Raw genomic sequence first — 72,089 nt, forward strand, 5'->3', positions numbered from 1 at the left:
GGTATCCAAACAGGGTTCTAAAAAAGGCATACCAACGGGCAAGCGGTACAAATAGAGTGGAAAGTTTGAAGACTACACGCTTAAAAACTACCCCGAGATGCATCGCCACCTTTGACGGCGGCTGGGGAAAGATGACACCAACTCTGTCTAACCACTGGCCGATCCTTACACATAACCCTGTGTTAAAGAAAGCATTACCATGCTATCCAGCGATCACGGGCCGTAGATCAAAAAATCTGAAAGACTACTTAGTTCACAGCTTCCTGGCTCCCATTCCAACTGAACCCAATTGGCTCACCAACACTAAGGGTACGTATAGGTGCGGCCACTGTAAAGCCTGCCCATTCATTACCCCCTCTAAGTCAACTATGTCCACGCAATCCAAAATTATTGTTAAGACCAATGCACTAGTCAACTGCAGTACCACTCGTCTGGTATATCTGATCACATGCACATGCAATATCCAGTACATTGGCAAAACCATTCAACCTTTTCGTCGAAGGATCCTTCAGCATATCAATTCTGTAAAGAACACCATCACACCTACCCCTGTGGCAAGGCATGTCATAAATTTTCACCAGGGTAATACTGACAATCTGAAATTCCAAGTTATTGAAAAACTGATCCCTAACCCTAGGAAAGGGAATTTTAACCAGCAATTACTCCAAAAAGAATCTAAATGGATATATTCCTTTAGAACCCTCGCCCCTCAGGGACTCAACGAGGAGTTCAACTATACACCTTTCATACATTAATTATTTTCAAATTTCCATACCTTCAGAGCTATATCACAATTCATATAACTTTCTCAGCCATTATGACTGGCACTTTTTAGATCATTACTAATTATTTAGCTATATTTAAATATAAACTTAGCATCTTACCAATTATCTTCATGATCCTGTGAGCATCACAATTTCTTCTAATTACAAGACTTTTGCAGAAATTACCAATAACCGAGAACGTCGAATTATGCATTAATATATAGCTTATATACCACTGATTCCCCTATATGTGTGCTTTAAAATAATTTTAATATAAAATAAGGCACATGGTACTCTCCACATGAGAATACGGTATCGATCAGTACAACAATACCTAACATCTTCCTGACCCTTTGAGAAGATGAAAAACTTTTTAACGGGCTGTTGACTGTATCATCACTATTATTATTCTTATGGATTTTCTACGATATGAATGACCTTCCAGTATAAGCATGTGCACATATGGATCTTATATGATACAAGAAGTTGATACATTATGTGTTCAAACGAGACACTTTCTATCACCACTTATAGATGGCAACTAGCTATTTACCGATGCAAACAGCCATACATTTTGGAGGCATCATCACTTGTAAATACTGTATTAAATGAAGGTATGAATTAAGCCCCTTATGTCTCATGTTTTACGAAACATATCTAAGTCTGTAGATGAATTACAACTACCCTATAATTTACTGATCGAGCACTATGAGTTTCACATTGGCTATATGAGTACTACTATCATGATTCTTATGGTTTTCTCACGGTACAAATGACCTCCCAGTATAGGTACATGTACACATGGATCCTATATGATGTGTTCAAACGGGATACTATCGACCACCACATATAGGTGGGGTCTAGGTAATTACCGATACAACAGTTATATCTTGTAAGCATCACAACTTGTGAATGAAAAAATGAGGGTCAGTATTAAGTCCCTTACGTCTCATGCCTTACGAAACATATCTAATCCTGCAGATGAATTACAATTACCCGATCATGTAAGGGAGCAGAATCTACCGATCGAGCATTATGAATACTATATATATGCAACAGGTTGTTTTTTTAGGTATGTCACTCATTGTGCACATGCCACTTGCTCTTCATCATTATGTATCTGTTTATCAGATACAGATCGTTTTCACTCCCTGTGAAATACAATGCAAACAGAATTTGTACGGAGTGATATGACCCTTCTAGGCCACCGTCTCCCGTCAGACCTGACTGATGACGTCGACGTTCTCGTGATGTCAATCAATAGGTTTGGGCGCCCTATTTAATAGCCCACTGGTACACGATCTCGTCCCCCTTGAAAAGTCGCCTTACCGGCGAAACGCGCGTCGGGGTTTTTTCTGGTCTCTCCTAAGAATTATACCCTCTGCACCAGCAGTCAATACCTTATAATATTACGATCATCAACGATATTCATATAGGTTACGGGTGTATCGGGAGGGACACCTAGGTTATAGCCACTGACACTGATTGTGGCTATACACTATTTTTGTGTTTAACACATGCACATATACTTTATTGTGTTGAGATTCTAGTTATTCAGACGCAAGCCAGCTAGTGACTTTAAAGGAAGGTGCCCTTGAAGGCACAGTTAGTATTTACTATTTATCTACTGTGATTTATTTAAATACCTCTCTCCTTTTGTACCTCTCTTTTTCCTGCAGTTAGCTCTCTTATCTGGTAGGTGCCCTTGAAGGCACAGAGATATATCTTCTTTTTCTCTGTCTTTTCTCTACATTATATTTGGGGTAATTTACTATCTAGCACCCGGAGTAGAGTCTATTGCAGGATTCGAACGTACCACTACCATAGCTTGCAGCCTTTTAACTCTAAGACAGCATTCAGGCAGCACGGGTCTCCCGTGGTAATTCCAATTACAGTTGATACCTTTGCTTTTGAAAACTATATTGAGATACTATTGCCTTAACGATAGAGACCCCACTCAGACGACTTAAGTCTCTTGCACCTTGTTTGTGGTTACAGATTTTGTGCAGCAGGACTGACTGCCAAGAGTACCATTAACTATAACGGTGGAGACAGTGTAAGATCTGAGCAAAACTCAGACGTTTTTAGTCTCCCATACCTTGTTTACAGTTACAAATTTTGTGCAGCAGGACTAACTGCCAAGAGTACTATTAACTGTAACGGTGGAGACAGTGTAAGATCTGAGAACAGCTGTGATCTAGGTGCTGTTAACTGTCCTTTTAAACCTTTCTTATTTCTGCATAATATCTCTGTAGGCCCCTGTATGCATTTATACAGAAGGCTCAGGAGTGGATGTATGTAATAATAACCTTGTATCTTGTTCACCAATAAATATTTTTTATTTTCATTTTACTTTTATTCTATATAACGATATATATCCATATATACTCTACAGGCAGTGCCCTTTGTTCCTTTTTTTGTTCACCAATTTTCACGTAGGGTTAACCCCTTCACTGCCTCGATACCTTTACACCAGGCTTTCATTTTATGTATAAGGAGCTGTAGTTATATTGCACTGTGTGTGTATAAGGAGCTGTAGTTATATCGCACTGTGTGTGTATAAGGAGCTGTAGTTATATTGCGCTGTGTGTGTATAAGGAGCTGTAGTTATATTGCACTGTGTGTGTATAAGGAGCTGTAGTTATATCGCACTGTGTGTGTATAAGGAGCTGTAGTTATATTGCACTGTGTGTGTATGAGGAGCTGTAGTTATATTGCTCTGTGTGTGTATAAGGAGCTGTAGTTATATTGCACTGTGTGTGTATAAGGAGCTGTAGTTATATTGCTCTGTGTGTGTATAAGGAGCTGTAGTTATATTGCACTGTGTGTGTATAAGGAGCTGTAGTTATATTGCACTGTGTGTGTATAAGGAGCTGTAGTTATATTGCACTGTGTGTGTATAAGGAGCTGTAGTTATATTGCACTGTGTGTGTATAAGGAGCTGTAGTTATATTGCGCTGTGTGTGTATAAGGAGCTGTAGTTATATTGCACTGTGTGTGTATAAGGAGCTGTGGTTATATTGCTCTGTGTGTGTATAAGGAGCTGTAGTTATATTGCTCTGTGTGTGTATAAGGAGCTGTAGTTATATTGCGCTGTGTGTGTATAAGGAGCTGTAGTTATATCGCACTGTGTGTGTATAAGGAGCTGTAGTTATATTGCACTGTGTGTATAAGGAGCTGTAGTTATATTGCACTGTGTGTGTAAGGAGCTGTAGTTATATTGCACTGTGTGTGTATAAGGAACTGTAGTTATATTGCACTGTGTGTGTATAAGGGGCTGTAGTTATATTGCGCTGTGTGAGTATAAGGAGCTGTAGTTATATTGCACTGTGTGTGTATAAGGAGCTGTAGTTATATTGCACTGTGTGTGTATAAGGAGCTGTAGTTATATTGCTCTGTGTGTGTATAAGGAGCTGTAGTTATATTGCACTGTGTGTGTATAAAGAGTTTTAGTTATATTGCGCTGTGTGTATAAGGAGCTGTAGTTATATTGCGCTGTGTGTGTATAAGGAGCTGTAGTTATATTACTGTGTGTGTATAAGGAGCTGTAGTTATATTGTGCTGTGTGTGTATAAGGAGCTGTAGTTATATCGCGCTGTGTGTGTATAAGGAGCTGTAGTTATATTGCGCTGTGTGTGTATAAGGAGCTGTAGTTATATTGCACTGTGTGTGTATAAGGAGCTGTAGTTATATTGCTCTGTGTGTGTATAAGGAGCTGTAGTTATATTGCGCTGTGTGTGTATAAGGAGCTGTAGTTGTATCGCACTGTGTGTGTATAAAGAGTTTTAGTTATATTGCGCTGTGTGTATAAGGAGCTGTAGTTATATTGTGCTGTGTGTGTATAAGGAGCTGTAGTTATATTGCGCTGTGTGTGTATAAAGAGTTTTAGTTATATTGCGCTGTGTGTATAAGGAGCTGTAGTTATATTGTGCTGTGTGTGTATAAGGAGCTGTAGTTATATTGTGCTGTGTGTATAAGGAGCTGTAGTTATATTGTGCTGTGTGTATAAGGAGCTGTAGTTATATTGTGCTGTGTGTATAAGGAGCTGTAGTTATATTGTGCTGTGTGTGTATAAGGAGCTGTAGTTATATTGTGCTGTGTGTATATGGAGCTGTAGTTATATTGCGCTGTGTGTATAAGGAGCTGTAGTTATATTGTGCTGTGTATGTATAAGGAGCTGTAGTTATATTGTGCTGTGTGTATAAGGAGCTGTAGTTATATTGCACTGTGTGTGTATAAGGAGCTGTAGTTATATTGCGCTGTGTGTGTATAAGGAGCTGTAGTTATATTGCACTGTGTGTGTATAAAGAGTTTTAGTTATATTGCGCTTTGTGTATAAGGAGCTGTAGTTATATTGCACTGTGTGTGTATAAGGAGCTGTAGTTATATTGCACAGTGTGTGTATAAGGAGCTGTAGTTATATTGCACTCTGTGTGTATAAGGAGCTGTAGTTATATCGCACTGTGTGTGTATAAGGAGCTGTAGTTATATTGCGCTGTGTGTGTATTAGGAGCTGTAGTTATATTACTCTGTTGTGGTGGAATCTCGGTAAAAATAAATTTAGTAGACCGAGATTACCACGTGGCATGTGTACGTGCAAATGCTGACGTATCGATCAGTTGGTTGCACGAGGTAAGATATGATCAGTAGTGTACGGAGCATGTGCAAGAATACAGGATGTAGTATTCCCCTCCTCCATTGTGCTGGACAAGCCATGCGGTCAAGCAGGAAGTTAATTCTTATTTGTATTGATTGGTCAAGAGAATGTGCGGGTGGAGCTTAATATGGGAGGAGTTATGTGCCTATATAAGGAGCCTGCACTATTGTCCTGGGCTCAGAACTTGTGGTATTTTGGTGACGCTAGTCCCTCTGAGTCCCGATCGGTGATCCAATAAAGAATCTCTTCCTTCCTGAAGAAACCTGTGTCCATCTCTCTGTGCTTTGCTTCCGTCAGTTTCTCCGGTAACATTTGGTGCATTGGCCGGGAAGCTCATCGTTCAACGGTAGCTGAGAGGCAGAGGCGTGAGACGGTCTATCTTTGCCCACGTTCTCTACGGCTGCACCCCTGAACTTCTGCGTGGACCTCCCTTCGTCTCGGCGCCACTGGTCTGTTGTCCAGGAGATCATCGGCCTCTACGTGAGAAGTGCTGGGGTGTCCCCGTCGATGAGTGTGAACTCAGGTTCAGGAACGAGGAGGTAAGACAACTGCTGTTTTAGACGGCAGACCCACTAGGGGTATACCGATTGTGCGGTAGGCCCATAAGGGGTTATTTGTGTATGGAATCTGCCCCCTCTGACGGAGGGAAGGAGCGAAGGCGCACCGCTCAATCGAACGCTCTTTAGTCAGACCGTTTGATTTGGTTAGTCAGGCGGGGCTCTGGTGTAAATAGCCCTAGCCGGACACCGGTGTCTTGTCTAGACTAGCGTTCTAGGGTGTATATTTTGTTCGCTAGGTCGGAGGGACCGGGAGACTAAGCGGCGTCTGTGTAAATTCGGTTCGCTAGCTCTCAACCTATCTTGGCTAAGTGGGAAGGCGTGTAAATTTGGAACCCACTAGATTTTTGATAGTAATCGACTAAGAGGCGTCTGTGTAAATTCGGTCCTCTAGCTCGCTATATGTGGTGCTTGGGCAGTGTGGCTAACCAAAATGGGTGTATATAGTTTTAGGTAGTCCATCAAGGTACTGGCCAATAGTTTAGTTGGGAATTGTAAATGTGATAAAGATTGTTTAGTAAAGTGTATATCTTGTTAGATAGCGCGAGCTCAGCCGTCTAGCGAGAGTGTTAATAGTGTGTTGCTGTATTATAGTGCACGGTACCATAACCCTGTATATTTACTGACACTGTATATAAGTACTAATCATTGTCGTCCATTGCATGTTTAACACCATAACCACTAATAATTGTATTGTGACCTTAACTTGTGCTTTGACCTATGCTAACCGTACTGTAACCGCTATTTGTAAAAGACGATGTTACTGGGGTGTGTTATAGACGGGTAATTCGTATATAGAGAATTATAGCGTGGGTGACTATATAGTTTCGCCAAAGGGCATAATATTGATTATCTAGTGACTGGTGTAACAGCTGTGTGTGTACGGGAATTCCCTGAGTGTTTATTGTATTATTGTATACGTTTCACTTGGTAACCGTACCACGTGGTGCTGTTGCCAGAGGAAACGGGTGTGACTGTTGAATAGTACGCGTGTATAGTATTCGTTGTCGACGACGTTCCATTGTTAAGTATGGGTGCGTCGCAGTCAACGATTCCGGATCCCTTAGGTTGTATGGTGAAGAATTTTAAAAAGGGATTCAAGACATGTGATTTTGGGGTTAAAATGTCTCCTGTACGTTTGGTCACTTTGTGTACTAGGGAGTGGCCTACTTTGGTTGCGGCATGGCCGCCACGTGGCAGTTTGGATCCAACTCTGGTACAGCGCTTACACGTGGCTGTATCAGGTAGGCCTGAACTTTACGGCCAGTTTCCTTATATTGATTGTTGGAGACAGGCCGTAAATGACTCGCCAAAATGGCTCCAGACATGCCACGAGGAGCAGTGTCGCCTCATGGTAGCTAGGACTTGTTTGTCCACTAGGACTGGTGTTAGGCCCATTTTGGACACGCCCCCTGAGTCCGAGATCCCTTTGCCGCCCCCTTACTTTCCGTTAAGAGGAAGTGACGCAAATGCAGGAAGTCCTGCAACCCTCCCCTCATTACCCCCATCCACTTCCGCTTCCTCCTCCAGTACAGAATCCACCCCCTCTCGTACTAAATCTCCCCTTCCGGAATCAGAACCAACCCCCATTAAATCCGAATATCCTGATTTGGCGCCACTTCAGACTTCCGGTCAAGCTTCATCTAGCTCGACTCGAAGTGTTTTATTTACAACCTTTTCCCAAAACCAAGCTCCCACATCCCCATACCCTATTTCTCCCCGACTGGAACCTATGACTGATGCCCCTCCACGTAGCCCCATACAGACCCGACAGCTGACCGGTGCCCAACAATTAAAACACTATCAGATGCCTCTTCGTCTGAATCCTTGGCCAGCCTATATCGATGCCGCAGGCCAAATGGCACATGCTGACCCAGTCTTTGTATATGTCCCATTCACGACAACCGATCTCTTAAATTGGAAGACCCACAATTCCTCGTATACTGAGAAACCACAAGCTATGACTGATCTGTTCACCTCAATAGTACAGACACATAATCCGACATGGGCTGATTGCCAGCAGTTATTAATGACTTTATTCAACAATGAGGAAAGGACAAGAATTAATCAAGCGGCCATTAAAGCACTAGAGGATAAAGCCCGTACTTTAAACCAAGCCAATCCATCAGCATGGGCCGCAACACATTATCCCAACACCGATCCCGATTGGAATGTAAATGGTGCTGATATGGTTCAACTCAGAGCCTATAGAGACGCTATAATTGCTGGCAAGAAAGCCATTAATATGTCGAAGACAGTTGAGGTGATTCAGAAAAGTGATGAAGCGCCCAGTGTCTTTTATGACCGATTATTGGAGGCATACCGCTTGTATACCCCCTTTAATCCGGAAGACGCAGATAATTCCCGAATGGTGAACTCCGCCTTTGTCAGCCAAGCCTACGGAGATATTAAGCGCAAGCTACAGAAGTTAGAAGGGTTTGCAGGTATGTCCATCACCCAACTAATGGAGGTAGCGAATAAGGTATACATGAATAGGGAAACAGAAAGTAAGAAAGAGGAAGAGCGCAAGATGCGTAGAAAGGCAGACATGCTAGCGGTAGCGATCGCAGGCGTAGATAGACGGGGCCCAGATAGAGGCGATAGTAGATGGAATGAGGAACCTCTAAGTAGAAATCAGTGCGCATACTGTAAGGAAGAAGGGCATTGGAGAAATGAGTGTCCTCGAAGAGAACAGTGTGAGAGAGACAGACCTAGGACAGGTTATGGAAACTTTAGAGGCAGAGCGAGAGGTAGAGGAGGCCCCGGAGGGAGTAATGGTAATAGAGGGAGTAATGGGAACAGAGGAAGTGTTAGGGAAGATAGGTATATCCCAGCAGCGCAAAGGTCCCGCGATAGAGAAGGCAGGGACTTTGTAGGATTGGCTGACACGGTCATGGAGGACTATTGATACCGACCGGGCTCCATCCCCCTTGCTCGAGCGGAGCCTATGGTCGATGTATCAATAGGGGGAAAAAGGAGTGCGTTCATGATCGACACTGGTGCTGAACATTCAGTGGTGACTAATCTAGTTGCTCCTCCATCTGGAAGGACTATTACTGTAATAGGAGCAACTGGAAGAAGTGCTGAAAAACCGGTTCTTAAAAGTCGACTCTGTACATTGGGAGGCCACGTAGTAAAACATCAATTCCTTTATATGCCTGAATGTCCAGTCCAATTGCTGGGACGTGATATGCTATCTAAATTACAAGCACAGATTACGTTCCTACCAAATGGAACAACATCCTTAAAGTTTAATGGACCTTCAGGTATTATGACATTATCCGTACCAAAGGAAGAAGAGTGGCGACTTTATACAGCGTTGACTAGCCAAAACCCTAGGAGTGATGAGTCATTATTCAACATACCAGGAGTTTGGGCAGAGAACAACCCACCAGGACTGGCCCGCAATATTCCACCTATTAAAATTGAACTAAAACTCGGGGTTTATCCAGTGAGCCTAAGACAATATCACATCCCGCAGAAGGCTAAGAAGAACATCCAATCTTACCTGGATAAGTTCATACGGTATGGTATCCTAAAATTCTGTACTTCCCCCTGGAACACCCCATTGCTGCCTGTTCAAAAGCCCGGTACAGATGAGTATCGACCTGTGCAGGACTTGAGAGCAGTCAATGATGCGGTTGTTAGTATACATCCAGTTGTACCCAATCCATATAACCTGCTTGCTTTAATTCCGGGCGGGGCTACTTACTTTACAGTCTTAGACCTCAAAGATGCCTTCTTTTGCCTCCGAATTGCCGCAGAAAGTCAATGTATTTTCGCTTTCCAATGGGAGAACGCTGTAACGGGCTCAAAACGCCAAATGACCTGGACAAGACTGCCCCAAGGGTTTAAAAATTCACCTACCCTATTTGGTTCAGCTCTAAGTCAAGATCTACTGGATTTCGAGTCCATCCCAGGAGAGTGTGTATTGTTACAGTATGTAGATGACTTGTTGATAGCAGCAGTTACCAAAGAAATCTGTCAGCAAGCAACGCACGATCTACTACACATTCTATGGAAGGCAGGATACAAGGTGTCTAGAAAGAAGGCTCAGTTGTGTTTGCCAACTGTCAAATATCTGGGATTCCATATCTCTGAAGGTCAAAGAATTATGGGGCCAGAGAGAAAAGAAGCTGTGTGCCAAATACCGATACCCAAGAATAGAAGACAAGTGCGAGAATTCTTGGGGGCAGCAGGCTTCTGTAGGATATGGATTCCCAGCTACGCGATACTGGCAAAACCTCTGTACGCAGCTATCAAAGGTACAGAGCACGACCCCTTCTTATGGACCCAAGAACAGCAAACGGCATTTGAAGATGTGAAGAAGGCTTTGATGAGTGCCCCAGCATTAGGTCTACCTGATCACACACGACCATTCTACCTGTATGTACATGAGCAAAGAAGAATGGCTGTGGGAGTATTGACACAGTACTTGGGATCATGGCAAAGACCTGTTGCCTACATGTCTAAGCAATTGGATGCAGTGGCCAGCGGACTTCCACCTTGTCTAAGAGCCGTAGCTGCAGCCGCCCTGCTAGTAGCTGAAGCCGATAAACTCACTCTGGGTCAAGAACTTTATGTACGAGTCCCACATGCAGTATAGACGTTGTTGGATTACAAAGGAAATCATTGGTTTAGTAACAGCCGTATGACCAAGTATCAAGCAATGTTGTGTGAAAACCCAAGAGTGCATTTAGAGACTGTAAACACCTTAAATCCAGCTACCCTTTTGCCACAACCTACTGAAAGTCAACATGATTGTTTGGAAGTAATGGATGAAGTATTCTCAAGTAGACCAGATCTTCGTGATTTTCCCATCCAGAACCACGATGTTCAATATTATACCGACGGCAGTAGTTATGTGAAAGAAGGGATCCGCTATGCAGGATATGCAGTGACAACAATAGACAAGGTGATAGAAGCTCGGCCACTGGCGAAAGGAACATCAGCACAAAAGGCAGAATTGATAGCACTGACACGAGCGTTACAATTGGCTGAAGGTTTAAGAGTGAACATCTACACGGACTCCAAATATGCGTTTTTAACCACTCATGCCCACGGAGCTTTGTATAAAGAAAGAGGACTACTGAATTCAGAAGGCAAAGAAATCAAGTACGCAGCTGAAATCCTACTATTGGAAGCAGTGTGGGAGCCGAAAGAAGTCGGTATCATACATTGTCGAGCGCATCTGAGAGGAGATGGTGATGTAACCAAAGGAAATCGGATGGCAGATAGTGCAGCTAAGCGTGCTGCTGAATCAGGAAGACAGGAATATGTGGGGCATATAGCTGCTCTTATACCAACTCCACTGTCCCAATGGACTCCAGTTTATACAGCTCAAGAAGAGGAGTGGTTAATGACTGAACAAGGAAAGTATTTGGAGAACAAGTGGTATCAGCTAGAAGATGGAAGAATAGTCATACCAGCATCACTAGCGGTAGAAATTGTCCAAAATTATCACAACGGGACACATTCTGGGAGAGACAGTACAGAAGAATCTCTCAGGAAACATTTCTACATACCAAGATTGTCCAACTTGACTCAGGCCATTGTACGAAGATGTGTAACGTGTGCTAAAAATAATGCAAGACAAGGACCAGTAAAGCCACCAGGAGTCCAGTTTATGGGGGGACTCCCCATGTCCGATTTACAAATTGACTTTACAGTGATGCCTAAATCGGGTGGACATCGTTACCTGTTGGTAATTGTGTGCACCTATTCAGGCTGGGTAGAAGCATGTCCTACTCGTACAGAGAAAGCAGGAGAAGTTGTGAGATTCCTGCTACGAGAAATAATACCCCGATATGGACTACCCTGTTCTATAGGATCGGACAATGGTCCAGCTTTTGTTCATCAGTGCCTACAACAACTGACTCATATGCTTGGTATAAAGTGGAGGCTTCATACGGCATATAGACCCCAGAGTTCTGCGATAAAAGTAGCCGAAGTGACTCCGTGGATACATCACTCCAGGGTTAAACCAGCAGCAGTCGATTCTTGGCAAGTTACAGCAGATCCAGAGAATCCCTGCAAGATCCGGTTAAAACGCACTACTCAGTCGGAGTAACGAGGAATTATTGTGGATTACAAATTTTATTATTTTTGGGATTTGGTGTGTGAGTGAGAAGGCCATAATAAAGCCTGTCCGCCCACCGACGTATAGTTTATAAGCCAGGGAAAGTCTCGAAGGGACTCCTGTGAAGACGAGCAGAACTCCATTCCCTGCAGCCCTTACATCCTGGAACCTGAGGTGCCTTCGCACGGACGAAGACTGAGGATGACGGCGAAAGATGTGTTGATGATAGTGTTTATTTATGTGTATTTTTATATTCAGGAAGGTAGAGGTACCGACACTCCTAGCTGTGAGGTATGCATTAAGACTACAAGAACAGGTAACCATATTTCCCAAACCCTAATTTGGCATTCACAATACGAGTGTAAAGGAGATGTATCGAGATGTAGATACCTAAATATAGACTATAGTGTGTGCCATTTAGCAGTAGGAGAACCTAAGTGCTTCAGTCCAGAGTATCAACCCCGTACAATTTGGTTGACTCTCAGGAATGGAGATCCTCAGGGGACCCTAATTAATAAGACAATATTAGAATCCGTACATTCTTCGGGTGTTCTGCTATTTGATGCGTGTAAAGCAATATCAAGTGGAATGTATGTGGGGATCTTAGATGGGAGAGGACGTATGGGTCTAATGATAAATATATTTGTCCCAGTAGTAAAAATAAATATGTGAGTCCTAGATGCCCAAATAAAGACTATAACTTGTGCCCATATTGGTCTTGTGTGGGGTGGGCGACTTGGGGACAGACAGTAGACAAAGACATGATAGTGACTAAGTTGCCTACCAGCCCATATTGTAAGTCTATGGAATGTAATCCCATCCATATACTTATAAATAACCCCGATAAGTTCTTAGACAAATATGGCAATTTATTTGGGTTTCAAATATACGGGACGGGTTTAGATCCTGGGACAGTATTGTTTATAGGGATAGAGACTGATACGGTATCCTCCCAAACTCATCAAGTATACCATTCCTTTTATGAAGAGATGAGTATAGATAATAAGATCCCCCATAATGCTAAAAACCTGTTCATTGATTTAGCTGAAAGTATTGCCGGTAGTCTTAATGTTACCAACTGCTATGTGTGTGGAGGTACTAACATGGGAGACCAATGGCCTTGGGAAGCAAAGGAGGTAATGTCCGGTTCTGAGGCAGTTGACCAACTAATATCTACACAAGCCGATTATCATATGAGTGTTAGAGGTAAATCTGAGTGGAGATTAAAGACCTCCATCATAGGTTATGTTTGCATAGCAAGGAAAGGAATAATGTATAACACTTCTGTAGGAGAATTAACTTGTCTAGGGCAAAAAGCTTATGATGATGATACAAAGAATACAACTTGGTGGTCGGCTTCAAATGTCTCAGAACCATCTAACCCGTTTGCTAGATACGCCAATTTAAAGGATGTGTGGTTTGATTTATCCATCACATCTACCTGGAGAGCCCCAACAAATTTGTACTGGATCTGTGGTAAGAAAGCCTATTTGGAGTTGCCACAGGACTGGGAAGGGGCATGTGTGTTGGGTATGCTCAAACCATCCTTCTTCTTGTTACCGATTGAAACAGGTGAGACTTTAGGTGTTAAAGTGTATGATGTGAATCATAGGAAGAAAAGGGGACCCATAGAGATAGGCGCCTGGGAAGATGATGAATGGCCTCCCCAGGGTATTATAGATTATTATGGGCCAGCCACGTGGGCAGAAGATGGTACCTTTGGTTATAGAACCCCTATTTATATGCTCAACCGTATTATAAGATTACAGGCGGTGGTTGAGATTATTACTAACGAAACATCACAAGCGCTCAATCTTCTAGCGAAGCATAATACCAGGATGAGGACGGCAGTTTACCAAAATAGATTAGCCTTGGATTACCTTTTGGCAGTAGAGGGAGGTGTATGTGGGAAGTTTAACCTGAGCAATTGCTGTCTTCAAATAGATGACGAAGGGCAAGCAATAGCTGAGATTACTAGCCATATGGTTAAACTAGCGCATGTGCCTACTCAGGTATGGAAAGGGTATAATCCAAGTAGTTGGTTTGGTAGCTGGTATGAGTGGTTTGGAGGGCTTAAGGCAGTGGTAGGTGGAGTCCTACTGATTTTAATGTTGTGTCTACTCCTGCCGTGTCTTATACCCTTAGTAGTTAGGTCTGTGCAAAGCCTGATAGAAAATATAGCAGAAAGGAAGGCTGCTGCACAGATAATGGCAATTTATAAGTATAAGGCTCTAGATCAGGGAGAACCAATGCAGGAAGATGAGTGTTGAAGATTCACATCATAAGATAAGTCTGGTCTGGTTCAAGGTAACTTGCGGTGTATGCAAACCAAGGTTAAGTGATGCCTCAAGTAATTGTGAAATATCAAGAGGCATCAAAGGGGGGAATGTGGTGGAATCTCGGTAAAAATAAATTTAGTAGGCCGAGATTACCACGTGGCATGTGTACGTGCAAATGCTGACGTATCGATCAGTTGGTTGCACGAGGCAAGATATGATCAGTAGTGTACGGAGCATGTGCAAGAATACAGGATGTAGTATTCCCCTCCTCCATTGTGCTGGACAAGCCATGCGGTCAAGCAGGAAGTTAATTCTTATTTGTATTGATTGGTCAAGAGAATGTGCGGGTGGAGCTTAATATGGGAGGAGTTATGTGCCTATATAAGGAGCCTGCACTATTGTCCGGGGCTCAGAACTTGTGGTATTTTGGTGACGCTAGTCCCTCTGAGTCCCGATCGGTGATCCAATAAAGAATCTCTTCCTTCCTGAAGAAACCTGTGTCCATCTCTCTGTGCTTTGCTTCCGTCAGTTTCTCCGGTATCACTGTGTGTGTATAAGGAGCTGTAGTTATATTGCACTGTGTGTGTATACGGAGCTGTAGTTATATTGCAATGTGTGTGTATAAGGAGCTGTAGTTATATTGCACTGTGTGTGTATAAGGAGCTGTAGTTATATTGCACTGTGTGTGTATAAGGAGCTGTAGTTATATTGCACTGTGTGTGTATAAGGAGCTGTAGTTATATTGCGCTGTGTGTATATAAGGAGCTGTAGTTATATTGCACTGTGTGTGTATAAGGAGCTGTAGTTATATTACTCTGTGTGTGTGTATAAGGAGCTGTAGTTATATCGCACTGTGTGTGTATAAGGAGCTGTAGTTATATTGCACTGTGTGTGTATGAGGAGCTGTAGTTATATTGCTCTGTGTGTGTATAAGGAGCTGTAGTTATATTGCACTGTGTGTGTATAAGGAGCTGTAGTTATATTGCGCTGTGTGTGTATAAGGAGCTGTAGTTATATCGCACTGTGTGTGTATAAGGAGCTGTAGTTATATTGCTCTGTGTGTGTATAAGGAGCTGTAGTTATATTGCGCTGTGTGTATAAGGAGCTGTAGTTATATTACACTGTGTACATATTCAGACAGACAGATAGATAGACACACAGACTGTAACAGCTCAATATATATATTTATATATATATATATATATAAAATGTATCTTTTATTAACCCGTTAACGCCGTTACGGCGTTCCATGCCGTCCCCATTATAATGGGCTTTAAAGCCGTTGCAGCGGCATGGAACGCCGTAACGGCTTTGAGCCCCAGGAGGTAAGTTATACTTAACTCCGCCGCGATCCTCTTCTGGGGGGCTGCCTGACAGCCTAGGCAGCCCTCCCACAGCAAATGAGGCCCCCGGGGGCCATGTGATCGCTCTCAAAGAGCGATCACATGGCCCCCTATAGCTGGCTATGGATCTGCCAGCAGGGGGACTGTCTAAAATATCAGACAGTCCCCCTGCTGGTAAGAAAGTATAAAAAAAGAAATTAAACATGTTAAAAAATACATTGAAAATATTTTTTTATATATATAATATGTATATATATATATATATTATATATATATAATATATATACATATTATATATATGTAACGTCATACAAAGTGTATTTTAATACTAATATAAGTATATATATTAGCATTAAAATACACTTAGAATGATGTTACATATATATAATATGTATATATATTATATATATATATATAATAGATGTACATATATATTATATATACGTATAATTAAAATAATAAATAAATAAAATAATAAAATAAATAAAGAAAATATTGAAACAAAATTTAATATAAATTATATATGCATATGTAATTTCATTCTAACTGTATTTTGTTATTAATATATATATATATTGGTAACAAAATACACTTAGAATGACATTCTATATATATCTATCGATATATAAAATAAAAAAAAAGATAAATACATATAATTACATAAAAGATTACATTAGTATACACGTAGAATTTAAATACATATATATATATATATATATATTAAAATTCTACATGTATATTTAAGTAATCTTTTAACATAATTATGTGATTTGATTAATTAAAATTTGATTGACATGCCTGACAACACAGGGAGAAAGTGCAGAGAATTTAATTCGCAAGCACTATATTTGACCCTGTAATTCTCCACGACACCATAAAACCTGTACATAGGGGGTACTGTTTTACTCGGGAGACTTCGCTGAACTCAAATATTAGTGTTTCAAACTGGTAAATTGTATTACAACGATGATATTTTAAGTAAAAGTGAAGTTTTTTGCATTTTTTACAAACGAACGGCACTTTTATGGACTATATTATTGTTGTAATATGTTTTACTGTTTTAAAACACTAATATATGTGTTTAGTGAAGTCTCCCGAGAATAACAGTACCCCCCATGTACAGGTTTTATGGTGTTTTGGAAAGTTAGAGAGTCACATATAAGGCTTGCGTTTCATTTTTTTCACATTGAAATTTGCCAGATTGGTTATGTTGCCTTTGAGAGCGTATGGTAGCCCAGGAATGAGAATTACCCCCATGATGGCATACCATTTGCAAAAGTAGACAACCCGAGGTATTGCAAGTGGGGTATGTCCAGTCTTTCTTAGTAGCCACTTAGTCACAAACACTGGCCAAATATTCGTTTTTTGCTTTTTTCACACAAAAACAAATATGAACGCTAACTTTGGCCAGTGTTTGTGACTAAGTGGCTACTAAAAAAGACTAAACATACCCCACTTTCAATACCTTGGCTTGTCTACTTTTTCAAATGGTATGCCATTATGGAGGTAATTCTCATTCCTGGGCTACCACACCATCTCAAAGGTAACATTACTAATCTGGCAAATTTCAATTTGAAAATGGAACGTTCTATATTTGACCCTGTAACTTTCCAAAACACCATAAAACCTGTTAATGGGGGTACTGTTGTACTCGTGAGACATCGCTGATTACAAATATGTGCATTTTGTTGCAGTAAAACAGTATTATGACATTTACAGCTAAAATGTGAGGTGGAACTACACATTTTTAAAAAATAAATTTCTCACAGTTTTTTTTATTTTATTCATAATAAATTATATTCCATATATGAATAGTTAATGAATAGTTAATGGTAAATTAAAGCCCTGTTTCTCCTGAACAAAATGATATATAATAAGTGTGGGTGCATATAATCTGAAAGAGGTGAATTACGGTTGAACAGTCATATAGCGCAAATTCCAGTTTTTGTTTACGTTTTGTTTTGATCAGAACGTGCACTATTGACTCCGTCCTGAAGGGGTTAAAATAATATAAAACTATAAATTATATGGGTGTCTGTGTGTCTGTCTATCTGGCTGGATGAGCCTGTGATCCTTTGTGACTGTTCGATGTGACATCATGTGACATCACCCTTTATGGTCACAGCTTACAGCAGTCACTAGACACTGCTCAGACAGTTGACACTGCTTAGCTGTTGTAGTGATCAAGTTGCTAATGATGGCAAATAGAAACATTTTCTCGTGTTTTCCACGTTTGCGCTTTCGAAATGTAAGTAAATGACTTGGTTTCTTTAAGGTTCCAATTATATTAATAATTAACTGAGAGCTGATTACCCCAAAATCTAATATAATTCATGGCTGGGTCCAAAAGGAGAATACAGTGAGACCCAGTTTATGATTATTAATGTGAATTACTGGAGGGGGGGGGGGGGGGGAAGCAGATCTTTTATTTTATTCTTATTTTAATTAAGTTAAATCCTTATACAATGAAATACTGGATTTAATGGATTTAATATCATTTTGACACATTTGCACTTTATTGTATGTACACTATTTGCACAAAACATATTAGCTCCACAAGACACATTTTTCATTGTATCTGAGTTATCTGGGATTGGGATCTCCTTCTTATCTTCACATAATTCTCCTCCGTCCCTGTCCTTAACTCCAGCCATCAATCCTTACTGAGCGGAAGAGACAGAGACCGGAGACACATCTTTGGTGTTAAACCGATCAAAAACAGGTTAACACTTATATGTAAGACTGCGCCTGGGCCTCCAGGCACCATAACAACTTCAATGAAATGATTGCATGCTACACAAAATTATACCCTTAATGTAAACTCCCACTACTCTTGGGCGGCAGCAGTGGCTATAGCATTCATCAGCCCAAATACATAAAACAAATAAAAAGTTATCTGAGTGCTATCCTAAATCTCTATGTACGTTTCAATAATGATTTTAGTATCACTCTAACGGTCAATAAACTGTAAGCTCACCTGTCACGGCAAGGCCAACCTATTAGGGGAGTTATAAACAAGTTGTTATGGTGCCTGGCGTGTTCCTTTAAGTAGACTCATATCCCATATTTTAGTTTGTTTGTAACCAGGGAATAGACGGTAAAAGCTTTTGGTTTGTTTGAGCATTTTTTTTGCAAAGTGCCTTTTGTGTTCTAATTGTTTTTGTTTCAGCCTTTTCGGCGCGCCAGACGTCAGATACCTGATGCTGTTGAGCAGAAAGTAGATCATCTTCCAGGTACATTAAACGCTGTGTGTGATTGCTGTGTGTATATGTAAGTGTATATCTATCGATCTCCATGGAGACTGAACCAGTTCTAGTATTTTATAACCTGTATGAGACCTGAACGTGAAACCTCCAAAGAACAAGAGAACCGAGCGCCGTCAACTGAGCTGAATGCACATTATCCAGCACATACCTCTCGTTCCAGACTGGCTAATGACAATCATCTAAATATATCTGTAAGTGCAGACTCCAGGCACCATAACAACTACAAAACACTGAAGTGCTCATGGTGCTTGGTGGAACCATTTAACATTTAGATTTCTATTGTTAGATGGTTTCCTGAAGACAATGTACAGAATATGCGATTTTGACATTTCTGGCACGTTAGATCGCGTAGTTAATATTTTCGGGAAGGTCGTTCGCCATATATATATACAAAATACATCTGTAATCTCAGCTAACCTTAATGTTCCCATTATTTATAATGACAATGCTGAACATATCCCATAAACTCAGCAGGTGAGTATAGTTCAGCACTTGGCAGTAGTTTCATTCAGTAAAAATCAAACTGTTTCTTGAGCTACGTTCTCCTGTCATGTTTTTAAATGGCTGGAGCTAGTGGTTGCCATTCGTGTAAACATAACAAATGTTCTCCCCATGATTTCTGGAAAAGACGTCAGATGTCGGGAAGACTGAATACCCGGGATGTGGTCACAGGCGCCTGGTGGGACCCAGGTAAGGAGTTAAACCATACTTGGAGTATTCCTAGGAATGTCCATGAAAGACTGGAGTCGATACAATATTTACTGTAGATCTATCTCACTGACATCTATTGAAACTAGAAGGCATGTACATGGCGTCTTCCTATGGTGTCATCAAGCACGGGGGACTTCTAGCAGCTGGGATTTTTGTTGTTTACGCTGTATTTATCTTTTCTTTCAGTGTTTTTATACTCCTTGATTTAAAGCTGCTCTCTGGGACTGTGTTATCTATAACGGCATTACCTACTCTAATGTAACTCTCTTTATTTATTGAGTGATACTGTCTGCTGACATTTCCAAATGTATTTTTTTCTTGTTACTTTTTCCCGGGATGTCCAGAGATCCGAGATGCTCCTAAAGGTGACACCAGCTCCCAGACAGAGAACGCAAAGCTGAGTGCTTTGCAGAAAAAGCTGGATATTGAGCTGAAGGTGAAGCATGGAGCAGAGAATATGATCAACGCATATTCCAATGATCCTCCCAAAGTAAGTCTGGTACATTGAAATTGAGTTTGAAAAGAAGGAATACTTTTTTAATTTTTACAGGACATGCCTTTTATACCCTGACACCATTCAAGCTAATTTAAAGGGATTCTATAGTGCCAGGAAAACAAAGCTGTTTTCCTGGCAATATAGAATACTACCGGGCCCCCTCCCTCTCCCCCCCCCTACCGCGGCGCTTCAGTCACTTTCCTGAATCCAGCGCCGATGTCCTTTGGCGCTTGGTCAGGCTCTGTCCACGCCCCTCTCTCGCCGACATTGACCGGCGGGGGAGACCTAATGCACATGCGCAGCAATGGCCGCTCTCGTATTAAGATTTCCCTATGGGGATTCTGGTAATGCTGGAAGTCCTCATGCAGAATGTGAGGACAGCATCAATTAAATGGCCAAAAGTCATCTAAGCACTCAGAAGTTCCTCTAGTGGCTGTCTGGTAGAAACCACTAGGGGGGGGGGAGATAACCCTGCAAGGTAATTATTGCAGTTTCTAAGAACTGTAGGGATAAGGGACAGGGGACATTGCACCCAGACCACTTCGATGAGCTGAAGTGGTCTGAGTGCCTACAGTGTCCTTTTGAGCGAAAAGTTTGCTCTTGATATTTGTTCCTGAAATCAAGAGAGCTGATACAAATTGCCAACTAGAAAGTTTGCCGACATCTCTCTCATTCCAAAAGTTTGCCGACATCTCTCTCAGCTAAATAGTTGAAGGCAAGTGCTTTTCTTAATCTCCCACAAAGCATTTTTCAAAATTCTAAAAAGAAAGAATGCATGTTTTTTTTAAGATTGATTTTTTTTTTCAATTTTAAAGCTTTCACTTCAATAATGCGTGTCTATAACTTAGTCTGCCTGCAAGGAAGCACTGTAGTGTGCCTAGTGCCCGTTACCCCAGATGCAAGCATTCCGCTGCTGTATTTTGAGCCATAAAAGCTCTCGTATGCTGAAAGAGAAACAAAGTGAACTGGATTTATTGTCCCTGCATGTTATGTAAAAGGAATGCCTGGAACTGACATAATAATAGTTTATTATCTGGGTGAAAATCATTGTTTGAGATCAATGAGAATCACACCGAGTCCACGTGTATCCTGGGTTGTAAGTAGTTAGAGTTTATTTCCTAGACTGAGGTTAATTAATCCTATATTTCGTCATACAGTTTAATCAGCTATCTGACTATTCTTATTACTGTTACAGAATGCCAAACATATTGCCGCTGCCCAGAAAAAACTTAAACGCAGTGAGAAAAAAATAGCCAGGTTGCGCAGTCGAATCCAGTCTCTTATAAAAGGTAAACGTTCAGTCCTCGTATGCAGTTTGAAAGAATATTAATGGGTAACAATGAAAATGTATTTTATATTTTTGTGAGTTTTAGTTTTTAGAGTTTGGCTATGTTTCTGGGCCATGAGATATTTGCTTTTCGATTTTGGCTGTGTTTCTGGGCCATGAGGAATGCCTTGGTGGCTAATTTGTAAGGAGACAAATTATATTAGAATGGCTCCGCAGGGCTTGCTCCGGGCTTAGATCAGGAGAGCTAAGAGAAGTTCCTGTTTAGGAGCGTCCGGCTCTCCGTCACTGGTAGCCAAAACCGGGAGCTGCCCCGGGAATAAAAATGCATTGACTTCTAATAATGGGGTGCCAGGGCAGGACTTGCACCATAACCACTACAGCAAGTTTTAACAATCTTACAAGGAGATCTGTATGTATCCCATATACCTCTACACTCCAAGGCTTTATGAAGAAATGTACAGCTGTATCTTCCAATTACATCGCCTTTACATTTCCGCTTAGAAGTGGGAGGTAAAGGGAGTAATTAGAAGGTGCGAATACATTTTATATTTTATAAATTAAGTATCATAAAGTCTAGGCTTGGATATAATGTTTTTGTTTTATCTCCATTTGCTCTGAGGTGAAAATGATTGGAGTATTATTGATCACTGTGTATAATACACAATACTTACATTATGTTATGTCTCGACCTTTACAGAACAACCATCGTTACCAGCTCCGGAGACGGACATTAATACTGCTGCCCCTTCGCTGTTGGTGACGGAGAGACAGGAGCCAGAGCCGGCTGGGTATTCACTTTACATCTTTCTCATCAATGTTGTTAGGAGCTGAATCCGTTCCCAGTTTACACCACCACACCTGCTGATTATCTATATGTTTGTCGTATGTTTGTCTACTGCTGTCTATAGATTTCTTAGCATGCGTATCAATCACAGATACATTTTACAAGGCTGCCTACAGCTTGCATGCTTGTGTCGCCAGATCTCCTTATCTTTGCAGGACTCCTGTGAATTCTGCATTCTGCCAGGCGAGTGCTTTGGATGTCACACAGGAAGCACAGAATGTAGAATTCTATACGGTGCAAAGACATAGAAATCGGCAACACTAGTGAGAAGTATTCTTGGGGTGTCCATTAAATAATGTTGTGTATATAGCAGCAATATTGTCTACGATATAATGAGTATAATTATATGACAACCAGATAAACGATTCTTTTCTTCCTTCTCATAGCGATTTTCCAATCTTACCTTTGAAATCAATTACCCTACCGGATGTGAAACATGACTTTGAGACGCCTAGTCAGACATATTTAGATGGCATTCAGCATGAAATTTCAGCTTATGTTAAGATCCAGAATATACTGGCCCAGGTAAAGCTCTAACTTGCTGGATGTTCTCTGAAGTAGTTATGGTGCAATGAGTCTGTGGGTATTAACTCACTTTTTGTTTGTTAAACCATTTGGGAGCATTTTGACAAATGATAGGTCTCTACCTGTCACCCAGACGCCCCCCTTGTCCATAATGATAATGTGGAATTTACAGTTTAACACTATAAATGTGTATTCCATCCAACCTGGACCGCTGTGATGGGTGGGGGGTAACCCAGGGCTCTCAGCCAATCAATACCATCCAGGCTTCCTATAATGGGCATTGATAATACAGAAGTGTTAATTCCTATCATTGTGGCTGAGGAGGGGGGTATCCAGGTACTTGGAAGAGCCTAAATTGTCTGATATTAAACCAGGGATAGCGCAAGGACACTCCAGGTAATATAACCACTACAGCGAGCTAGAATGGTTAGTTTGCTTCGAGTTTGACGTTAATGCAGCCACATGTTTTATTTCTTGATTGTTTGAGTTGATGAACTCTGGGTTTAGTAAATAAATTAGACCTTATAATGGTTTATCAAGGCTAACAGTCACTTTCCAGAACTTTTAATATTATGGTAACTTAAATAAAAAGGGACTTTGCCGCAAATCTTGTGCAAAATGCTAATAAATGGGACATAAATCACTTAAAGTGTCAGTGCAATAAGGCAGGTATATTCTCATAGAAAACAAAGAGAGAGAAATATATGCAAATGTAGTGTAGTAAGTTTTAATTGTTAAATCGCTGTCGAATGTCTGACATTAAGGATGTATCACCAAGCACCGTCTCTCCCTCTCCTCTCCTGCTCGGACTAATACGGGAACATTAGTACAAGTAGTGAAAAGCCGGCAGTGGCTGGATTAGAGCGTCAGCCAACACTCTCAGCCAATCATGAGTAAAGGATATTAGCCAACGATGGGCAGCTGACTCTCTCAGCCAATCACTGACCCTTCTCACTGCTCGCACAACTTCTGCTTTAACCTGAGCTGAGCAGACAGAGACCTGAGTCACATCTTTAGTGTTAAACTGGATAGAACAGGTTAACACTTATATGGAAGACTGCGCCTGGGCCTCCAGGCACCATAACAACTTCAATGAAATGATTGCATGCTACACAAAATTATACCCTTAACGTAAACTCCCACTACTCTTGGGCGGCAGCAGTGGCTATAGCATTCATCAGCCCAAATACACAGAACAAATAAAAAGTTATCTGAGTGCTATCCTAAATCCCTATGTACGTTTCAATAATGATGATTTCAGTATCACTCTAACGGTCAATAAACTGTAAGCTCACCTGTCACGGCAAGGCCAACCGATTAGGGGAGTTATAAACAAGTTGTTATGGTGCCTGGAGTGTTCCTTTAAGTAGACTCATTTCCTGTATTTTAGTTTGTTTCTAGCAGTTTAAAACGTATGACTGACCCCTGCGGCAGCAACCAGGGGATAGACTGTGAAAGCTTTTGGTTTGTTTGAGCATTTTTCTTGCAAAGTGCCTTTTGTTTTCTAATTGATTTTGTTTCTGCTTTTTCAGCGCGCCAGACGTCAGATACCTGATGCTGTTGAGCAGAAAGTAGATCAACTTCCAGGTACATTAAAACGCGGTGTGTGATTGCTATATACAGTATCTCACAAAAGTGAGTACACCCCTCACATTTTTTGTAAATATTTTATTATATCTTTTCATGTGACAACACTGAAGAAATGACACTCTGCTACAATGTAAAGTAGTAAGTGTACCGCCTGTATAACAGTGTAAATTTGCGGTCCCCTCAAAATAACTCAACACACAGCCATTAATGTCTAAACCGTTGGCAACAAAAGTAAGTAAACCCCTAAGTGGAATGTCCAAATTAGGCCCAAAGTGTCAATATTTTGTGTGGCCACCATTATTTGACAAAAAAGGAGAAAGGAGGGAACCCTAGGACAAAAAGTCCAGGGTACCCAAGTAGGATATCTCAGTGGGAACTGATACTGTTAAAAAGCCATAATTTTATTAATACATACTAGACATCAACAAAGAAAGAAACGCGTTAGGCAGAGGATGGGTTTTTAACTCACTTCACTTTATTTTTTTTACACTTTAATCGGGGTGTGTGTATCTATGGGGAATTCTTAGTTGGAATGGTATTGTGTTCAGTGTAAGCTAGGAAGGAGACCGACCTGCACTTAGGTACCTTAGTAAGAGTAAGGATTACTAGGAGGTGATTCTGGGATATGCAGTCTAAAAGCATAGCTGACTTACATAGAGAAGTGCAGCAGAGAGACTTCTGATTTACTGACATATACCTATATACCTTATCCTGTTTCTCTTTGGACTGGGTGACCTATGGGACTCTAAGTTGCTTATATACCTTCTAAAGGCAGTTAACCCCTGAGGGTTTTTTCTCTATGCTCTATAACTCCATATAGGACATTTCTACTTTAGGTTGTATTACCTTTAGCAGTACTTCTGGTTATGAGCAACATACCTTGGCTGTCTCCCTTTTCTGTTTGGGGTCCCTTCCTAGTATAATACCCTCTTTCCTGTCCCCATAGGTGGGAGTTATACTCTTTCTTTCTTTGTTGATGTCTAGTATGTATTAATAAAATTATGGCTTTTTAACAGTATCAGTTCACACTGAGATATCCTACTTGGGTACCCTGGACTTTTTGTCCTAGGGTTCCCTCCTTTCTCCTTTTTTGTCAGTTCATATATTTAGGGTTACCCCCTATTGTAGGATATTCTCAGGACACACTACACTGTTCCTGTTCTACAGGTTCCTTTTTTCTGTTTTAGTTATCTATTGTATAGAGGTTTTAATACCTATTAGTGTTTCAATATATACTCATTGTAATAAACGTACTGCTCCAACTATGGCAAACTTTCTATCGCAGCTAAAAGAATCAAATACATGGTGTGCAGACGCAGATTCTGTTTTTTCAGATAAAGATAACATCCAATTACCAGAACAAGACAATATTAACTATAAATTTAGAACATTGACCAACCTGTGCAGACAACAAATCAGGATTGGATGGGAGGTTACATCATTAAAAAATTATTTAAGCAAATCTATGATTCCGAGAGGCCTAAGGATTCAAACCACACCAAATATGCAGATGGAAGATCCCACCCTGTTAAAAGAATGGGATGAGGCATCCAATGCATGCTCCAAAAAATACATGGAGATTTTGGTGAAGTTTGAATCAGAAAGACTAAAGCAAACTGACGAGAAGGTTAATGTGGCGGTAGAGGACATTCAGAAATGTACAGTAGATCCCTCGTTCCAAACTCAGGAACAGCGACTACAAGAAAACTTGAATAAGTATCAGAGTATCATCAAGGTCCGTAAACACAGAAAGTTTGTTAGGGACAATGACGACTATAGATCAGGGAGAATCTACAGACATTTTAAAAAGACCACAAGGGTAGACTCCGACTACTGCACTACGTCTGAATATGACACCTCTGACACTGAGAATGAACAAACCTCAGTACCTCAAACTATACAGACGAATAAAAGTATCCTAAAAAATAAAGGGGTGACTTTTTTAGGACAGCTCCCCCGAGAGGGGGAACCACAGGGCCCGTTCAGACAAACTCGCAACAGGGGAAGGACTCGCAGATGATACTAGAGAAAGATACCAGTATAATCAATATCTCGGATACTCCTCTCACTATGACACAAAGTCAAGTAATTATGAAGGGTCTGTCTTTCGTCCCAACTCCTCCATTCTGTAAATTTGAATGGGTTAAAGATATAAATCTGTTTGGGAGAAAACTGGCCCTTCATAAGTTTTTTAAAGTGAGAGATGAGAAGAAGGCCAAAGATTTGGGCTTCGATACAAAAGAATATCAGTGCCTGCTGGATCTGGTATCACTTCTCGAATCCAATGACAATGCTACCCCCCTTCCATATACAGATCTGCACCCTAAGAGTAAGTTCACTTTTCATGACTTTAAAAACATTGACATGTTTGTTGAATCCACCACAAACATGATTAAGAACCTCAATGTTGATACCCTTATGGTTAAACCCAGGGAAAATCTTACGAAAAAAGAATGGAAAGCACTATGTGAATTGAGAGAAAATTAGCATATTATTATCAAACCGGCAGACAAGGGGGGTAACATTGTCATTCTGAACAGACCCCATTATGTCCAAATTGCTGAAAGTATACTGAATGATGTAAATACATACGTAGTACTTGCGTCCAATCCTGCACCTAAGTTTATGTCGGAATATAAAAATCTATTGGACAGGGCGTTTGATCGAGGGGTTCTCACAAAAGACGAATACAACAGTATTTTCGTTAAAAACCCAGTGATCTCAACGTTTTACTGTCTTCCGAAAGTCCACAAACAATACGAGACATTAACAGCCAGACCGATTGTATCAGGTTCAAACAATTTTATATGTAAAGGGAGCAGGTACATAGATAAAATTCTACGACCTTATGTAGAAAAGCTACCGTCCTATTTAAGAGACACTAAGGACACACTTAAGTGCCTCAGGTCCCTAGAGGTCCCACAGGGAGCAATTCTCTGTAGTTTGGATGTCGAGGCGTTATATTCTTCAATACCCCATCAGGATGGAATTGCACATGTGGGCCATTTTTTGGAAACAAGAGGTCCACAACACGCAGGGCACACTACATTTGTTTTGGACCTGTTACAATTTATACTGACACATAACTTTTTCCTCTTTCAGTTCTACAATCAGTTCTACCACCAGGTGCGGGGGACAGCGATGGGTATGCCTTGTGCCCCATCCTACGCTAACCTGCACCTCGGGTGGTGGGAGAACCATATTGTACATGCTGAACATCTGGTACATTTCATGGAGAACGTCTTTCTATGGAAGCGTTTTATTGACAATATCCTTATGATATGGACAGGCACAAAGGAGCTCTTTATTGAGTTTGTGAAAATTTTGAATATAAATGACTTGAACTTACATCTAACTATGGAGATAGGTACATCCTCATTAAATTTCCTGGACTGCACATTCACCATTACGGAGGGTTTACAGATTCATACTACCCTATACCGCAAGCCCACATCCACTAATAATATGCTGAGTTGGAAAAGCTACCACCCCACTTCACTCAAGAGAGGCATTCCAGTGGGACAGTATCTCAGATTGAAAAGAAACAGTTCCTCTCCTGAGGACTTCATACAGAAAGCTGCCCTACTGAGAGCCAGGTTTAAAGCCAGAGGTTACCCCAATAGGTGCCTTAAACTGGCGTACCAAAGAGCACTTCTGAGTGAACGTGAAATCCTCCTAGAGGACAAACCAAAATCTTGCCCCCCAAAAATAATCAGATGTGTGGCAAACTATGATGCAGGATGGGATACTGCAAAAAGGGTACTGGCCAGATTTTGGCCACTTCTTACCCAAGATCGCCATCTAAGAGATGTAGTCCCCTCACGGGTCTCTATAACTGCTAAAAGAGGAAAAAATCTAAAAGACCTGTTGGTGCCGAGTCACTTTTCCAAACCTAGTAGCAACAAAAAGAGCTGGATCAATGTGCAAGGGACCTATCAATGTGGACGCTGTGTAGCATGTCGCTACATAGGCAGAGATTCGAAAGTTGTAACCGACTCCTCTGGTACACTGAAGTTCCCTATTAAACAGTTTTTTAACTGTAATTCTACAGGCGTCGTGTACCTCCTTACCTGCAAATGCGGACTAAAATATGTCGGCAAGACAATACGCCCCTTAAAAAGACGCATAATGGAGCACATCCACTCGGTCACCTCTGAAAGAGACACTCCAGTTGCGAGGCATGCTAGGTTACATCATAGCGATACACCAAGATGCTTTAAGTTTGTCGTTGTTGAAAAAGTACAGTTGGGAAAAAGGGGTGGTGATTTGGATCTTATTTTAAAAAGAAGAGAATGTCTATGGATTCATAAACTGGACACTCTTTTTCCAAATGGCCTAAATGAAGGCTTCACCTTCACCCCCTTTATTGAATCCTAGATTACATTTTAATCCTATGAGTATGTATCTGTGAGATATATGCTGTTTCCATTATATACCTTCACATATTACATCCTAGGCGTGAACGTATGAGGACAGCCATCTATGAAGAGACCTGATAAGTCTTTTTTATATATATACCCACTAACCAGTTCATTTAGTGGTATCTGTCCACCTATGAATTACTGGAGCCAGACTAGTGTATACATCTAACTCTATATTCTAGCACCCAATGCACAGTCCTTTTATGAATTTCAATACTTAATTGTGAAGACACTGGAAGAAATGGACCTACATGGGACAAATATGCTAGATATGAGTGTCCCTAAAGCTATATATAATATTAATACCTTTACACAAGTAGAACTGTATTTGCTACTCGTTATAAGCTCTTTAACTTCGAATCCTCTGAGGGGCTGGAGAGCATTGGCTTAACAGGTATTAGTATGCAACCTAAGAGCTTTAAAGTTGCCTATGGCAACGAAATATTGATTTATGTATACATCTAACTCTGCACTCTAGCACCCGATGTATAGTCCTTCCATGAAATTTAAATACTTTATTGTGAATACACTGAAAGAAATGGACTTACATTGGGTAAAGATGCTGGATATGAATGTGCTTGAAGTTATACACAATACCAATAACTTCGTACAAGCAGTAATGTATGGGCTACTTGTCATAAAACTCTGTAATTCTGAATCCTCTGAGAGTCTTAATAGGGATCTAAACGCAACCCATAACGTTAAAGTTGCCAATGGCAACGGAAAAAAATGCACTCTCTAGGGTTTCGGCATTGGGCCCCGCCCACTCTCTGATAGGCTTCTGACAATATGATGGACAGAGACAACCTCAAATGGCATTGATGGGGGCGGTGCCAAAGGCAACCGGGAAAGGGGGGGAAAAAACGCTCTCTCTGGAATTTCGGCACTAAGCCCCGCCCATTTTCTGACTGGCTTCCAGTAATATGATGGACAGTGACAACACCCCATCGCAGTGATGGGGGACGTGCAAACGGATACGCCCCCTATCCACGATCGGATTGGTTTTAGAACTGAACAGGAGGTATAAAGACACGTTCAGGTAAGCGTCCTCATTGATAGCCTTTGAGAAAGGCGCTAGTTTAAGCGCCGAAACGCGTTAGGCAGAGGATGGGTTTTTAACTCACTTCACTTTATTTTTTTTACACTTTAATCGGGGTGTGTGTATCTATGGGGAATTCTTAGTTGGAATGGTATTGTGTTCAGTGTAAGCTAGGAAGGAGACCGACCTGCACTTAGGTACCTTAGTAAGAGTAAGGATTACTAGGAGGTGATTCTGGGATATGCAGTCTAAAAGCATAGCTGACTTACATAGAGAAGTGCAGCAGAGAGACTTCTGATTTACTGACATATACCTATATACCTTATCCTGTTTCTCTTTGGACTGGGTGACCTATGGGACTCTAAGTTGCTTATATACCTTCTAAAGGCAGTTAACCCCTGGGGGTTTTTTCTCTATGCTCTATAACTCCATATAGGACATTTCTACTTTAGGTTGTATTACCTTTAGCAGTACTTCTGGTTATTAGCAACATACCTTGGCTGTCTCCCTTTTCTGTTTGGGGTCCCTTCCTAGTATAATACCCTCTTTCCTGTCCCCATAGGTGGGAGTTATAATCTTTCTTTCTTTGTTGATGTCTAGTATGTATTAATAAAATTATGGCTTTTTAACAGTATCAGTTCACACTGAGATATCCTACTTGGGTACCCTGGACTTTTTGTCCTAGGGTTCCCTCCTTTCTCCTTTTTTGTCAGTTCATATATTTAGGGTTACCCCCTATTATAGGATATTCTCAGGACACACTACACTGTTCCTGTTCTACAGGTTCCTTTTTTCTGTTTTAGCCACCATTATTTTCCAGCACTGCCTTAACCCTCGTGGGCATGGAGTTCACCAGAGCTTCACAGGTTGCAACTGGAGTCTTCTTCCACTCCTCCATGATGACATCACAGAGCTGGTGGATGTTAGAAACCATGCACTCCCCAACCTTCCATTTGAGGATGCCCCACAAATACTCAATAGGGTTTAGGTCTGGACATAATTGGCCAGTTCATCACCTTTACCTTCAGCTTCTTTAGCAAGGCAGTGGTCATCTTGGAGGTGTGTTTGGGGACGTTATCATGTAAGAATACTGCCATGCCAGTCTCTGAAGGGAGGGGACTGGTTACAACTACATGTCTGTTCGTCCACCCATTGTAAAGCGCTGTGGAATTTGATGGCGCTATATAAATAACATAATACTAATAATAACCAAATAAGTTTATCTTGGTCTCATCGGACCACAGGACATGGTTCCAGTAATCCATGTCCTTAGTCTGCTTGTCTTCAGCAAACTGTTTGGGGGGCTTTCTTGTGCATTATCTTTAGAAGAGGCTTCCTTCTGGGATGACAGCCATGCAGACCAATTTGATGCAGTGTGCAGCATATGGTCTAAACACTGACAGACTGACTCCCCACCCCTTTAACCTCTGTAGCAATACTGGCAGCACTCATACGTCTATTTCCCAAACACAACCTCTGGATATGACGCTGTGACAAACTCCCCTTCCCACGTGAGTTTGCCTCGAGCTCCTGGAGGAGCTTGCTTGACAGCCTCCTGCCCAGACTATGGGCCATGCAGGGAAACCTGTAAATGACTACCAAAGTTGACCGACCGTTAGCACTGATTTCATGGAACTGTTTTGGGCATGGGACATGCGTGCAGTCGGTCAAAACTATGACTTCCAGGAAATTCCTGAATCCCTGAACCGATCTGGGTGATTTTTGGATATGTTGGTCACCCAGATCGGGGCTATTAGGGGATGTAACTTTTGTGGGGTTTTCATGGGTTTTGGGGGGAGTTTCAAAGTACTGTTAAAAAGTAGGTTTTTTGTTTTTTGCTTGGAGATAATTCAATTAGCTTAGTATAGTTCCTGATTCAATTATCTCTCAGGCACAGTGAAGGGATTATCATATTTGTGTATGGGAGTGTCCTGGACCTGAGAGCCAATTTCATTGTGTGTTTTTTTTTTTTTTTTTTTTTTTACTGTAGTCTACTCTCAGGTCCAAGGGGGAGTGGGGACCTGCATATAAGGCCTGTTGTGGCTACCAATAAGTGAGTTCCTGCCTACACTGCTATACCTGCTATACTCTCGTGGAGGAGAGGTCTTCTCACTGGGAGCTGGATTCAGGAGTTTGGTCCAGGGTGAGAAGGGACGGTGAGACCCCAGCTGAGCTAAGGGGCAACGGTGCTTATGGTGTCCGGTGCAGTGCTTATGGTACACAGTGACAGCTAGGAAGCAGCGATTGGCGGAAGCACCCAGTCGTGGTGCCAGGTGGTCCGTCACAGATGCTGAGCATGTGCACTCGACTTCTTTGGTCGACCATGGCGAGGCCTGTTCTGAGTGGAACTTGTCCTGTGAACCCGCTGTATGGTCTTGCTGCAGCTCAGCTTCAGGGTCTTGGCAATCTTCAGATAGCCCAGGCCATCTTTATGTAGAGCAGCAATTCTTTTTTTCAGATCCTCAGAGAGTTATTTGCAATGAGGTGCCATGTTGAACTTCCAGTGACCAGTATAAGAGAGTATGAGAGCGATAACACCAAATTTAACACACCTGCTCCCCATTCACACCCAAGACCTTGTAACACTAACAAGTCACATGACACCATGGAGGGAAAATGGCTAATTGGGCCCAATTTGGATATTTCCACTTAGGGGTGTACTCACTTTTGTTGCCAACGATTTAGACATTAATGGATGTGTGTTGAATTATTTGAGGGGACAGCAAATTTACACTGTTGTACAGGCTGTACACTTACTACTTTACATTGTAGCAGAGTGCCATTTCTTCAGTGTTGTCACATGAGAAGATATAATAAAATATTTACAAAAATGTGAGGGGTGTACTCACTTTTGTGAGATACTGTATATATGTAAGTGTATATCTATCGATTTCCATGGAGACTGAACCAGTTCTAGCATTTTATAAAAGCTCTCTGTATTTTGTAACTTGGTGTAATATCCTCCCGCAGTCTGGTAAGAGTGACCTGTTCTATTCCAGTTGGTGTTACATTCTCTATAACGCTGCTTTGATACATGTCCCCTATCTCCACTCCTCTATTTGGGAAGCACTGTGATAGTTCCCCTAGCAGAACGTTCCTTCTTTTCTGACACTCTCATGGCGGCTTCATCGCCGGCACATTGCAGAGAGAACGGAGGGGCACAAACTGTCATATTAGTGTTACTCTCTCCATAATTAGTGCTTCATTCTGCTATTCTGACATTCAGTCGTGTCAGAGTTATAGCTTAGAGAGCTCCTGTGCTATACTGTATGGGGCAGTCCGCAGTTAGCCATGGCCCATGTCTCAGAAGACCCATTTCAGGGAGGACCGTGGACCCTCGTATATCCAGACAATCCCACCCACAAGAGGGATCAAGATCACAAATATTCTCTCTGGAAGATTGTCTGGGGTTGCTGTATGTCTCGTGCAGAGGGAGTAGATCTGGCTGCCCTTGTAGGTTGGATCAGTCTGATATATGACTACCTAAGGTGCTCTCTGTAATGGTACAAATGATGTATGAGACCTGAATGTGGACCCACCAAAGAACAAGCTAACTGAGCTCCGGTCAATTCTTATTGTTCTCATAAACTCTTGTTTATGGCTTATAATTTAATTCTAACTCCAATCATCGTAACAACTATAGCCCTGTGTAATGGTAATGATGCTAGGAGTAGCCTGGGCCAGTTCACCAGTAATGGGCAAACCGTTTTGCAATGATTTGCCCTCTTACCAGGGTTCTGCCAGGCGCAGAGCTTCAGAAGCCGGACGCCAATACCACTAGTCATTCAGTGACTGAGAATCTCAACTGAGCTCTCTCAGCCAAAGAATGGCCCTCTGTGCGTGGAATATGCACAGAATTCACATTATCTGGCACAGAACTCTCATCCCAGACTGGCTAATGACACTCGTCTAAATATCTCTGTATGTAAAGACTCCAAGCACCATGACCACTTCAAATCACTGAACCGGTCATGGTGCTTGGAGGAACCCTTTAACATTTAGATTTCGATAGATAGATTGTTTCCTAAGTTCATATTTTCTGAAAGGTAGCTCCCCTTTTAAATATTTCCAGACACCTGTTATGAGTCTCTCCTAACCCCCGTACCACCTTGTGTGTCTAACCATACAGGAGGACTGCCTCCTACTCATAATCCACTACTGTCTGATAGCAGAATATATCTGGAATGTCAGCCGGTCTTAATGTTCCCATTATTTATAATGACAATGCTGAGCATATCCCATAAACTCAGTAGGTGTGTCTAGTTCAGCACTTGGCAGTAGTTTCATTCAGTAAAAGTCAAACTGTTTCTTGAGCTACGTTCTCCAGTCATGTTTTTAAATGGATGGAGCTAGTGGTGGCCACTGGTGTAAAAATAACAAATGTACTCCCCGTGAAATCTGTAAAAGACGTCAGATGTCGGGGATAGTACTATAACCGGGGCAGCTTGTCACTGCTTTTCTCTAAATATTGTAGATTTAAGAATCAGAAAAACAAAAGCACAGAAAGAGTAGCTTCTCAAACGAAATATCTGGAAGGTCACGGGTTATTATAATACATGAAGTGTCTGTTTTAATAAAAGGTTATGTATTGTGTAGTTTTTCTAACCTTGAACATTGAACATACTATCTGTCAACATTGTGATTTCTTTCTTTTTAATTTTCAGAGTCTCCAGAGACTCACGACTCTCTCCAAACTGTCAGTGGCTCATCAGCTAGTGATAGTTTCTCCACTGTTGACCTGAACTCTTCTTCAAGTGACATCTCATTGGAAAGTACTGGTGGGTCATAGCAGTAATTACTGTTGCTTTTTCATTTTACAATCAGGTGGATATTTTAGAGACTTTAAAAGAGGAAATCATATCTTTGTGATCAGTTATTGCACATATTTTGAATATGAGATTGTAGACTTTATTGGGCATCAGATCACCCACATTATATAGCGTGAAAACATGGAGATTTAAGTAAATGGTGCCGTGGAAGGCTGTGCCTTGTTAGTTTTACAGAAATATAAATGGGTCCCATGCACATTTAACAAATAAATGACCACTATAGGCACCTATACCACTTCAGCTTAATGAAGTGGTCTGGGTGCCAGGTCCCTCTAGTTTTAACCCTGTAGCTGAAAACATAGCAGTTTCAGAGAAGCTATGTTTCACTGAGGGCTAATCCAGCCTCTAGTGGCTGTCTCCCTGGCATGTACATGGCGCCTTCCTATGGTGTCATCAAGCACGGGGGACTTCTAGCAGCTGGGATTTTTGTTGTTTACTCTGTATTTATATTTTATTTCAGTGTTTATACTCCTTGATTTAAAGCTGCTCTCTGGGTCTGCGTTATCTATAACGGCATTACCTACTCTACTTAATGTAACTGCCTTATTTATTGATTGAGTGATACTGTCTGCTGACATTTCCAAATGTTGTATTTATTTTGCTACTAATTCCCGGGATGTCCAGAGATCTCAGATGCTCCTACAAGTGACACCAGCTCCCAGGCAGACAACGTGAAGCTGAGTGCTTTGCAGAAAAAGCTGGACATTGAGCGGAAGGTGAAGCAGGGAGCAGAGAATCTGATCATCGCATATTCCAATGATCCTCTCAAAGTAAGTCTGATACATTGAAACTGAGTTTAATAACAAATAATATTTTTTAAAATTGTTGATGGGGGAGGGGCAACACCCAAATCGCTCTTACACCTTTTACATGACATGCCTTTTACACCCTCACAGGGAGGTGATACAAATTACCAACTAGATTTCCCGAGATCTCTCACATTGAAATAGTTGAAGGCATGTGCTTTTCTTAATCACCCATGAAGCACTTTTCTAAATTCTAAGTAGAAAGGATGCATGTTTTTTATTGTTTTATTTAGGATTTCTTCCATAATGCGTGTCTATAATTCAGTCTGCCTGCAAGGAAGCACTATAGTGTGCCTAGTGCCCTTCCCCCAGATGCAAGCATTCCGCTGCTGTATTTTGAGCCATTAAGGCTCTCGTATACTGAAAGGGAAACAAAGTGAACTGGATTTATGTTATATGTTATGTATAAGGACTGCCTGGAACTGACATCATATTTTAATATCTGGGTGAAAATCATTGTTTGAGATCAATGAGAATCACACAGAGTCCACATGTATCCTGGGTAGTTAGAGTTTATTTCTTGGAATGAGGTTAATTAGTCCTATATCTCTCCATCCAGTTTAATCAGCTATTCTTATTACTGTTACAGAATGCCCACCATATTGCTGCTGTCCAGGAAAAACTTAAAGACAGCGAGAATAAAATAGCCAGGTTGCGCAGTCAAATCCAGTCTCTTATCAAAGGTAAACGTTCAGTCCTCGTATGCAGTTTGAAAGAATATTAATGGGTAACAATGAACATGTATTTTATATTTTTGTGAGTTTTAGTTGTTAGAGTTTGACTGTGTGTCTGGGCACCATAACCACTACAGGTCAGTATTGTTACGGTGCCAGTAGTGCCCTGGTGGCTGCTTTGTAAGGAGTCAAACTGTATTAGAATGGCCCTGCAGGGCTTGCTCCGGGCTCAGATCAGGAGAGCTAAGATAAGTTCCTGTTTAGGAGCGTCCGGGCTCTCTGTCACTAGTAGTGGACACAGGGAGCGGCACCTGATGTCTAATAATGGGGTGCCAGGGCAGGACTTGTACCATAACCACATCAAGCTTTAACTCTCTTACAAGGAGGTACAAGAGATCTGTACGTATACCATAAATGTCTACACTCCAAGGTTTTATGAGGAAATGTACAGCTGTATCTTCCAATTGCTTTGTCTTTGCATTTCCTCTTAGAAGTGGGAGGTAAAGGGAGTAATTTTTATTTTATAAATTAAATATCATAAAGTCTAGGCTTGGATATAGTGGTGTTTGCTTGATTCTCTGTTGCATTGAGTTTAGAATTATGGAAGTATTATTAATCACCGTGTATAATATACATTACTTACATTATGTCTCAATCTTTACAGAAGAACCATCGTTACCAGCTCCGGAGACGGACATTAGTACTGCTGCTCCTTCGATGTTGGTGACGGACACACAAGAGCCAGAGCCGGCTGGGTATTCACTTTACATCTTTCTCATCAATGTTGTTAGGACCTGAATCCATCTCAGTTTACACCACCATAACTGCTGATTATCTATGAGTCTGTTGTGGGGGTTAAATAATGTCCTGAATATAGCAGCATCATTGCCTAAGATATAATGAGTATAGTGATATGACAACTAGATAAATTATTCTTTTCTTCCTTCTGATAGCGATTTTCAAATCTTCTCTATGCAACCAGTTGTCCTACCGGATGTGGAACCTGACTTAGACGCTCCTCCTGCTCCAAGTCAGACATTTTTATATAGCATTCTGCGTGAGATTTCGATTTATATTGAGTTCCCGGATTTCCTGGCTCAGGTAAAGCTCTCAGATGTGCTGGTTGTTCTTTACCTCTAAACTTCATCAAAAAATGAGCACTCTGTGTACAATAACCAGTATAGCACAGTAATGTAGTTATAGTGCAATGATTCTGTGGATATGAGCCCACTTATTTGTTTGTTAAACCATTTAGGAGCTTTTTGACAAATAAGGGCTTGGCTGATCCATGTGTCCCCTATGCCAACGTTGATGGTTGAACTCGGGCTAAATCTGGTTCTTGTAGGTCTTGTAACTCCCTGTCAATCATTAATATAACCTCTGATAGAGAAAACAGAGAGTAGACATTAGACAATGCTTCTATTTCTCCTCCTTTGCCATTTCCTAAATCATTAACGGTAAACAGAGAATCTCAGGGGAAATGCTTTTAGTGTGTTATTCAGTGGTATACATTGCAGATAGGTAACACAAGAAATCATTTTATCATGTATGGTTTTCCTTTCTAGGATTTTGGAGAAGGCCACGAACATACCAGCGATGGCAAAGAAATGGTTACAAACCCAACAACAGACGTGCAGTATGATTACTTACCTGTGTTACAGGAGCCTTTTATTCTAAGTCTTTTTTATTGTGGGGGTGTTTAGGACAATTTCAATAATTTCTGAACATTTTCCTTTCTTGGCAGTATTCGTCCCCGGATTCCTCTCACCATGGAGGACTTCAAGCTCCGCTCTGTGCTGGGTAGAGGGACCTTCGGGAAAGTAAGTTTAAGGTGGAATTCTAATTCTAGTTTGATATATAACGGATGTCTTAACAGATGCAGCACAACAATTTGTTCATTTTAATTTCAGGTTCTGCTGGCTAAATACAAGGACACAGGCAACATGTATGCCTTGAAAGTAATTAGAAAAGGAAACATAGAATCATCATCAATACTCGATTGGTCAGTAAATGAAGAACAATTAATGGTTTTTGGAAAGAAAAGGTCATGTTTTCTGTCTTTTGTTTGTCAATTGGTTTTGGAGATGGGGGAAAAATTACTTTTATCTTTTATTTTTCCTTTCCAGCCTTCTGATTGAGAAGCGGGTATTTCAAGCTGTGACCATCAGGCGTCACCCATTTCTTATTAACATGTTTGGAAGTTTCCACACTCAAGATCACGCAGTTTTTGTGATGGAATATGCTGCTGGGGGCGACCTAAAGACACACCTCAAACGAGGTCCATTTCCAGAACCCAGAGCTGTGTGAGTATAAGCTGCAGGTCTAATCCAATGTTCTGCAGGAGGGCTACAAATTCCATAAATGCTAGTTATTTATACCTGTTTATGCCAGGGATATAACAGGGAGAGCAAAAACAATACTCATTACATTAAAACAGTAACAACATATTTCAAACAGAATTTGACAAACTCTTTATAAAAGACCGATACGGTTTCAAATAGTAGAGTAAGAAGCAATCAAATATAACTGAGGAAGAGGACAGATAGCTAGCTCTGTGGGTTTTAGATTGAGTATAAACATGATTAGCCATTAACAAACATATTAAAAATGACTTATTACTGTATACCATGATGCATATCCCATGGGCTGCTGTATATCTGCCTGCTGTATGTGTCCAATGCTGTATCAGTGCGGTTACATACACCGCTGTGTGCACCAACTATAGCTTACGGTCTTGGAAGCATCGGCATTGGTGAATAGAACCAGCTTTGAATAGTAAACGACCATCACTATTGTATAAGCTGACAAATAACCAGCCACCAGCAGTGAGAGAGAATAAGGAAACCCGGGATTTAATGCAATATGTCAGAACACGGAGTGACTTGGAATATACGGAATTAAACCAGTTAATAATAAAACACTTCATCTTCTAGAAAGTAACAGATTTATTAATTATTCCCAGATTTTATTCTGCTTGTGTCGTCCTGGGACTGGAGTTTTTACACCAACAGAAGATCATCCACCGGTAAGATTATAGAAAAAGACTACGCATGGAGTGTCCGTGATATTTGTGTTATTGTATTTAACCCTGTTTGTTTATAGTAAGTTATTCACGTTAACAATTTAAAAATCCTAAAGCGTGAAACCTAAGTGCCTCTAGTGTTATGTAAAATGAATAAAACATAATTTTCTGCATTTTAATCTAGAGACCTGAAATTAGACAATATTGTTCTAGACGAAAAAGGGTTCGCAAAGATCACAGACTTTGGTCTTTGCAAAGAAGGTAAATATAATTTTATAATTAAAACATACATTTTGATAAAGGTATTCTCACTCAGTAAGGTCAAAATGTCCCGGGAATGTCAGAGCTTGCTTTCATTTAAACAACCTTTTAATATATAAAATGATGTGTATGAAATGTGTGCTTCATTCCAAAAGGAACGGTAAAAGTATTTATTTTTAATTTAAAGTGTCCATGGGGTCTTTCAGGTTATGCGGCCCCCCTTTTAAGCTAAAATGTTTTTACTCAGTCTCTATCCAGGGCTGAGTAGGCAGTGTCGGATGCACACTCACATTACACACAGCCAGCACACACCACATACAGATCACACACAGCCAGCACACACACTGGGGAGGAACAGAAGGAGATATTACTGGGAGGGCAGAGGGTGAGACGCTATGCATAGGGCTCCAGGTAGGCAAACCCCCAATTATTCTAATTGAAATTATTAAAGGAGATTGGGCTACTGCTTTAGTCCTTTATATTTTCACACCCCTGTGGTTACCGACATGGAGAACCGTGTCTGACAGCATCCCATAAACTCCTGCTGGGTAAAGGTTTATGGAGTGAATTCAAGCTCCACTGAATAACAATCTCAGCAATATCTATTCACTATTATTCTTATAGAAACACTAGATCCGATACAGAAACATGTCACCAGTTATCAGCCGTGATTTAACCCGTCAGCATGTTCAATTAAGATTACAGATCAGTCTAATTTGCTAAAACTGAATATCTATCTTCAACTTATACCCAATTCTATTTTCCTTATTTCCGAGGAATCGGATACGGAGACACAATTGGGTCCCCTTGGGGAACACCGCTTTACGCAGCTCCTGAAGTCTTAATGGGCAAGCCGTACACAAGAGCTGTAGACTGGTGGAGCGCTGGAGTGGTCAGTTATGCAATGCTGTCTGGAAAGGTAAGAGCAGTCTTTCAATAGGAATTTGTAAGCAGATTTCTTTTCTGCAAATCCAAAGAGACTCTACCAATTTAAAGAAGCACTCCACACACCTAAAGCACTGTAGCTTGCTGAAATGCTTTATTTACGCAGTGTCCATTTTCATTTTATAAAACGTGCAGATTTCAATGTAAATTAACCTTGTTACACAGCTCTGCTGTCAATCATACAAATGGTCCTGTTACTTCCTGGGTTGTTTAGCTCAGGGGAGATACACTCAAGAGGCAGCATGTGCCCAGAGCACCTGCCTTGCAAAGACTTCTCATTGAGCTGCATTGGGAGGTCTGTGATTGGACAGTCACAGAACGTCTGGGCGGGGTTGGAAGAGGAGGGCTTGTAAAGGCTGCAGTTAAGAGATCTGTAGCTTTTTTTTGGTATTACAATATTAATATTACATCCCAACATTCCCCTGCATATTAACCCTTTCCCTTCCCAAAATTGATCCCCCGAGAGATGCATTCCTAGTTGTTATAACCCCCTCTCAATCAACCCCTGACCCCTGGTTCCCCAAGAAACATTTGTCTACCAAACACCTCCCACTCCGTGATTTGCTCCTACCATTCCCTGATAGTGAAATAAATCTCTTTCCAATGAATTAGCTCTATCTTATGCCCCTGGTCCCTGGTTACTTAGTCCTTTGCTGACTGTTTGATAGCTGTGTGTACATAGTGTGTAACCCTCTGTATACTGCTCCCTGGCTAATACCTGTACGGTAAAAGAATGCCCAGTAGTTTTGGCCCTAATACATAAAACAAGCTCAATACTTACTTGTCGAAGTCTTCCTTATTGATTGTTTTTATGTCTCTGCCAAAAAGGAAATAAAGCCATCATAGCCCATTATACCCGAACAAAATACAAAAATCAATACACCATATTAAAAGTAAATAAAAACACCAGGAGAGATAAAATATAATATAGACCTTCCAGCCCTTTGTCAAAATGGAGATTCTCTGCTGGTGTGCAAATCATTCAGCTTATTGAAAATTCCAGCCAATCACAGAGCATCCCCTGATGATGTATATAACAGAGTTCAGTTCTCTTGTACATTTCGTACATTCGTGCACTCGCACCACACACCTTTCATGCATACTTATTGAAACATTGTACCATCTGTACTACTAACATTATAAAAACCTTAAACTATTCCATTATTGCTCAGCTGTTGATTCCTGTAGTTTACAACTTTACAAACTGAAATCGAGTTTTTAATTTTTTTTTATTTATTCTGTAGTTCCCCTTCGACAGCCTTGATATAGACATACTGACTGCGAGTATCATCAAAGGAACATTTCTATACCCAGAATCTATATCAAGAAATGCTACTTCGTTAATAAGACAGGTTAGTCGCCCCACACATGTTTCGTGTTTAATAAATGTAATAGATTATATGAGCCATGATCAAACCGTCCACTGACCATCGATGAGGGAAACTGATCCTGGCGAGCTGCCGTAGGATGAATGAATTCTAAGTTCTTGGAGGTTTCAGGATTAGACCCTCTGCATGGAGCCGTGCGTCTAATAAGTACAGTAATAATTTATGACATCACATCACAACATATTGCACCATTACTTTATATGAATGGTCTGACACAAGTAAGATAGTGATATAAAGTGTGTAGAAAAGAATGGAGGTTCAGATGATCTTTGGAAGAGGGAATGTATCAGTTTTCTTACTTACTGGTCATACACATATCTCAATACCTTAAATTGGATGTAACTATCTGTGTGTTAATGCAGGTAGGGAATCTGTAATAGCAGTGTTAGCTGTATTTCAAGAATCAAGTCACATAAACACACTGGGCACGGATCAGTGGAAAAGACAAACTATTTTATTCTGCGCAGAATTAACCCAGTGTTGACTCATGTCTAAAATACACTGGGTGTGAAAAAAGTGATAAGTGCTCTCTATCCAATAAAGCAGCTATTCACCAACAAGGAGTTCCTTTTACCTTGTGAACAATAGAACAAAACAAGCAAGTCAATTAGGTGGACAGTGCTAAGAATTATTATAATAAAATCATACATACACAGGTAGCAGCAGATTTCGCAATTATGTGTCTTACTCTTAAAAAAAAAGGGAAATAAAAGTACAATGATAGTGCAGTATGTTATGAATAATATGGTTATAAAGATATATTCCAAAGGGGCACTCACGTTTTCCAGAGCTTAAAAAGCTCTATTTTAGGAGCCTGGACGGAACAATCCCCGTCTAAGGATTTCTTTTTGCTGGTATCAGATTCCCAAGGTAGTGCGATTCATCATATGAAAAAATAATACTTGACATGTTTCGCTTACAGCTTTCTCAAAAGTGACATTCACATTTGAGAAAGCTGTAAGCGAAACATGTGAAGTGGAGATTAAGGATTGCCTACAAGGACTGGTTTTACTTATAGTTTTTTTTTACTATATAGTTCACTTTTAAATAGTTTTATTTATTCTGTTTATTAACCCCTTAAGGACTGGACTGTTTTTGCAATGTTGTATATTTGCGACCAGGCCTCTTTTTACACTTTTGGTGTGTTTGTGTTTAGCTGTAATTTTCCGCTCTCTCATTTACTGTTCCCATACAAATTATATATTGTTTTTTTCAGGACAAAAAAGGCTTTCTTTACATACCATTATTTATATAATCTCATGTAATTTAATTTTAAAAAACAAACAAATATGATGAAAAATTTAAAAAAATACATGTTTTTTTTACTTTTACTTGAAAAATCTTTTACTCATCTACAAAAGCGAATAAAAAAAACTGCTAAATAGATTAAAAATATTGTCCTGAGTTTTAAAATACCCAGTGTTTACATGCTTTTTTGCTTTTTTTTGCAAGTTATAGGGTTATAGGTACAAGTAGGATATTGCGGTTTCAAAACATATATTTTTTAAAATTTATCAATAGTGACATTGTAACACTATTATCTGTCAAAAGTCTCTGAATAACACCCCACATGTACATATGTAGACAAACCAGGGTATTCAATATAGGGTATGTCCAGTCTTTTTTAGTAGCCACCTAGTCGCAAACACTGGCCAAAGTTAGCGTTCATATTTGTTTTCTGTGTGAAAAAACTAAAAAACTAAATTGAACGCTAATTTTGGCCAGTGTTTGTGACTAAGTGGCTACTAAAAAAGACTGGACATACCCCATTTGCAATACCTTTTGTTGTCTTCTTTTGCAAATTGTATGCCATCATGGGGGTAATTCTCATTCCTGGGCTACCATACGCTCTCAAAGGCAACATAACCAACCTGGCCATTTTCAATGTAAAAATATTTGACCCATATATTTGACCCTGTAACTTTCAAAAACGCTATAAAATCTATACATGGGGGGTACTGTTACACTCGGGAGACTTTCTTGAACACAAATATTAGTGTTTCAAAACAGGAACACATATCACAACAATTAGATCATCAGTAAAAGTGCTGTTTGTGTGTGAAAAATGTGAAACAAAGTCACTTTCACTGACAATATCATCACTGTGATAGGTTTTACTGTTTTGAATCACTAATATTTGTGTTCAGTGAAGTCTCCCGAGTAAAACGGTACCCCCCATGTACAGGTTTTAGGGTGTCATAGAAAGTTACAGGGTAAAATACAGTGCTAGCAAATTAAATTCTCTGGAATTTCGGCCTGGGTTGGCAGGCAGGTCCCTCAAATTGCAATTAATAAAATTACTTAATTATGTAAAAATATTACATAAATATGCACGTAGAATTTAAATATATATGCATATTTATATATTTGAAGTCTACGTGTATAGTTATATAATTATTTATGTAATTTTGTATATGGACATATGTATATTTCGTATTATTTTTATTTATTTATATATACATAGATATATATACAATTTAATTCTAAGTGTATATAAATACATATATTTTAATATCAAAATACAGTTAGAATAAAATTTCATATAGATTTTTTTTTTATTATTATTATTATTTTTAATTTTTTTAATTTAATTTACTTATTATTTGTATTTTATAATAATATATATGTACAATATATATAGTTATTCTATATATTATATATACGTGTGTAATTTAATTATAGGTGTATTTTTATATTAATATATGTACATATTAATATAAAAATACACTTAGTATGACATTATATATATGATATATAGACATATATTATATAGGTATAATAATAATATATGTCTATATATCATATATATACACACATATCTAATATTTTTTTTTATTATTAACATTAACTTTGTTTATTTTTTCTGATTTTACACTAGCAGGGAGACTGCCTGTCAGCACAGACAGCCCCCCTGCAGGCATACACATAGACACCGATTGTGACCATGGGGTCGCCCTGTTGAGCGATCACATGGCCACAGGGGTCCTAATTCGCCATGGGGAGACTGTCTGGGCTGCAGGCAGTCTACCCACACCGGGAGCACCGCCGATCGCTGCCGGGGGAACGACGGCGATCGGGTAAGTACATTGCACTGTTAGGACGGTTCTGGACCGTCATCGGTCGGCAATGCAAAAATGCCGATGACTGTCCTGAACCGTCCTCGGTCGCTAAGGGGTTAATAAAGATTCTGTTTTAATACCCAGTCACTCTTGAGCTCCTTATACTCTCACCATCACTCTGCTGTTCCTGATCTACATATATCCCTAGGTGGGGATTGTTCCACCTAAAGCTCCACACACTAGAGCAGGTCATTGCTCTAGCAAATGTAAGTAGGTCAAATATTATTTACTTATCCTACTTTTACATACGTACTGTACCATTGGTATACATCCTTATTTTTTCATATGATGAATCGCACTACCTTGGGAATCTGATACCAGCAAAAAGAAATCCTTAGACGGGGATTGTTCCGTCCAGGCTCCTAAAATAGAGCTTTTCAAGCTCTGGAAAACGTGAGTGCCCCTTTGGAATATATCTTTCTAACCATATTATTCATAACATACTGCACTATCATTGTACTTTAATTTTTACTTTTTTTTAAGAGTAAGACACATAATTGCGAAATCTGCTGCTACCTGTGTATGTATGATTTTATTATAATAATTCTTAGCGCTGTCCACCTAATTTACTTGCTTGTTTTGTTCTAAAATACACTGGGCCCCAGTCCTCCGTTAACAGAGCTAATATATCATAAATGATGAAGTTCATCCGTAAGTGAGATATGCAAGGGTTACTCCCATAACTGCAGTAATTAATAACCAATTAACTATTACATTATTCATTTCCTACTTTACTGCGTATGAATATTCTTAGCATTCCTAGACATAGGTCCAGACCCTGATCATGTACAGCTCTCATCCCAATGTATGGTCATATGGCTCTCAGGCCTTTCCGAGATGGTCTGCCACCTTCGTTACTGCCCAACATAATACCCAAATAGCGAGAGTATTGATATCGCCACAAGTATTTCCCAGCAGTAAACATGTCTAGCATTCCTGCACATGCGCTCAGCAAAAGGGAAGTACTGCAGTTTTTAACCATATGTGTATCAGATGTTTATTGGGCATCCTGCAGCCTCTACTACAAAACATTCATTATTACTGAGAATTAAACCAAACCCGGAGTATCTGCTTATTCATTCTATGACATCCTTAATGATTCGTTATTCATTAGCCATAAGACACTAATATTTAATATTTACATGACATTCAGCGCTCCCACTAGCGCCCTGTATAACAATATAGTTGAAGGTAGTTAGCGCAGGGTAGATCCAGAGCCCAGTCTTTTATTGTGAAGACAGATAGATTGCAATATAACATCAAGGGACACCTCGTGCCGTGATCACATAAAGCACCACCCACGTACGTACATTGCTACCACCACACATTTCTTCTCTACTGTCCCTTTAAGCATCACTCACATAGTGCAGGCAGTTAGCTTGAAAGAGCCCGACACGCGGAGCGTGTCGGGCTCTTTCAAGACATCTGCCCTGCACTATGTGAGTTATGCTTAAAGGGACAGCAGAGAAGAAAATGTAAGTGTTGTGATCGCAATGTACGTATGTGGGTGGTGCTTTTTGTTATCACGGCAAATGAAAGATGAATCTGGTACTTGGCTTGCTGCTTGGGGGAAACACCTGCCCCCCTCAGCTATCCATACCTGGGTTACAGATAGACATTTGTTAAGCTGCAGATATTTAGAGCCCTACACGGTTATAATAAACAGGAAGCTAGCAAGCAGTAACCATGAACCATGCCAGCAGTCAGGACAATGTCCGGGCAGCAGTGACATGTTATGTTCTGCTTGTTGATCTCTGCATTACACAGTGTGAGTGATAACGACATCCGTTACTCTACCTGCAGAGAAAATGCATGTATTTCTGAAGTTTATTATTAAAATAAACAATATGTATATTTAAAAAAAATCCCCATTACAGCTTCTGACTAAAAAAGTGAAGGCACGACTAGGAGCCGGTAAGAAAGACGCCCAGGACGTTAAGGAGCACGCTTTTTTCCAAGTACGTACATTTTAAATAGAACATGTTATTTATTTTTACTTAAAATGTCTTAGTTACCAAAAACATATTATTGAGCATCTCGTTAAGATAAAATCTATGAAATACTCATGCTGAGTGCACTGAAATGTCACTGAAATGCTAACATAGTCCAAAGATAATTTAGGATAAAGTAGGGACGGCTTTGTCTTAGGGTTAGGTCTGAGGTTGACACGAGGTCGAACTTCTTCTGTGTAGTTTCCCACATCTCAGGTGACAGAGTCCCTTTAAAATAGAATTATCAGGAAAGACTCATTCTAACAGCTGAATGAACATTCTAAGTTAGTTGTGTGATTAGAAAACCCTATAAAAAATAGTGCCCTATTTACATCGTTCAAGGAATCATGGTAAAATTATACCCAGCTTGTGTATCTGATCACCCAGAACCTGCAGCAGCAGTGAGTGTTATAACTTTCTGTGCTGCCAACTTTACCTCCATAAACACATCACCAGCAGTTAGTGGGCCAGGAAAAGAAGGAATCTCACCATCTCAAACATGAAGCTGTCACTTTAACAGATTACTATCCCACCAGCTCCCATTAACCATCTCTATGTGAAGAATGGGGAGCAAACTGGAAACCTACATGGTGCCCTCTGTAATCTTAACCACCATAACCACTGCAGCCTGCTGGCACCCTCCCATTTGTGAATGATTTGACAGCTTACCTGGGGTCCGTTGTGCACTGTTCGCGATCAGGTCATTGGCTGAGAGTGTTAGCTTAGTATTCTCAGCCAATGAGTACCTCCATGCATCCCCAGGCTAGGAGAGTGCAGCAAGCTTCCGGACTGCAGAGGAGACGCGACCGGCGGACCACAGGTAAGTTGTCAAACCATTCACAAACAGCTTGACTACTCACACTAGTAGGGGGCCATGGAACTCATGGCACCATTACCACTACAGATTAATGTAGTGGTTATGGTGCTTAGACTGTTCTTTTAAGGTAATTTGAGAATCAGTTTAAAGAATCCCATTGGGATCTGTACAGAATGTAGCTTTCTGGGCATATTATCTGTAATTCTGTGTTATATATAGTTATTTTACTGATTTACTCAATGATGTACCTTCCTTTCCAGCACATAGACTGGGCTGCGTTATTATTAAAGAATGTGACGCCACCATTTGTGCCCACCATTGACGGAACTGAAGATGTCAGCAATTTTAGTTGCATGTTTACCTTAGAATATCCTAAGTTAACTCCTCCAAAAAGGCGAACTGAAATACCGTGCTACGAGGCGGAGGCATTTGAGGACTTTAATTGGAGGGCTGATTGGAATTAATGTAATAAGCATTAGCTTGGGCACACCTTCTAGCATGCAAACACGCCTTCCACCCAAAGACACACACACACACAAAAGAAACCACACACAGATATATCGTAGACTTAACCACACTTATTTTTTACCTAGTGAAAATACACACACAGACACACATACAGATGCAAACACTGACACAAATGCAGATTCACACATACACAGGCTCATACATACACAGGTACATACATCAAAATACACAGACATACAAAGACAGATACACAGACACACAGGTGCATAAACGGATACACACTGGCACACATACAGATATAGAGATACACTCACAGACAAACATGCAGACACACACTAAAACACAGCCAAACAGACAACCCCTGACATATATGCAGATACACACAATAACACACATACAGATACATACACGGACACACATGCAGTTACACAAACACACACTAACACACATACTGACACATATACAGATACACAGACACAGACAGATACACAGGGGCACACACTGACACACATGCAGATACACAGACACACATACTGACACACATGCAGGTCAGGGATGTATTAGCCGCGAGGCAAACAAGGCATTTGCCTTGGGCGGCATTTTCCAGGGGGCGGCAAAAAAAGCCACCCCCAAATGCCCAGGGCAAATGTCTTGTTAGCCTTGCAGCTAACTGACAAGCCAGGCGGGCGGGTGGGCGACGCTGGCGAGGGAGCACTGATTAGTGAGCTCTCTGCTCAGCTCCCTTGCGCGCCGCAGAGTGATGCTGGGAGTCGGAATATGACGTACACACACACAATCACTTTTTTTTTTATTCAACTTTTTTATTCAAGTTTTTTCAAGTCTAGGGAGGCACAAAACCAGGATACACCACTGATGCAGGTACACATACACAAATACGCATACAGAGACTCATACAGACACACAGATACACAGACACATGCATATACACATATATATATATACACATATAATATCTCTGTATAATCACATATATACACATATAATATCTCTGTATAATCACATATATACACATATAATATCTCTGTATAATCGCATTACTATGTAATTCTATGACATTTTCATTAATAAACAATCAAATTTAAAAAAAATATTTACTGGAGGAATGTTATTTTTTGTTCAATGAAATGTTTTATTGGACAGGGTTATTCAGTAAAATGAGAAGTCAAAGTGAAATTGGAAAATAAAGGTCAAAATAGCTGAAACAGAAACACCCTCCAAGCCATCTATGAATCCAGTTTGGCTACTTTGGCCTTACATTTGAAATTAACTTTGAATTCTCACTTTAGTGAATAATCCTGCATAGTTCTGAACTGAGTGTAATGTGTAGATTGTGAGAGAGAAAGCTTGCAGAAGGAAAAGAGAACAATTGAGAATAAAAAAATCAACAGCCAGTAAAAAGGGAATCACCTTTCGTCAAGAACGTGTACAATTTTGTCCCAAAATGCAATTAATTCTAATTTTGGCCACTCTGTTAATCGTCTAAATTCCCGAACTCCGGACCTACATATGGACAAACAACTCTATTATTCATAATTCTGTTATTGTCGCCAAAGAAGGAGGAATATAAATAAGTAGAAGCTGAATTTATTTGGAGCGGGGGATGGGTGTGGGGAGGGATATGGGGAAGGGGTATGGGGAGGGATGTGGGGAAGGGGTATGGGGGAGGGATATGGGGAGGGATGTGGGGAAGGGGTATGGGGAGGGGAGTAAGCAGGCTAGTTTTCCATGATGGACAAAAGGTTTGGCCAATCCTTTGGGCTGAATCTCCTGTCCAATTAAGAGGAATGAAACAGCTGATTGATGGCTAGGGGATAGCGACTAATTGTTGATTTTATCCACGATCGAGTGGCAACTGACCAACAGAGAGAAAAAGCAGGAGCAGTAGGTTTTTGTTCAACTGTGTGATTACTGTGCAGTGTGCTGTGTGCAGTCAGTCGCAATCTGCCAGCCACAGCAGCCAGCAATAGTAATTAAGGTGAGAAGAGCTGTTAAATCTGGTTTGGACTCAATTGTCACTGTTAAATCTTCTTAAAGGGACACTATAGTCACCTGAACAACTACAGCTTAATGTAGTTGTTCAGGTATTATCTATAGCTCCCTGCAGGCAATCTAATGTAAACACTGTATTTTCAGAGAAAAAATTCACTTGAATAGGTTCAGGGGTTTAATGGTTAGGTTGAAGTCCTTTGTTTTCACTTGCAAGCATGGCTTTCCGGCCCAAACCAGTTTCACAAGAGTCTGGCAGTGTCCCTGGGACAACACCCTGCTGGAGAACAATGGATCCGGGGGAGGGGAAGAGGAAGTGTCCAAAAAGTTTCAGTATTTCCCTTCACTGTTGTTAAAAGGCCAGAACAGTACAATAAAGTACAATATGTCCAAATGCAGTTCTTTAAAGGTCCCATCTTCCCGGGACCATAATCACTGGGCAGGAGGCGAGCAAACAGTCCCCTCCAAGAAACTGGGGCAGACTCTGGTGCAGGGACCAGTCCGCTACACTCTCCAGGGTCCATTCGACTCCATTGTAGTCTCTAATGGGGGCACTGAGGGAACTCTTTCTAACATACAGAATAAAGAAGAAGTAAATGTGCCCTAAGAATAGGGATTGCATAAATGGTGGGTATAACTATTGCTCCTATAGGAGTCATGTGGTTGGGCAACCTATAGATCAGACATCCTTCTTGCAAGTCTGCAGACAATACCAGCCAATCTAGTTGTGGTCCCGGCACTTGTAACCCCTTGAATCTGACACTGTTTAATCCCCTGGTATTCCTGTACAAATGGGGCACCTTCCATGGTTTGCAGATATATGGCCCAGGAACCATACTATATTTGAATATTGAAATTGAAGTCTTAAATAATGTCACCCACTAGGTTTTTTAATCTTTTTAAATCTGAAGGATTGTTAAAGAACCCCCTAATTGAGAATGGGTGGATGATTGGATATGGTCCAGAATTTGAGATTTTTTGTATGTACTTTCACGTGTCTGGAGCAGCAAACGTATAATTCTTCTGATAGGACTACCTCCTGGTGATTTGAAACCAATGCAATTGAACCACCCCTAGTCCCCTTTGGTAATTACCCACATCTAAGTCTGTCTGCAAAGTCCACTTGGATAGCACCCAATAATATGTATTGGATTTTTGGCCTTAAGGCCTACTCTGAACTCCCCAGAGATGAATTGGTAGCCTGTGTAGGAACTTTGAAAACTTTGAAACCTTCCTTCTTCTTGCTTCCCCTAAGGGAGGGCGAGATACTTGAATCCTTGGTCTATGAATAGCTCTTAAGGCCACAAAGGACACTGACGATAGGTCAATGGAAGGATAATGAGTGGCCCCCTGAACAAATAATTGATTATTTTGATCCTGTTACATGGGCTGAGGATGGAACTTATGATGTTGAACAGGATAATCAGGCTACAAGCTGTAGTTGAGATCGTGACCAATGAAACTGCGAAAACCCTCAATCTTTTGACCAAACAGAATACCAGAATGTGGTCTGCTATTTATCAGAACCACCTAGCCTTATATTATTTGTTAGCTGCAGAAGGGGGTGTATGCGGAAAGTTTATCCTGTCTAATTGTTGCCTTGAAATTGATGATGAAGGGAAGGCCATAAGAACGTGGCCTGGACTAAACCCTAGTGGTTGGTTCACAAGATGGTTTGATTCATTTGGGGGTTTAAAAACTCTAGTGGGAGGATTTCTACTCCTGATGGCACTTTGTATGCTACTCCTATGTTTGATTCCGATGCTGCTCCGTCCCCTCTGTAGTATAATTGACGCTACTATAAAGAGGAAAACAGCAGTTCATGTCCTTGCCCTTTGAAGGTATACACCCCTTAATCAAGAAGATACTGTGTAACCTCACTTGTCTAGAATCCAAGATTGGATTGGTATGGTATTCATGGCTATGATGCATATCAGCCACCTGTATCCAGGTATTGAAGCATCAAAGGGGGGAATGTGGTAGAAGCTACAGGATGTCCAAGAAAAGTTCAGTACTCACATGGTTAAAACTACTGTCTAACTATCTTGGACCAGGGCGCATGTGTGGAATGTCAGGAACGCCCACTTTTAGATAACATGTCTAAGAGATAAGTTTCAGTTTAGTAATTGGATGTAACCATAGAAATGTAGGTGTAATTTCTGTTTTTTATGAATACGTATGGAATACGTCATTTGTGGTATATATTCTGAGACATTTGCAGTAGCAAATAAATAAAAGTTGCTTCCTGGAATCCGTCTACATTCTACTTATTCTCAAATAGTAGCTGCAACACAGTAACAGAGGGATTTAGTGCCCTGCTCAGTGAGTTTATCTGTTAGAGGGAGTGGGGTATAGTGACACAGTAACAGAGGGATTGAGGGCCTGCTCAGTGAGCTTACATGTTAGAGGGAGTGGGGTATAGTGACACAGTAACAGAGAGATTGAGGGCCCTGCTCAGTGAGTTTACATGCTAGAGGGAGTGGGGTATAGCGACACAGTAACAGAGGGATTGAGGGCCCTGCTCAGTGAGTTTACATGCTAGAGGGGGTGGGGTATAGTGACACAGTAACAGAGGGATTGAGGGTCCTGCTCAGTGAGCTTACATGCTAGTGGGGGTGGGGTATAGTGACACAGTAAAAGGGGGATTGAAGGCCCTGTTCAGTGAGCTTACATGATAGATGGAGCGGGCTATAGTGACATAATAACAGAGGGATTGAGGGCTCTGCTCAGTGAGCTTACATGCTAGAGGGAGTGGGGTATAGTGACACAGTAACAGAGGGATAAAGGCCCTGCTCGGTGAGCTTACATGTTAGAGGGAGTAGCGTATTGTGACAGTAACAGAGGTATTGAGGGCCTGCTCAGTGAGTTTACATGTTAGAGGGAGTGGCGTATAGTGACAGTAACAGAGGGATTGAGGCCCTGCTCAGTGAGTTTACATGCTAGAGGGAGTGGGGTATAGTGACACAGTAACAGAGGGATTGCATGCCCTGGTTAGTGAGCTTACATGTTAGAGGGAGTGGGGTAAAGTGGCACAGTAACAGAGGGATTGAGGGCCCTGTTCAGCGAGCTTACATGTTAGAGGGAGTGGGGTGTAGTGACAGTAACAGAGGGATTGAGGGTCCTGCTCAGTGAGTTTACATGCTAGAGGGAGTGGGGTATAGTGACACAGTAACAGAGGGATTGAGGGCCCTGCTCACTGCGTTTACATGCTAGAGGGAGTTGGGGTATAGTGACACAGTAACAGAGGGATTGAGGGCCCTGCTCAGTGAGCTTACATGTTAGAGGGATTGGTGTAAAGTGGCACAAAAAGGTAAGGATAATATTGGACTAATGACAGTTGCAAGAGAGTAATCAGTCGGGAGCTATTAACAGTTTAATTGATACGCTTTTATGAAGAAGTGTTTTTTTTTATTATTTTCTGAAGGAGTGGAGACTGGGTGAGCATCTAATGGTGGAGGGAAGTGAGTTCCACAGGAAAGGTGCAGCCTTTGAGAAGTTTTAAAGGCGAGCAACAGAGGTGGGAGTACGGACAGAAAATAGACGTAAGTTTTCAGCAGAGAGCAAGGGCCTAGACGGGACATACTTACATTAGGGAAACTCACTTCTGAAGAAGGATATTATGGCACTAGAAAAAGTGTAGAGGTGGGCTACAAAATTAATAAAAGGAATGGTTAACAAATTTTAACTTCTTAGTTTAGAAAAACGTTGCCTCAGAGGGGCTATGATAACATTATACAGATATATCTGGGGCTAATATAAACCACTGTGTGGAAATCTATTCACAAACAAGACTATACCGAAGATACAAGGTCATACATTTAGACTGGAAGAAAGAAGATTTAGTCTAAGGCAAAGGAAAGGTTTTTTTTTTGGTTTTTTTACCATAAGAACAATAAGTATGTGAAATCACCTAAACAAATAATATTCCTGTAGCGGTCTATCACCTAAGCGATTGTATGGCCAGTGGTCAGAGTATGTTGCAGATTGGCAATCTAAATAAGAGTGCCATTACAAGAGGATAATTGTGTCTGATCATGGGCAGAGGTAGTATTATCACTAGTTGCTACTTAGATTTAATATATAGTTCCTTTATAACATTCAATCTGAAGAAAAAGCAACAGTGAATCAATGATAAAGGGCAGCTGGTACAAAGGGTAGCCTAGCCCTCTGGTGCAATATGGCTATAGGAAACTTGCTATAAAGGGAAACCTATGTTACTAGAAAAACCTATCAAAAAGAAATAATAAACACACGAGAAATCTAAAGAAATATATCATTTGTAGATCTCTTGTATAAAGACAAAGGAAACCCAATCTCCAAGAGATACAATCCAAAGCTAGCTGAACATGAAAGGTGAATAAAGTGTTCTCGAAGGATTTATTAATCAGAAAGATCAGAACGTATCCCTGATTATTGTAAAGGATCCTGCTATCCGTGCAGCGCTGATCCTTGTAGCGTCTCCCGAAATCCAAGCTGATAAGAGTGAAGTAGTGATTATAGCTCCCAATTCCCCAAACATGAGTCGAGACTTCATGAAGGGGTAAAACGAATGTGTTTATTGATGGCCAAAATCAGCCCTTTTATGATGGTCTCCCAGCAAGGGAACTCCCACATGGGACCTGGTGGAAGACTGTAACAAAATATGCAGAACCAATCAGTATACAGTACAATTCTTATAAACACCCACAGGAAGAGTGTAACCCCTCCTCTGTATCCTGGAGATAATTAACTTACCCCTCCTCTCTATCCTGGAGATAATTAACTTAAGTGGTTGCAGAGAACCTAATTATCTCCGGGCAGAGAGAAACATGTGCGTTTAACCTTTTAACAAAACTGTATTAAAATCAATAACTCATGTTTCGCTGAACGAAGTCCCCATGTTCCACACACCCCCAGATAGCTTGGATCTGAGCGCATATTATAGGCGAATAGCGCTCAGATCCCACGAACACAGTTCTCAATAACGTCGAGTAAAGTTTAAGTTCACCAGCTGTAATGGAAGTTAAACTGCACGAACCCACATACGAGTATAACAGGGGAAATGTACAATCCAAGCAAGTAACGCGAATGATGTGATCCAGAGACAGAGGGCTCTGTCCCAAGTGCCTTAAGACCCCATGACTTTACGGGCCAGCATCCCAGGGTAAGAGGCTAGCAATCCGGCACCTCCAAGAGATAGGGGGGCAGGGCAGTTTGTCACATGCAGACCCAGTGACAAAAGCCATTTTGTCACACATCTCCCCTTTTCCAAACGGACTAACAGGGTATCTGACCTCCTGCCGGTCAGTGCCCTTGTTAGTCCAGCAGCCCACCCACAAAACAGAAACCGCAGTACAGCCCCCCCCCCCCCCCCCACAATAACTGGTTTCTACACCTGAGTGAGGGAAAAACTTGTCCATGTCCAGGTGCCTCACCACGGCTGTGTGTGGGACTGGTAGGCTGCCTTGGTGGGTGGCTGAGTGGGCAGAGACCAGCGGTAGTAGTCTGGTTGAAGCCTGGTTGCTGGAGACCGACTGTCTCCCCTTTAGCTGCACAGCTCTGCTGCTGGAGACCGACTGTCTCCCCATTTTCTATACAGCTCTGCTGCTGGAGACCGACTGTCTCCCCTTTAGCTGCACAGCTCTGCTGCTGGAGACAGACTGTCTCCTCTTTAACTGTACAGCTCTGCTGCTGGAGACCGACTGTCTCCCCATTGGCTGCACCGCTCTGCTCCTGGAGACCGACTGTCTCCCCTTTTTCTGCACAGCTCTGCTGCTGGAGACCGACTGTCTCCCCTTTGGCTGCACAGCTTTGCTGCTGGAGACCGACTGTCTCCCCTTTAGCTGCACAGCTCTGCTGCTGGAGACCGATTGTCTCCCCTTTAGCTGTACAGCTCTGCTGCTGGAGACCGACTGTCTCCCCTTTGGCTGCACAGCTCTGCTGCTGGAGACCGACGGTCTCTACTCCTAATACAGTGTCCTGCTGCTGGGGAAAGGAGACTGGGCTCTCTATTCCCTGCTGGACACACTGCCACTGAGGAATGGAGACTAGGCTCCCAAATCCCTGCAGGACCGGTGAAGAGACCTCGGTCCCATCTCCACCTGCCGACTGTGGATCCTCCCCGGACCAGTCTATGAGGTCCCCTACCTCTGCAGCTGGTAGCGGAGCAGGGTGTACCTCAGCCGGGTCTTGCCAGTGGTAGTGCTGCAGGTTAGGCTGTGAGTGGATCAAGCTGAACAGATGTTGGTAGTCCTGCTCCAGCTCCTACTTCCTTCTGACCAGGAATGTTAGATCTGCTCTCACCCCCCTTTCGGGAGGCCAATCGTGTAGGTCTCTCCTGTAGTCCATAAGGTCCCAGAATCTGGACTCTCCCGTGCTCCCAAAATCCATTTCGTCGAATGACTCCCATAATAGACCAGGGCCATTGTAATCCTCACCCTCGGGTCTGTGGTACTCCTCCGTCCAGGGAGCCTGCCGCACTGTGTCCCACCAAAGTGCCTGGTATGCGTCCTCTAACCAGGTCTCCTGCCATACCAGGGTCTCGAGCTCCGACACCCACTCCTTCAGGGGCTCCTCCCCCAGCAGAGGCTTTCGCAGCACCAATCGCATTCGCAACCTCTGCTCCTCGCTGGGGAGACTCTCGCTCCGTTGTCGCTGCATGTCCTCCATGGCCTCGTGCCATACGCCTTTCCAGGCTGCATCCCTGTAATCCGGGTGCTCCTCCTCATGGAACGCTGTCCAGGAACTAGCTGATTCCATGCTGCTGTAGCCAGGGGCACTGTACGAATACTAGCGTTGCCCTAATTATAAATCCATGGTACCGGTGTCGCTAGGATGCTATTCACTACTTGATTCGGTTCTGTATATCCATTGGGAGAAAATCCCGCTGCTTGCCACCAGTGTAAAGGATCCTGCTATCCGTGCGGCACTGATCCTTGTAGCGTCTCCCGAAATCCAAGCTGAAAAGAGTGACGTAGTGATTATAGCTCCCAATTCCCCAAACATGAGTCGAGACTTCATGAAGGGGTAAAACGAATGTGTTTATTGATGGCCAAAATCGGCCCTTTTATGATGGTCTCCCAGCAAGGGAACTCCCACATGGGACCTGGTGGAAGACTGTAACAAAATATGCAGAACCAATCAGTATACAGTACAATTCTTATAAACACCCACAGGAAGAGTGTAACCCCTCCTCTGTATCCTGGAGATAATTAACTTACCCCTCCTCTCTATCCTGGAGATAATTAACTTACCGTAAGTGGTTGCAGAGAACCTAATTATCTCCGGGCAGAGAGAAACATGTGCTTTTTACCTTTTAACAAAACTGTATTAAAATCAATAACTCATGTTTCGCTGAACGAAGTCCCCATGTTCCACACACCCCCAGATAGCTTGGATCTGAGCGCATATTATAGGCGAATAGCGCTCAGATCCCACGAACACAGTTCTCAATAACGTCGAGTAAAGTTTAAGTTCACCAGCTGTAATGGAAGTTAAACTGCACGAACCCACATACGAGTGTAACAGGGGAAATGTACAATCCAAGCAAGTAAGGCGAATGATGTGATCCAGAGACAGAGGGCTCTGTCCCAAGTGCCTTAAGACCCCATGACTTTACGGGCCAGCATCCCAGGGTAAGAGGCTAGCAATCCGGCTCCTCCAAGAGATAGGGGGGCAGGGCATTTTGTCACACTTATACACACACACAATGCAATATAACTACAGCTCCTTTATAACAAACACAGCCTCCTGCTGTGCTTAAGGTGCCAGTAGTACCCTGGCGTTGATACACTGTATAACACAGTATTTGTTGTGCCTTAAAGAGATACAAGAAAGGATATCATAACGTAAGACTGTAATTTATTAAAGATAAGAACAAGATACCCTCTCCCCCAAAGGGAACCCTTATATCAGCATGTGGTGGTATTCGTCGCCAAGATACCACAAATAAACATAGTTATATATTCTTTAAATAGTATAGACAAAAAATCTACTGAAGGGGCGTGGCCTGACCAGGGATCGAACTGGACGTGGCTGTGTAGAGCTCCGGCCCCAACGCACAATCTAAAGCTTACTTTAGCAGTATTTTAGACACGAATCGATAACTATTGCCAAGCATGGAGAAGCGGAACCTCAAGAAACAGCCCAGGAGGGGAACCGAGGGGGGTACGTCGGTCCTGGACCTGATGACGGCCCATAAAGCCGGGTCTCCGGATCCCCAAGATGGCGCCGGACGGAGCCCCTCACACCGACCATGCTCACCACACGAGGCACTGGGTGAAAGAAGAAACAAGGGCGAAACTTCGCAAATCTTGGACCGCCTCGCTGAAGTCCAGGCTTACCTGGCAGGCGAAATCGTTAACTCCACAGCGGTCCTCCGAGGTGAGATTGCGGCCTTGGGTACACGCACTGCCCAACTCGAGGAGCGGATGGAGGCCACAGCCAAGGCCCATAATGCGGCGGTGACCCACCTTAACGGCCTGGCGGCCCGGATGACTGACGCAGAGCTGGCTATCGAAGATATGTCCAATAGATCGAGGAGAAATAATCTCCGTGTTCGTGGCCTACCGGAGGGCGAAACGGAGGGCATGCTGCCGACCATCCTTATGGCGTTGTTTAGACCCCTTCTGCCGGATCTCTCCGAAGATCGATGGCACATGGAAAGGGCTCATCGTGCCCTCCGAACGAGAAGGGCTGAAATCAACTCCCCTCGGGATGTAATTGTCCGCTTTCTGTTCTACCAGACGAAGGAAGCACTAATGCGCAAAACCAGAGAGGCCAAGTTAATGCATGACGGCAAGGAACTACAGGTATACCAAGATTTAGCCCCCAGCACGCTGCAGAGGAGGCGAGAGTGGAGGCCCGTTACGGAAGCCCTGCGAGGGGCGAACATACAGTATGCTTGGGGGTTCCCATTTCGCCTGATGGCTTTTAGAGGGGGGAAGACCTTTACCCTGACCCCTAACGGAGACCCGAGAGGCTTCATGGATGCCCTGGGAGTAGCTGCTCGAGGGGACCTACCAGATATGAGGCCTACGCAACAGGTGCTGGACCCTCTCCCGATTGAATGGCAGGAGGTGGGAGCTCGTCGGCGATGACCTCGGAGGCCGGTATGGTATGTTGGCCCTGGGATAAATCTCCTCGAAGCAGAGGCCCTGTGGGGGGGGAACGGGACTGTGCTTGGGTGGGTTTTTTGGGCATGCGGAACCCTGGACCTCCCTGGGCTCTCGGTGCTGGATTGGTGAGCGGGGGGCTACTGCGGTACTGGGGAGGGGGCCCTGGGGGATTTGTTACGGCCATCCAGGCAACTGATGAGGGGGCTGGGGACTGTCTCCCATGCACGATCGACTGGCCTCCCAGTGTGTGTGAGAATGGGAGCGAAGCTTCGCAGCAGGGAGCCTCGGACTCTTCCATACAGGCCCCGGGGAGGCTTACAGTTGCAGGACTGACACAAACACTATGGGTTCTTTGATAGATTTATCGCCCAAGCGGCCCCCTAGCCTGATGTACCCTGTTTATAGTTTCACTCTTACTTGTTTTATGCATGAAGGCAGGGGTACGTGAGTTTCCTACCGCTTTAGGGGGGCCGGCGCTCTGGGTAATCTGCACGACAGGTTGACCGGGCCCGGTGTACTGCCGGGAACCATGGCTTCTGAGCAAACCCGTGCAGAAGTTGCTGTTATTTTTCTTCTCCAGTTTTTTAATCAAAAGAGGGGGGTATGTCTTAGGAAGGATTAATGGTGGCCGGGGTACAATCGTACCGACGGAGATAATGGGACTAGGTTACAAGACATAGCTCATAACCGTAGTCACCTCCCAACGACGACCATAAGTCTTCACAGTATTTTACACGTTAACACATAAATGTACTTAAAATAAAAAAAAAAAAATAATAAAGACGAAAAAAGGGGGAGACGGTAGAATTAAAACGCAAAAAACAAAAACAAAAAAAAGGGTGAAACCACCATTACATTAAAAGTTCTCTTTGCACCATGTATGTAGACTAGTTACAGGTAATGTGTATCTCATGGGGGGATAAAGGAGTACAAACGAAAAATGTAAACTGTTTACAAAATATAGTTTTCTGATTAATAACGCAGGAACTAAAGTAAATAAGTGAATTGTCAAACAGATAAGATCACAAAGGGCAGGTTGACTGGAAGCCGCCATTATTGTATAAGTACGACCTGGAGGCGAGAACTTAGTGTGTGACCCTGCCTGGGACGTCAACGGAGACCCCGGACACCCCGAGGGCCGTAGGGGCATGGTTGCAGTGCCTATCCCATGTGGATAGCCGCTGGGGGCCGCATAGCGGCACTAGGATCCTGGGGTGTCGAGGGGGGAGGTTGAGAGTAGAAAGGGACACGGATTGGAGGAGTGAGGGCTACTGCCCGTTTTAGGGATAGGGAGTCCCAAGTCGCACGGCCATACTGCTGTTTCTAACCCCCCTTCCTTTGAAGTATTTTTTGATGTATTTGTTGAAATGTTATGTTGTCAAGTGGTTGCATGCTTACACACATTGTTTTACCGGTAGCGGAGCCTTAGGGCGGGCGAGCACTCTGTACGGCGCCCCAGATGCCCCTATTGGAGGGCAATTTCGTTGCCATGCTGTGTATGTCACAATGTCTATGTACAATTTCAGTAAACTCCATTGTGCTGAGGGGGATGGGCTCGCGATCCCGCATATTCCTCCGAGCGCTGGACGCGGTTGGAATGCGGGGTCTTGACCCCACTGACGCCTGGCGGAGAGTAAGACCAGGCACTATTGGTGGAGCGCGAGATGCGCACCACTCTCTTTTATTTGATTCAATTTCTTTTTTTTTTGTTTCCCTCTTATTCTCTCTTTCCTTTCTTCCTTTTCCTGAATTCCAGTTTCTCTCTTTTTCCCTGTTTTATCCTGGGGGCGGGGGCGTCGCGGAGGGGGTGGGGGGCGGGGGCGTGGGGGGGACAGAGGTGGGCGTGCACTGCAGCAGACCGAGTGGAACGGACTATGGCAGTTAAAATAACTTCCCTGAACGTTAAGGGGCTTAACTCCCCAACCAAACGGAGACTATTATTTAGAGAAATTAAGAGAATGAGGACAGACATAGCTTTTATTCAAGAAACGCATCTCCCCCGACAGGCTAAATTTAAACTTAAAGACCACACATATAGCTCGACCCATGAAGCCAGGGCTTTATGCAAACGCAATGGAGTGGCGATCCTGATACTTAATAGCTGCCCCCTCAAGGTAGTAGCCACTGAATCCGACACGGAGGGTCGGTATGTGATAGTCTCAGGCACCTTGCTTTCCCATCAGGTCCATTTAGTTAATGTATACGCTCCAAACCGCCCAGAGGCAGCCTTCTGGGAGTCAATACAGTCCAAATTACAGACACTACCTCGTGGGATGATCATTGTAGGGGGGGACATGAACGCGACACCTTGTCCAGCAGTGGACAGGAAGACAGACGGTGGCATGCATAGGTCACAGGGCAGGGGGAGCCAGGACAAACTGTTACAAACTTTCATTGCGGGCTCGGGGTTGGTAGACGCGTGGAGAGCTCATCATCCAAGCACAAAAGATTACACCTTCTTTTCGGCCCCGCATGGATCCTACTCCAGGATCGATATGTTCCTGGTCAATACCGGGTGCCTACCGAGGATACTCGGCACGGACATTGGGACTATCTCCTGGTCGGATCATGCCGACATCTCACTAACCCTGGGGAGGCTATGCGAAGCGACCCCGTGGACGTGGCGTCTCAACACTTCTTTGCTGAAAGACCCGGATATAGCAAGCCAGATTAGGGCAGAGCTCGAACAATTTTTCGAGACCAACACAACCCCAGATGTGACACTAGCCACCGTGTGGGCGGCCCATAAAACGGTGATAAGAGGCACACTCATCAAAGTAGCGACAGCTAGAAAGAAATTGAAATTTCAGAAGCTGGAGGGCCTCCTGATAGACCTTAAGAGGGCGGAACAACAAAACCAGGGTAACCCGACGGAGCGCACCGCAGAGCGCTTGCGAGAGGTAAGGTTGGCAATACGCCAGCTGCTCCTTGACGACACGGCTAGATCCCTTACGTGGTCCAGGAGGAACTTCTACGAACATGCGAACAAAATGGATACCCTATTAGCCAGGGTCCTGAAACCTAGGCACCGCGGGGGACACATTACGTCCATAAAACACAAAGATGGCTCGACTAAAACTGGTCCACGGGATATCGCAGAGGTCTTCACGGACTATTATAAATCTCTGTACAATCACTCCCCGGGTTCCGAGATGCGGGAGGCTGGGGACGAGGCTCGGACGCGGCGATTCCTGGCAGACTTAGGACTGCCCAAACTAGATCAGGCAGGGGCAGACGTACTAGCGGCAGAAATCACAAATGAGGAGGTAGCGCAAGCTATAGCCGCCCTAAAGGGGAAGAAAGCTCCGGGACCTGACGGGTTCGACGGAAGCTACTATAAGGAATTCCGTGAGGAGCTGACCCCTCGCTTAACGGCTCTTTTCAACGAATTTAGATCGGGAGGCGATCCAGATTTAGATATGTCACTAGCGACCATTGTCCTAATACCGAAGCCGGACAAGGACCCGGGCCTCCCGAGTAGCTATAGGCCGATTTCCCTTATTAACCACGACATGAAGATTTTAGCAAAAATTCAAGCGACGAGACTAAACCCCTATTTGACCACTTTGGTGGACGCGGATCAAGTGGGATTTGTGCAAAACAGACAATTGTTCGAGAACACCCGCAGGAACATTGACATCATTTGGAAGCAGAAAGTTACACGCACTAAGACTATGCTAGTATCTTTGGACGCTGAAAAAGCGTTTGACAGGGTCACATGGACGTACCTATTCACACTACTATCTCATATTGGTTTCCCTGATCATGCGATGACCCTGATCAAAGCCATGTATAGCAATGCGCGAGCGCAAGTAAAAATCTCTGGAGCCCCGCTGACCCCTTTCAGGCTGTATAATGGCACCAGACAGGGCTGCCCCTTGTCCCCGCTCCTATTTGTACTCTCCTTGGAGCCGTTGCTCCAGGCCCTCAGGAAACACCCGGACATTCAGGGGGTTCGAGTGGGGGGCAGGGAATTCATAGTATCGGCATATGCGGATGATGTGCTCTTGACGCTCACTGACCCCATCCACTCGCTGCGGGCCTTGCAAGGGGTCCTAAAGGACTTCGGAGCTGTGTCAGGCTACAAAGCCAACATGTCCAAGTCTAGCGCCCTTCCTATTGCGATCTCAGAAGTAGAGTTGGCTGCTCTTCAGAGGGAACACCACATACACATAGAGCGACAGACGATTAAATATCTAGGCATTAAATTGACAGCAGACCCGGACCATCTACTGCAACAAAACTACACACCACTCATAAAACAACTCATTAGGGAACTGGAGGCATGGAATGAAAAGCCTATATCTTGGATAGGGAGAATACATGCAGTCAAAATGAATATACTACCTAGGATTCTATTCCTTTTTCAATCTCTGCCCATACATCTCTCCAAGTCGCACCTTGCGCCCCTGCAGCAGGCGATAGGGAATTTCGTGTGGCAAAATAAACGTCACAGAATCTCGAGACTCACCCTATATAGGCCAAAGAATAGAGGAGGCCTGGGTCTACCTAACTTATATGGATACTACTTGGCGACACAATTGTCGCAGATAGTTTTATGGCACTCTCCGCCTGGAGAAAGGAAATGGGTAGACCTGGAGTCGCTGATGGTGGGGGCAGATATACCGCAGCTACTAATTTGGGTTCCCAAAGATAAAAGACCAATTGTTAGGGCCACATGCCCAGCTATATTGAATTCTATGCACATATGGGATAGGACCCAGCTGAGGTATGGCCTAGCGTCTGCCCCGTCTCCGTTGATGCCTTATTTGCGAAATAGGGCATTCCCCCCGGGTATGTCGGCAAGGAACTTTAGGAATCTAGAACGCATAGGCCTGCAGCGCATTCACCAATTAGTGCAGGGCTCAGAAGTGATATCATTTAGCGACCTACAACAAAGGGGTCACCTCACACCTGCAGATTTCTTCAGATACCTTCAAGTAAGGGATTTCGTAAGACTCCCATGGGTCCGAGCTGCGGCCCAAACACCCATGACTTTTTTTGAAAGAATCTGCCTTCGAGACCATATGCCTACGGGTCTGATAACCCAGTTGTACGCTCACCTCTGCTCTGTGTCCACTGTAGAGGGCGACATGGCCTATATCGACCAGTGGGAGAGGGACTTAGGGGAGCACCTAGAGGGGGTGGAATGGCAGGAGATCTGGGAAGCCAATCATAGATCTTCTGTGTGCGTAACGATGCAGGAGCAAGCAGTTAAGACGCTGTTTCGTTGGTATACAACCCCGGTTAAGCTATGCCACATGAGGAAGTGTCCTACAGACTTCTGCTGGAGGGGTTGCGGGATGAAAGGGACCTATATCCACATGTGGTGGGAATGCCCCCTGATGGTACGCTTTTGGCAACAGGTTAGAGATATGATGGCCCAGGTATTTTCCAGACCCCCTCCCTGGGACCCGTGGCTATACCTGCTCAGTCGAACGGTAGAAGGGTGGACGAGACGTGAACAAAAACTCATTCATAAATTTACACTGGCAGCTAGGAGAGCAGTGGCGGCTGATTGGCTTAAACAGACCACGCCGGCCATAGCGGGGGTACTTAACAGAATGAGAGAGGTGTACGTGATGGATGACCTGACGGCACGGGTTAGAGGAACGCAGACACAATTCCAAAAAATTTGGGCGCCCTGGGAAAATAGCCCCTGGTGCTAGGACCGGCAGAGGTATCGACAACTGCGATTACTTAGACTGACGACAGTGGGCCCCTAATGGCTCCCGCCCCACCCCGCCCCACGCCCTACCCTTCTACCCTTCTATCTTTGACCTCTCTCTTTCCCCCTTTTCTTTGCTTTTATTTTTATGGTTAGCATATATTTGCCAGAGGCTGCTGGGTGGGATCTACCCGGGAGACGTAGTCACTACTGCTGTGCATGGGCTAGGCCCTATCGGGAGCCTCACTCACCACAGGGGCCTCCTTGCTAGGGGAGGGCACGCGTTACTGCTGCTCTTAGGCCCGTATGCACTAAAGCTGCATGATATGCCCCAGACTACATGTAGCGTACTGATTATCTCTGCGAAGTGACAAATGGCTGCTGGCATAACCATCCAGATCTCGGGGGATCACTACGACAGCCTCTGATACGAGAGTGGGTTGTCATTGACCACCTGTATAGCTCATGTTTACAGATGCAGTTAGGTTAAGGCTACCTGTGTATGCTAGGGGAGTCGCCCTTGGCCTGCCGACAAGAATCACTGAACGCATAAATAAATAAAGGGGCTGGTCGGCCAGGAAAGCTCAACTACAGAGGGTCATACACACCCGCTGTCTATGTTTTTTCTTTTCTTAAAATATAAAATTGTGCAATATGTTTTTCTATGCCATGTATATATTGTTTTGATGTTTGCCGCCTACGTCAGCTGTCGTGGCTACGTAAGCCCGTTGTTATGTCATGCACAACTATAAATAAAGAATTTAAAAAAAAAAAAAAAAAATCTACTGACATTGTCCTTGCGTACACATGGAGTCCTAGAGGCATTAAGTTAATTTTATTTTTAATTGCTTAAATCGTGCGAATGATCTAATAATTTATTCCAAGGGTATAAATATATTATACACATGATTTAAGAAACACTACAGTGTTATGAATACAAACATGTTCCCCCTACCTATGTAGGTGCCCCCCACTGCACTAAAAAAGCAGTTTAACCTATCTTACCTCCAAAGGTATGCTGGTCTTTCTGCTGCAGCTCCACCTCCCTGGCTGAGATCATCAAGATTGAAAATTTCAGCGAATCCCATAGAAGCACAGGAAACTAGTGCACAAGCACAGGCAAATCAATTTGGTCGAACCAAAATATTTCACCACAAGTCTAATACACGCATACATATATCTAGGAAAATGAGGAACAATACTGCAACATTGAAACACTCAAAATGATATATGTTGCTAAGATGACAAAAAATTAAACATAGTTTAACCCCCTCTCCCCAGCTGCTGAAGGGTTAAAAAATGCTTTAGTCACTGGATGGCTGCCCACTTCCTTAAACTAAACTTGACCAAAACTGAAATTCTGGTCTTTCCTCCCTCAAGTGTTGTTACTCCTGTGTCTGTCTCCCTCCAAGTCAACGGTGTTACCATCAGCTCCACCACGCAGGCTCGCTGCCTAGGTGTTCTCTTTGACTCCCACCTCTCCTTCAAGCCTCATGTTCAATCTATCGCCAAATCCTGTCATTTCCATCTCAAAAACATTGCGCGCATCCGCCCCTACTTAACGCCAGATGCGACTAAGGTGTTGGTCCATTCCACTGTCCTTTCTCGCATTGACTACTGTAATCCGCTTCTCAGTGGTCTTACGTGCTCCCAACTTGCGCCGTTACAGTCCATAATGAATGCGGCGGCGAGGCTCATCTTCCTGTCCGCCCGCACATCCGATGCCTCACCCTTCTGTCAGTCCCTACATTGGCTTCCTATAAAATATAGAGCTCAATTTAAAATTCTGGTTCTTGCTTTCAAATCTCTACATAATGCTGCTCCCACCTATCTAATCCTCCCTTATACACACGTATGTCCCGTCTAGGCCCTTACGATCTGCTGAAGACTTACGTCTATCTTCTGCCCGTACTCCCACCTCTGATGCTCGCCTTCAAGATTTCTCGAGGGCTGCACCGTTCCTGTGGAACTCGCTTCCCTCCTCCGTTAGATGCTCACCCAGTCTCCACTCCTTCAAAAAATCGTTAAAAACCCACTTCTTCATAAAAGGGTATCAATTAAACTGTTAATAGCTCCCAACTGATTCCTCTTCTGCAACTGTCACTAGTCTAATACTATCCTTACCTTTTGACCTTTTGTGTAATTTTACCGCACTCCCTCTAGCATGTAAGCTCATTGAGCAGGGCCCTCAACCCCTCTGTTCCTGTGTGTCCAACTTGTCTGGTTACAACTACATGTCTGTTCGTCCACCCATTGTAAAGCGCTGCGGAATTTGACGGCGCTCTATAAATATCATAATAATAATAATAATAACTTGTCTGATTCCAGCACTTGGTTCCAGCCTTCTCTGAAGTAATCTGATGGGGGTGCTAATGCGCATGTGTAGCGAACTCCACAAGAGCTTTAGGCCCTCCCAATAAGAAAGCAGAGCGTGAGGACATCCAGCATTATTTATGGGACCAAAAGTCTGTTAGCAACCAGGAAGCGCCTCTAGTTGCTGTTTGACATGGTCATATTAAATACATTGGAATTTCACTGGAATTGTAACGCAGTCAAAAAATATCATAAAACAAAAAAAAGGTACTGCTTTGTCTCGTAGCAAAGGGTCAAAAGGACAAAACGTGACAAAATGGGAAACTTTCCATTCAAGTTTTGTCAGTTCTCACGGCCATGAGAATTAGTATTACCAGGGCCGGCCTTAGGCATTTAGACGCCCTGTGCGAAAAATCTTCACAGCGCGCCCCCCTCCCCCCACCCCCCGTCATCCATGTATGCTGTTATGTTTGTGTTGTCTGTGTATGTAATAGTACGTGTGATGACTGTGTGTGATATGTATGCTATGTGTGATATTTGTAATGGGTATATTAACAGTGTGTGATATGCGTGTATTGGTTGTATGTGACACACACACACACACACACAGAGTCAGACGGCCATACACACACAGGAAGACATCCACACACACACAAGCAGACAGTCATACACACACACACAGACACACACAGACAGACAGTCACACACACACACACACACAGGCAGACAGTCAGTCATACACACAGACACACACACACACAGAGACACACACAGGCAGACAGTCATACACACAGACATACAGAGGCAGACAGTCATACACACACACACACACACAGAGGCAGACAGTCATACACACACACACAGAGGCAGACAGTCATACACACAGACACACACACAGTCATACACACAGAGGCAGACAGTCATACACACAGACATACAGAGGCAGACAGTCATATACACACACACACACACACAGAGGCAGACAGTCATACACACACACACACAGAGGCAGACAGTCATACACACAGACACACAGAGGCAGACAGTCATACACACAGGCAGAGAGTTACACTCACCTGACAATCACACAGTTACCTGTGGAGTTCATTGTTGAGGCAGTGCAGCTCCTGGTGACTGTTTGGTGGGGAAGCAGGGACTCCTTCCTGCTTCCCCTGCAGCCATTTTCCGGCGCTTTTAGCTCCGCCCCCACCGCACGGTAAGCTCCGCCCCCGCTGCAAATTTAAAAAAAAAAATTTTTTTTTATTTTTTTTAATCGGCTGTGCGGCCGCACGGCGCCCCCTGCTCCATGGCGCCCTGTGCGGCCGCACAGCTCGCACACCCCTAAGGCCGGCCCTGAGTATTACTAACGCTTATAGAGCCCTGTTGGAAGTTGAAGGTTGAACAAGAAGAACCCTTTCTAGAAAGCCTTGAATTTCATGATACAGGCATTCTAACAGATAGGGGCAGAAGAGAGGTAATTTGTGATTTTATTTAGGAGGAAAGAAGCAAGATCGAGGGGCTAGGTATATTGGAAAATCAGCACATGTTGTGCTGGTATCTAATTAAACTAACCTGTTTCTTCGTCTACAATGCAATGTGCGCCATCGGATAGTAGGTGGGTCTTTTTGATCCCTAGAGGATTTTTATTCATCTATTTGTTTGTTGATTTACTTTTTTTTATTTGCAGCTGGCTAGCAAGCGCTGACCAAACGCCACATAATTAACTCTCGCGCTGCTGAGAAACTCCGAGCACCATAACCACTACAGCTTGCTTTAGTGGTTCTGATGCCATTAGTGCCTTGCCCTGATACCCTGGTCTAGATCATATGCTCTCTGCCAAAAAAAGATAAGAAAACAAAACAAGCTAAAGCTAAAAGAATTGATTATGCAATTCTACTAATAGACACTTTAGTGATAATATATCATAAACTACATGTCTTAATGCAAGTTGAGGGGGAGAGTTGGGATTACTATGAAAGGCTGTCCTACACCAATGTTCCCCTCGGGTTCGCGGCTTTCTAGTGACTGGAACTAAATACTTGGTAGAAGTAAGAATTTAAAGTGAATTTGTAATTTAACTCCAGACTAGCTAAACTGAAAACATAGATGACTTTTTCTAAATTAACGTGACCTTAAATTTAAAAATCACTTATAAATTATTTTTTTTTGTGAATAGCCTCGCATGTCCGATCTGATCTTCCTTTTCCGATCTGATCTTCAGCAGTGCTCCTACTATAACAAATATAGATGCTGCTACTATGAAATATGTCAGCGAGACTTGTAGGCTGATTTTGTTATGAACTGCAGATTGGGTGATCATCGAAATTTCAGATTTTCTTATTGGCATAGAGACTGCAGATTGGGTATACATACAATATAAGGTGGAGTTTCTTCTTGTTTACAATAGATAACAATTTAAAATGGGGTTTCTTCTTATTAAAAATAGGTACCCTAAAAATAAAACACAGAAGGACACATCATAGTGCAATATTGTCTGAATGTTCTATAAATATCAGGGAAATGTGTGGAAATAAACTCACAAAGAAAGAGCCTATGGAATAAGGCTCAATCTTCCAGCGTTGTGGGATTAAGGTTCCCACTCCCTTCTTTATGCTGCCAGAAGGTGATAAATAATATGATGTCCTCTCACAGGTTAGTATAGGAGGTGATAAATAGTATGATGTCCTCTCACAGGTTAGTATAGGAGGTGATAAATAGTATGATGTCCTCTCACAGGTTAGTATAGGAGATGATAAATAGTATGATGTCCTCTCACTGGTTGGTACAAATAGTATAAAGTGCTTTATTAATAAAGTGCACAAGTAAAATATAAAAAATAAGACCTTACAGTTGTAGGCAGTCTTATAGAGATAGTCTCTAGTAGCAAAACGCGTTTCACCTCTTGATGAGGCTTCCTCAGTTGCTGTAGGTTCTTGCTATGGGTGTTCTTCATTTATAGTACAAATTTCGCGCCGTTTTCCCGGCTTAATTGTTCAATCGTGGCGTTTTTACTTCCGCGTTCCACAAGTGGAACGCATAGATTCAGTCATTTCCGGTTTCGGCATATGCGTTCCAGCAGTGGAACGCATGCGTTCCGGTTCCGGTTTCCGTGTATACAGGCATGGCTCTGCGTCCTGTTCGGTCTAATTCTCCGATATCAGTCCATAAAGAATGGTTATTGTTAAACAATAAAGTGAATATTAAAAAGGAAAGCATAATTAAGAACAAAAATAGATGCCTATTAAAATACAATTAAGTACAATAGAGAGAGGCATTTCTCATGTGGAAATGCAAGACATCTGAGGGTTTCTATGTGAATCTTGTTTTTTGTAGTAAAAGAACAAAGGATATAAAGATAAAAATAAAATAAAATAAAACAGCCCCTAAATAGGTAAAAAGTTATTTTAAACTATTTGAAATAGAAGGTTTAAACATATTAATAACACTCTGTATATTTTTAAAAATACTATGTATATTTAAAAATGGGTTGACTAAAAGTGGGAGACTGCAATTTTAATGGACATAACAAGCGTATACATAAGACTATAAATAAATATTGGCACCTACTAAAAGATGACCCTATTTTATATAAAATTTTACCACCAAAACCCAGGATTACATACAGAGGAGCCAGAAATTTTAAAAATATATTAGTCAAGAGTCACCTAAACCCTACAAAACCTAAACATTTTATTCAGGATCTTAAAGGATTTTACGGTTGCGGTACATGTCTCCCATGCAGAACAACGAAACAGACAAGGAGACACCTTGAAGATCTAGAAGGTATCATTCAGAAACCATATATTGTCAAAGACCACCTCACGTGTCACTCAAAAGGTATTATATATATTTTAAAATGCCCTTGTAATCTGCTGTATGTGGGGAGAACCATTAGACCTTTAAAAATTAGAATTGCCGAACACATTCGCAACATTAAAAATGGCTTGGAAACCCATAGCGTATCGCAACATTTTAAGGATATCCATAACCAAAATCCGGAGAACTTGTTCTTCTGTGCAATTAAAGAAGTGAAAAGGGATTGGAGAGGGGGTAATTACATTAAAATATTAGGGAAAGAGGAAATGAAATTTATATATACTTTTAAAACCCTCCTCCCCCATGGTCTTAATTCAGATTTTGAGGTTTGCCATTTTTAAATATTCAGTAATTTTAACACGATTAATACCTTCTCCATAAAAAGTCTCCCACTTTTAGTCAACCCATTTTTAAATATACAGAGTATTTTTAAAAATATACAGAGTGTTATTAATATGTTTAAACCTTCTATTTCAAATAGTTTAAAATAACTTTTTACCTATTTAGGGGCTGTTTTATTTTATTTTATTTTTATCTTTATATCCTTTGTTCTTTTACTACAAAAAACAAGATTCACATAGAAACCCTCAGATGTCTTGCATTTCCACATGAGAAATGCCTCTCTCTATTGTACTTAATTGTATTTTAATAGGCATCTATTTTTGTTCTTAATTATGCTTTCCTTTTTAATATTCACTTTATTGTTTAACAATAACCATTCTTTATGGACTGATATCGGAGAATTAGACCGAACAGGACGCAGAGCCATGCCTGTATACACAGAAACCGGAACGCATGCGTTCCACTTCTGGGACGCATATGCCGAAACCAGAAATGACTGAATCTATGCGTTCCACTTGTGGAACGCGGAAGCAAAAACGCCACGATTGAACAATTAAGCCGGGAAAACGGCGCGAAATTTGTACTATAAATGAAGAACACCCATAGCAAGAACCTACAGCAACTGAGGAAGCCTCATCAAGAGGAGAAACGCGTTTTGCTACTAGAGAC

The 72,089-nt window shown here is 42.2% G+C and overlaps 1 protein-coding gene across 1 annotated transcript; it reads left to right on the forward strand.

Annotated features, from left to right (window-relative positions):
• Window positions 1-19,580: 19,580 nt before the first annotated feature.
• Window positions 19,581-48,175, forward strand: LOC134601882 (serine/threonine-protein kinase N2-like). Its single transcript, XM_063446386.1, has 20 exons — window positions 19,581-19,635; window positions 20,001-20,146; window positions 21,348-21,441; window positions 22,138-22,228; window positions 22,671-22,809; window positions 24,342-24,396; window positions 34,524-34,637; window positions 35,313-35,458; window positions 36,084-36,177; window positions 36,833-36,923; window positions 37,122-37,269; window positions 37,734-37,804; window positions 37,913-37,988; window positions 38,079-38,212; window positions 38,295-38,471; window positions 39,131-39,193; window positions 39,375-39,451; window positions 40,228-40,370; window positions 41,641-41,748; window positions 47,972-48,175. Exons 1-20 carry the CDS (start codon window positions 19,581-19,583, stop codon window positions 48,173-48,175), a joined length of 2,226 nt encoding a protein of 741 aa, XP_063302456.1.
• Window positions 48,176-72,089: the final 23,914 nt, after the last annotated feature.

Source organism: Pelobates fuscus, chromosome 3 (genome assembly GCF_036172605.1).
Source record: "Pelobates fuscus isolate aPelFus1 chromosome 3, aPelFus1.pri, whole genome shotgun sequence".
Classification (NCBI taxonomy): Eukaryota; Metazoa; Chordata; class Amphibia; order Anura; family Pelobatidae; genus Pelobates; species Pelobates fuscus.

Coding starts and splice junctions, on each gene's coding strand:
- LOC134601882 (XM_063446386.1), top strand. CDS start 19,581: ATGTCGGGAAGACTGAATACCCGGGATGTGGTCACAGGCGCCTGGTGG. Junction 22,810..24,341: donor TCCAGAATATACTGGCCCAG/GTAAAGCTCTAA, acceptor CTGCTTTTTCAG/CGCGCCAGACGTCAGATACC. Junction 39,194..39,374: donor CAACAGAAGATCATCCACCG/GTAAGATTATAG, acceptor ATTTTAATCTAG/AGACCTGAAATTAGACAATA.